This window comes from Microcebus murinus, chromosome X (genome assembly GCF_040939455.1).
Source record: "Microcebus murinus isolate Inina chromosome X, M.murinus_Inina_mat1.0, whole genome shotgun sequence".
NCBI lineage: Eukaryota > Metazoa > Chordata > Mammalia > Primates > Cheirogaleidae > Microcebus > Microcebus murinus.
The window spans coordinates 45835517-45907605 of NC_134136.1; the positions used below are offsets into that span (position 1 = coordinate 45835517).

The 72089-nt window shown below is 42.9% G+C and overlaps 1 protein-coding gene across 3 annotated transcripts; it reads left to right on the plus strand.

Moving 5' to 3' along the window:
• The first annotated feature begins 9409 nt into the window (after positions 1–9409).
• LONRF3 (LON peptidase N-terminal domain and ring finger 3) lies at positions 9410–51354 on the plus strand. 3 transcript variants are annotated; one of them, XM_012739428.3, is made up of 12 exons: positions 9410–10420; positions 13146–13264; positions 16547–16669; positions 20726–20881; positions 23174–23438; positions 24222–24312; positions 32308–32422; positions 34620–34741; positions 36651–36809; positions 37853–38015; positions 38965–39114; positions 42052–51354. In XM_012739428.3, the coding sequence occupies exons 1-12, from the start codon at positions 9595–9597 to the stop codon at positions 42205–42207; spliced, it is 2445 nt and encodes an 814-aa protein (XP_012594882.1). In that variant the 5' UTR covers positions 9410–9594; the 3' UTR covers positions 42208–51354. The 3 variants fall into 3 exon arrangements, with proteins under 3 accessions (XP_012594882.1, XP_012594885.1, XP_012594891.1); XM_012739431.3 differs by lacking the exon at positions 20726–20881; XM_012739437.3 differs by lacking the exons at positions 16547–16669; positions 20726–20881.
• The last annotated feature ends 20735 nt before the right edge of the window (positions 51355–72089 follow it).

Consider the following 72089-nt stretch of genomic DNA (forward strand, 5'->3'; position numbering starts at 1 on the left):
CCATTTTTCCTAAACTGTAATTTTACCGCCTTCCTCTGTTATTTTTCCTCTTCCGGCTGGTTTAGTGACTCAGTGAGTTCTCCTCCCCTTTCAAAAAATCTTAGTAGTATAAGTGTCTCAGATAAAAAACAAACATACCCATGCATCATGGTTGATACCAGAGTCTGATAACACCCTGCTCGGCAATTACAGGGCAGGGTGATGCTCCTTGGTGAACAAACAGTAGAGTTTCAGGGAAAAGCCTTATCAACTATGAATGTCTTATGAGGTCAGAAGCCCAATTTACCAAACAGATTGATAAAAGAGTGGTTATCACAGTTTGAAGGTGCACTTATTTTAAAAGACATTTATGAAGTTATTGAACTTAAGTATGTAATTGTTTGTTCTATTCTCCTGTGTTTTCTTTCTTTCTTTTTTTTTTCTTTTTTTTTGAGACAGCGTCTCAGTCTGTTGCCTGTGCTAGAGTGCCATGGCGTCAGCCTAGCTCACAGCAACCTCAAACTCCTAGGCTAAAGCAATCCTACTGCCTCAGCCCCCCGAGTAGCTGGGACTACAGGCATGTGCCACCATGCCCAGCTCATTTTTTCTATTTTACTTGCCTGGCTAATTTCTTTCTATTTTTTAGTAGAGACAGGGTCTTGCTCTTGCTGAGGCTGGTCTTGAACTCCTGACCTCAAGCAATCCTCCCACCTCGGCCTCCCTGAGAGCTAGGATTACAGGTGTGAGACTCTCCTGTGTTTTCTGACAGAAGTTTATAAAAAGAAAGTGACTAGTTGTATTCCACAGCTAATTAGTGGCCAAGGCTAGGACTTGGGCCCAGTTTTTCTGAGCCTCGGCCTCTTTTTCTGAGTCTCCCTGAAATAAAAGGGTTTGCTACTCATTAACACTAAATAGAATGGAAAGTAAAAAGAATGACTTGCAGCTCAAACCATACTACATTGATGAGCAATTAAAACTCAGATGAAGGCCGGGCGCGGTGGCTCACGCCTGTAATCCTAGCACTCTGGGAGGCCGAGGCGGGCGGATTGCTTAAGGTCAGGAGTTCGAAACCAGCCTGAGCAAGAGCAAGACCCCGTCTCTACCATAAATAGAAAGAAATTAATTGGCCAACTAATATATATATAGAGAAAATTAGCTGGGCATGGTGGTGCATGCCTGTAGTCCCAGCTACCCGGGAGGCTGAGGCAGAAGGATCACTCGAGCCCAGGAGTTTGAGGTTGCTGTGAGCTAGGTTAATGCCACGGCACTCACTCTAGCCTGGGCAACAAAGCGAGACTCTGTCTCAAAAAAAAAAAAAAAAAAAAAAAAAAAAAACAACTCAGATGAAGTACTATACCTATGAAATGATTGATTATATAGTGTATAGCAGTCAATGGGGGAAATAGGACTTAAATTCCTTAAAGGAGATTTACTCAAAGAGATCTAGAAACTCATCTAACAGTGTCTTCTGACGAAGTGAACAAAAGATGTCAAGGTGGAAAGCCAGGGTCCTGATCGGACTCTTTCTGGCTACGAGACCTTGTACAAATCATTCAGTCTTCCTCAACCTCCACTGATGCTGATACCTAAGTTACTCCCAAAGAGAGTCAACTGAGGTCATCCAGTCAGTCCTTACATCTGTCTTATCCTAAATCCTCTGTCTTATCCTAAATGCCTGTTAAACCCTCAGCTTCTCTCTGTTCTCACTGTTCTGAGTCCTCTTCATTCCCCTCTCCACATTGCAGCCAAAGAGATCTTTCTAATAGGCAAACCTGGCTATACCGGTCATCTGCTCAGAACACTTCAATAGCTCTCTACTATTTTCAGAATAAAAATCTCAATTCCTTATCCTGGTCTATAAGACCCTTCGTGGTGTGGTACCTGCTGGTCTCTCCAGGCTTATCCCACACTACCCCTCCCTCTTAAATCCTAGGCTTCAGCCATAATAACTAATAGCTGTTCTCCAGCGAGCCAGCCTCTCTCATGTCCAGCCTTCGCACTAGCTTCTTGCCCTACCCAGGATGCTCAGCGCCTTCCATCTCCCCGTTTCTTTCCCCTGACCCAGTAACATTGCAGAATAATGTGTCCATTCTACCCATCCGGAAAGCCCTCCCCAGTGTGAACTGCTCTTCCTCTGCATGTCTCCCCCGCCACAGCACCCTGTTTCTGTCTTCTTAGCACTCACCAGCCTGATCAAAACAGCCTTTTTCCTTGTTCATTTCTCCCACTCACTTCTGCCGGACTGTGTCTTACTCATCATTATGTCCCCAGTGGATCTTGTTGAATGAATGATAAATGTTTAAATGCTTTGTAAACTGCAACTTGCTATACAAGTCTTAAGTATTATATAATATTGTGTCTTAAGGATTATATAATATTATATAATATTGTGATGAGTGATGTAGCCGGGTTTTCTGGGGTTACTTAGTATTGTTGGCCTACTCACTCATTTGATAATAACTAATACCACACTTCAAGTACATCATTGTAGTTCCTTCTTAGGCCCAATACTAATAAAGGCTATCACTTAGTGAGCACTTAACCTGGGCTAGGCTCTGTGGTAAGATTTTTACATGTTTGATCTCATTTGCTCAGCATCATAGCAATCTTATAAGCTATTAAAAGCATCGTTCCTATTTTTCAGATGGAAAAACAGCTTGCCCAATGTCACATAGCCAGATTTTGAATCCAGATTTTTCAAGTTCAAAACTATTCCCTGCCAAAGTCTTCAGATAAGGAAACTATCAACAGAGTGAAAAGGCAACCCACAGAATGGGAAGAAATATTTGCAAATCATTTATCTGATATGGGCTTGATATCTAGACTATATAGAGGACTCCTAAAACTCAGCAGCAATGTAAAAAAAAAAACCAAATTGATTAAAAAGTGAGTGAAGGCTTGAATAGACATGTCTTGAATGAATATATAAAAATGGCCAAAAAGCACATGAAAAGATGGTCAACATCATTAATCATTAGGGAAATGAATATCAAAACCACAATGAGACACTACTCACAAACATTAGGATGGTTACTGCTAAAAGAGAAAACATAAAATAACAAGTGTTGGCCAGGATATGGAGAAATTGGAACCCTTGTGCATTGCTGATGGGAATGTAAAATGGTGCAGTTGATGTGGAAAACAGTACAGAGCTTCCTTGAAAAAAAATTTTTTTAAAAAGGAAGTACCATATGATCCAGCAATTCCATTTTTGGATATATACCCAAAAGAATTAAAAGGCAGGGGTTTAAAGAGATATTTGTAAACCCATGTTTACAGCAGCACTATTCTCAATAGCCAAAAGGTGAAAGCAACCCAAGTGTCCATCAACGGATGAATGGATAAACAAAATGTGATATATACATATAATGGAATATTATTCAGCCTAAAAAGGAAGGAAATTGGCCAGGCACAGTGGCTTACACCTATAATCCCAGCACTCTGGAAGGCTGAGGTGGAGGATCACTTGAGGCCAAGACTTCAAGATCAGCCTGAGCAACATAGCGAGACCCCAGTCTCTACAAAAAATTAGCCGGGTGTGTTGGCATGTAACTGTAATCCCAACTACTCAGGAGGCTGAAGTGGGAGGATTACTTGAGCCCAGGAGTTTGAGGTTGCAGTGATCTGTGATTGCACCACTGCACTACAGCCTGGGTGAGAAAGTGAGACCCCGTCTCAAGGGAAATTATTCTTACACATGCTACAACAACATGGACAACATGGATGAACCTTGAGGTCACTATGCTAAGAGAAATAAGCCAGTCATTAAAAGACAAATATTGTATGAATCTAATTATTTGAGCTACATAGACTAGTCCAGTTGATAGAGACAGAAAGTAGAATGGTGGTTGTCAGGGGCTTGGGGGAAGAAGGAATGGGAAGTTAGTGCTGAATGGGTGTAAAGTTTTGGTTTTGCAAGCTGAAAAAAGTTCTGGAGATGGATGGTGATGAAGATTGCACAACAATGTGAAGGCACTTAATCCCACTAAACCATGCACTTAAAAAGTAGTTAAAATGATAAATTTTATATTCCATATATTTTACTGCAATTAAAAAGAAAAGATCCAGGCCCTGATTCTAATCATTTCTTCATCCTGCCAGAGTCTTCAGATGATTTTGTCTTGATGAATGTTTGCTGCTTTCCCTTCAGATAACCTACCTTTTCTTTATTTTTCTTCCCAAGACCAGACTGTTCTCGGCTAGAGTCTCTAGAGCCTCCACATTGGTCAGCGTCCCTGACAAGGGCCGGGCCCAGCCTTAGACCTCCAGCCCACTCAACTCCTGGGAGAAGCTTACTTACTCCCAGGGCAGCCAGCACATATTTTACCCATAACAATTTGCAGATGGCTGTGGATCCCTTCTGTTCCCAGAAATCACATCAGGACTAACTGCACTGTGCATTTTCCATCACTGGTAGCTAATCCCAACAATGACGTTGGGCATTGTTATTAATAGGTGAAGAACAGACCTAAAGTGAGAGGGGAAGTGGCTTGGGCTGAGTCACACAGCAAAGTTAGAACTCCAAACTCCCAGCGATTAACCTCGCCCTGGGCTCTGTCCCACACACCTGGCAGCTTGAGACTTGCTCCTTTTTGTACTCTGGGCAACAGACTCCCTGGCTAACCAAGCGGGTCTGACTTGTCTTACAGAGAAATGAAGCAAAATCTTCCTTGGGATGGTATCTTGTGATCTTTCTGTTTGTAAGCGGTTGGCAGGAGGCCAGGGTCCCCACTATTTACTGAGTGACCTTGAACACATCATTGAAAGTCTCTGGACTCTCAGTTTTCCCTTCAGTAAAATACAGAGAATTATTGATGTCCCCACCCCAGGGAAACTGAAGATGAGGTAGGGAGAGAAGGATTGGGGTGCATTCCTCCAATCTATTCTACATCACCAAACCTAACCAAGCATTACAATCACATGGGTAGCCTTTAAAAATACAATCTCTGGGCATTGACCAGCCCAATTGACTTGGAATGAATGCTCCTTTTCCCATGCCACCTGGCCCCAAGTGTGAAAGGAGTCCCCTTGTGTTCAGCAGTGGGGTGATATTTCACTTCTCTCCAACCTAGCTTAGAGCACCTTCTCTATGGGACTGCACTGCAGTCTGTTCCCTGTCAGCACTCCCTTGTACATACTGTTCCCCCAATTTTGGCACTTTTTACATACTGCCTGTTGTTTTTCAAAGCTTTGCCTCTTGTTTCCTCAGTTAGCTACTGGAGGATAAGGAATCTGTCATATCCTTCTATATTTTTGCCCCACAAATGCCAGCTCCAGCGCACAGTGTATGTTCAATAAATATTTGTTGAACTGATGGAAATATTGTAGGTGGGAAATATGAAATAATTTCTTACTTATTGGGGGAGATGTTCTGTGTCCTTTGGAAGCTTTCTGGTCACATGGAAAAAACTCTATAAACAAAGAGACATGAGCCCTAGCTTCTAATTTTGGCTGTGTTACAAACTCCCATTGTGACCTGTGGCAAGTCATTTGCCTTTTCTTGTGTTCAAGTGCCTCATATGCAAAATCAGGGCTGATATGCAAACTTTCTTCTAGCGCTGGGGTTTTGGCTACTCTGTATAGCAATCGGCAGTCTTTTTTTCCCATATCAATGCCATTAATGCCCATGGTGCCTTGTTTTTTCCCTGTAAGGACTGCAGGTTGATGGGTCACCCCAATTTATAACATGAGAAACTCAAGTAGAGAGCAAGTAAGTGCTTTTAGGCCAAGCTTCCATGCATAGAGTGTGCGTGTGTGTGCACGCGCGTGTGTGGTTGGTCACTCCTTACCCAAGTCTCTGGCTTTGACTGGACTCTTCTCTCCCAGAGCTGTTTATCCATCCTTTCAAAGTACAGGACTATTGACCCTTGATTAGCTGCATGCCCACTCTCCCCTCTATGAATAACCCAAGGCAAAGGTATGACATACCAGCTGAGTTTCCTTTGTCCCTCTGCACATTCCCAGCCAGGGCCAGAATGTCCACTGCTATGTTCAGTAAGATCTATTCAAGCACTGTCCTCTGAGGAGGAGATGAAGAACACAAGACACCAGTCCTTGCCCTCATGGAGCTTCTAGTCTACATGAAAAGCCAGTATAAGAATGTGGGGGGAAAGATGTGCTACTATACGTGAGGAAGGGCTTGGGAGCTAAGTGCTGCTTTGATATATCTGTAGCACCTATAAGTTTCAGGTACATAGAAGATACTCAACAAATATATAAAAGTGGGTAAAAATTGCGGTGTTTTTCAGACTTCTTATTTTAAAGAAGGGAAAGCTTTTCTTCAGTAAAATCATACCTGGAAGCTCACTATGTGAAACAGATCAATGCAATGCTGTTCTGGTTGAGGGGAGTTAGGTAGGGTTGGGACCTGCCTGCCATCTCCTCTGGGCCCCAGAGAGATTCCTCAGAGCCTCATTGGAAAACTACTGCTGTAGTTAGTTGGAAATGAGAAGCAGCTCAACTCTTGCTCTCTCTTCCCAGTTAACCTTAGGCAAAAGGTGATCCTAGCAAAATAAAGGAAGGTTTGAAGAACCAGGCACACCAAAGGGAATATTTGCACCTGAAAAGAAGATATTGTCAATCTTCCCCCACCCCTCCTTCCAGGGACCTCCAAGTAGTAAGAGCAAAAGGGAGGAAGTTTTGAACAGAAGACTTCTGAGTTGGTTCACAAAGGTATATCCACGTAATGTTTGTTTAACTTAAATAGAGAAGGAAACAAAACCTGTAGAATGTTTTCCAGCATTCTGTAGAAACCCATTTGGGTGTTATCCAACAGACAGTCCTGATTAGGATGTAAAACTCCAGTGGAGTCTGGCCAGTGAATAGGTGGTACTGCCTTTTATACTGTAGGTCCTGCACCATCCTGACAGCTATTAACTTTCCTGACCAAGTTCATGGTCAACCTTATGCACATACAGCTGCCAAAAGGGGCTGCCTAGAGAAAGCACCTCTTCTTTATGCCTACAGGACTTTGACCCTCCACCAGACCTGGCTTTCTCCTTGCCTCCCCACTGCCAATAGAGCAAGGGAGGGAAATCAACCCAGGAGACATTCACTTGTCAAGGTGGTCCAGGGAGCAAGGCACATCCAAGATCTGCATCTGGAAAACAACTTTGGGAAACAGACATCTATATTTTTAGATATGGCAAAGGGATATAGCTCTTGAACTAAGAGGTTTTCATCATTATCCATCTCGTGGCCCTTTCATATAAATCTCTACCTGCCCCACAGACTCTCCCTCCTCACAGGTGCCAGAAGAGGAAGGCAGATGATTAGCGCTGGGGACCCCCATTTGATAGCAAGGGAAATTAAAGGGTGAAAGGAGCTTTCCTCAGTCTGTCAACAAGTCAGCAAGAGCCCCAGCTTCTCCCCAGCAAGGCATGGCCACCTCCTCTGCTTCTTGGCCAGTCCCCAACTTCTGTATTTTCAAAACCTAACTCAGATCTGACCCCTACTAAGAGGACAGCCTTCTAGCCACACCTGCCCCTCCATTACTGCTGCCTATTTCACCCCTCTCCCCCCAAGCCACCACCCACTGCATCTGGACTAGTCATTTGTACTTAATTAATTGAGTTGGTGTCATGAAATCTGGTCTTAGGATCAAAGCCACTCAAGGTTAGGGCTGGAGAGGAATCTTGGAGATGAGAGGGGAGACTAAGTCCTGGAGGACTTGCGTGAGGTCTCATAACAAATCATGACAAAGTCAGGGCTTCAAGCCAATTTTTCCTGTGTGTTCCTCATGCCTTCCTGGCTACATTCTGAATTTCTCTGTTTCTTTCCTTTGTCTGTTTTTCCCCCTATGTGATGCTTTCCTTCTCCCCTCTGACTGTCTCCCCATGTCCTGTCTTACTTGAGAGAGGCTCTAGGGCTGGCTGCACAGTACCTACTCTCTGGGACTTTGGTGTTGACTCAAGGTGGGTTTAATGACCGAAAGAGACTCAGAGCCCGGAGGAGCCTGCCATCCGCAGTTCTGAAACATGACTTCTTACCAACTGAGATCAGCTCTGACATTTGTTCAGAAGCGGAGACTACGGCTTCTAGAGTTTAAGTGACTTCCCAAGGTAACCCAGTTAAGAAGTGACCACAGCTGAGCCAACTGTAGGTCTTTCAGGTCCCTGGGGTGGCACTCTGTTTAAGACAGTGCCCACCTGCTCTGGAGGCCAACTGAGCTAGGGGCAAGCCCAGACTCGGCTTCCCTGCTTGGAGCAGCTGCGACCCTAGGGAAGTGTGGTATTCCTTCAGGTCTCTAAGTCTGAAGACTAAGTCTGTCCCTCATTTGTGCTCTGGTCCTAAATGTGGGGGTGGGAGGGAGACAAAACAGCACATGTGGTTGGCCACCACTCTGGCTTTCTGGATGTGTGCAGGCCACCGTCAAAGCCCCCTAGCCATTGTGAGTAAGGTACCTAGGTTCCTGCGGTCATACTCCGGCTCCCCCACTGTGACGCGCCAATGTCAGAACTCAGCGCTCAGGAGCCGCAAACCTCCACACAGCTCAGCCGGCGGCTAGGATCCGTGGACTTTCTCCGGAGTAGCGCTCTTGGCTCGCGCCTTCCGCCCGACATTCTCCCACGCCCCCAAAGTACCCACCGACCCTAGCAGGCCGAGTTCTGGCGGCCGCGCCCATCCGGCCAGTGGCCGCCCGGCCGGGTGCGTCTCCAGCTGGGCGCACGCCGGCCGCCCCAGCGCTACTTCTGGCGTTGGGAAGAGAGAGGTAAAGAACGGGGCAGGCGGGGCGCCTTCCCTCAGGGGCCAGCCGGCAAGGGCATCCTCTTCTCTAGTCCTTCGTTGTCCCCCCCCCCCCCCCCCGGCCCGAGCGCTGCCCAACTCCTGCGCCCACCGGACCCAATGTTCTGAGTCGCTCCTGGCACAGAAGATCAAGCGCCCTCAGAAAACCCGCGCTCACCACTTTTGGGGGGCTCCCGAGGCAAGGCAAGGAGCCCGGGCGGGGCTCCCTGGGCTCTTGGCCCGGGGCGGGGGGTGGCACTCACGAGTACCCCGCTCAAACCTCCTCTTGCCTTCGCAGACAGCAGCGTGCCCTCAGGAGGGAGCGCCTTCGTTGTCCCAGAAGAGCCCTGGGACCACATGCCTAGAGGTACCGGCCTCTCCTGGGAGGGCTGGGGGGCGCTAGCGAGCGGCTGGCAGAGGAAACCTGTTTGCTGGCCCGTTTGGAGGTGGGATGGGGTGGGGTTTGGAGACGGAGAAGCCTGAACGAAGACGTTGGTTTCCAAGCTTCTTGTGGAAAGGAACTAGGTTGTGAGGGGGAAATAAGGCGGAGTGTAAACATAAACAACCTCAAAAAGAAGCCAAGAAAAGCGAAGCCAAAAGAAGCAAGCGCAACACTGTTACAAAACTGTCTGGTTTTGTAACAATTTCCCCGCCGCCGGCCAATGAGCAGCGTGGCGGCGCGTCACGTGGTGCCGTTTTATATAACACTTTGCTGAGACAAGACAGTTATTAGGCGGCGCGGGGCGGCCGGCATGGAGCTCTCAGAGGCGCGGCAGGGCCCGGCGCTCGGCCGCACGGCAGCCGTGGCAGCCCCGATTTCCTCCAGCCACTGCTCCTTGCTTCTTGTCCCCGGTCCCTAGACGCCTCTTCCCCTCGCGTGTCCCTGTCCCTATGGATTCAGTTCAGACCGAACAGATGCTGAGCTTGCCCGCCGAGCTCAGCAGCAACTTAGAGCTGGCCGAGCCGGCGGAGCGGGCAGCATCAGCGGCCCGTGTAGACACGGGCCCCCACCCGGAGACAGCTACAGAGGGCCCCGCACCTCTACCGACGCGGGAGCCGGAGCAGGATCAGTCTCCGAGGACCTCAACGCCGGAGTGCAAAGTCCTGCTCACGCAAGCCGACGCCTTGGCGTCTGGGGGGCGCCTCCGGGAAGCCCTCGAGGTGTACAGACAGCTCTCAGAGCGGCAGCAGTTGGTGGCCGAGCAGCTGGAGCAGCTGGTGCGCTGCCTGGCGGAGAACGTCCCGAAAGACGAGGCGTCGGCGCCAGCGCCCCCGGACGGGGGCAGCGGTGCAAGCTGCGTGGTGGCAGTGGAGGAGACAGGAGCGGCAGCGGTCGAGGCCACCGAAGTGTGGGACGGCTTTAAGTGCCGGAAGTGTCATGGATTTCTTTCAGACCCCGTGTCCTTGTCGTGCGGCCACACCTTTTGTAAACTGTGCCTAGAACGTGGGCGGGCAGCCGACCGGCGCTGTGCGCTGTGCGGAGTCAAGCTTTCCGCGTTGATGGTGGCCACTGGGCGGGCGCGCGGGGCCCGGCGCGCTGGGCAGCAGGCGCCGCCGCCGCCGCCGCTGCGGGTCAACGTGGTGCTCAGCGGCCTCCTCGGCAAGTTGTTCCCCGGCCCGGCGCGAGCGTCCCAACTCCGGCACGAGGGCAACCGGCTGTACCGCGAGCGCCAGGTGGAGGCGGCACTGCTCAAGTACAACGAGGCAGTCAGGCTGGGTGAGCCCACCGCGCCACCTGGGCTGGGGTTGGGGCTCGGGGCGACGCGAGGGGGCGGGAGAATGAACCTGGCAGGAGATGGGGCTTGGACCAGGGCAGAGGAGGGGCGGATGGACAGTGGCCCGGTGAGGGAGAGAGATCTATGTGGCTCCCTGTCTGACTTTGCCTTCCCCTCTTTAGCTATCTTTGGTTATGTGTGTCTATTTCTGTTGCTTTTTGTCTTTTCCCGCGACTTCTGTTAGCTTTTGTGTTTCTGTGCCTCTCAGCCTCTGTTTCTGTGTCACCTTGTTTCTGTCTCTTTTTCTCCGTCTCTTCGCATCTTTGTCACTGTTTCTATCTTGCTCAGTGTCACCGTCGCTATTTCTCTGTCTCTCCCTCTCCCTCTGTATGCCCGGCCCCTTCTTACACCTGCCCGCACCTTCCTTGCCAGGAGAGGAACTTTGCACCCTTCTCACACTCGCGCGGGGTCCTCCCGGCTCTTGCCAGCAGGAGATGTCCGGTCGGCGCCTGCGTCTGCCGCTCCCGCCGCCGGGAGTTGTCCCTTCCGGGGCCGCGGCTCCCTGTGGGGTGGGTCCGGCATGGAATTAGGTCAGGAGAGCACTGGTTGCATAAGGGCCGCGAGCGGCCCGGGCCGGGCGGCCCCTCCTCCGCGCGGGCGGGCGGGATTGTGTAACGGCTGAGGTAACCGAAGTGGGCCACGCTCGCCTCGGAAACCATCCCGCGAGCGTGTGCGGGGGGAGGGGGAGCGCTCGCGCCCCGCTGCCCTGTGACTCATTGTCACCGCTTCCTATCACACGATCCTCGGCTGAAATAGATGCTCCCCCCGCCGCCAGCCCGCAGCCTGTGCCCTCGCCTGGAACCCCTGAGCTCCGCCAGCCAGGCGAGAGACTGAGCCGGGCAACTGCTTGGGGATCCCCGGGGACTGTGCACTGGCTACGAATGGGGCGCGCCTCTGTCCCGCTTTCCGGTGCTGCCTGGGAGGGCTGGGTGGGCTTTGCAGTGTCAAGGACAATGTGGGCGGCCCCCCACTTCCAGCAGGACTAGGGCACCCTAGTTCCCTCAGGGAGCCACTCTCCCCGACGCCCCACGCCTGGACCCAGGAAGTGGCCGCCGAGCCGCCAGCCGGTATCGCCCAGCCCCGGCAGACTGCCAGGAGCTCGGCCGGCGGGCGCGGTGTCTGGCGAAGCATGCCAGGGAGGAAGCGGCAGGGCCGGGCTGACAGGGCCCTGGGATCCAAGGGTACCATGGGCCCGACTCTGATGGGTGGAGGAGGGGGTGGGCTGGAGTCTCCACGTGTTGAATCTCCACCCAAACTTGCAACAAGTAATGGGGGAGGGGGAAGAACGAGGGCTGACTGGGCAAGGCTGGCAGCAGAGGGATAGGGGGGCTCCCCCACCCACTCCCTGTCTGTGCCCAGGCAAAGCAGACTGTGCGCTTCCACCCGGCTGGAGTGTGCTACAGAAGAGAAAAGACTAAACTCTTTGCTAATGTCTTAAGAGTAAGTAATGGGCACCCAAGCAAGCCCTCAGCACACCCTTAAGTAAAAAACCACCAAATCCTGTTGCCAGCAAAATCTGGAGCCCAGACCTTGGTGAAGAGCAGGACAATATGAATGAGACAGCTGGAGGCCACTTATGCCCACATCTCCAAGGGAGGTTCCCTTCCGTTCAGCCATCCCCCAAGGGCCAGGAAAGCCCTATTCCCTCCTCTATTACTGCCACCTCATTTCCAAGAAGGTTCTTCCTTGCACCTTTGTCAATCCCCTCAGAGTAGTCAGGGTGAAAATGTCAAGACCAGCTTCACCCTTCTAAGGGGAAAGGAGCCTCCCCAACAAAGACTACCTTTGTTCTGGAAGATGGCCAGTGTCTCCGTATTATTCCAAGCACTGTACCTCCCATGAGAAAAAGGAACCTGCCCCCATTCCAGCTTCAAAGCTTCAAAGTCTGACTAGTTATTAGTGACTCTGACCAGCTAGTTATGTGACCTTGAGCAGACGCCTTGCCCTCTCTGGGCTTGATTTTCCCCATCTGAAGAACAAGTTGGTTGAGTTAGATGATCTCTAAAACGCCTGTACAGCTCTGGCATCTAGTGATTCAGAGTAGTGGTGAGAGCCAGCTTCACCTTATTCCCAGAAACCTTGTCCAGACTCATTCACATTTGGACATGTGTAATAAGAGGATGGGACCTTGTGAATGTATTTCTGTTTTTTTCAGGGATGCTCCATATGTGCTGGGCTCTGTAGACAGAGATGTTGCTAATGTCACCAGTCATTCCCTTCTAGACTTGGATTTGTCTTCCTGGTGGTCTAGATAGTGGTCACATCTGGTCATATTCTTCTCCTTCCTCCCTGGCCTATTTCCTTGTTGGTGATACCTCACTCTAAAACCAGTCTGCCGGGCACGAGCCACATGTAGCCATGTAGCAGGGTGCTGGGGATTCCTCTATGTCAAAGTCCCAAATTCGCCGCTGATACCACAGGGCCTTTAATGAACTGCTTGTGAGAGTCATATTACTTCTTTGTTGGAGAAGCTCAGACTCAGAGTGGCTGGAGGTATGGAAGGCAGGGCAGCACGAGGACTGGAAATGGAACCTAACCCTTTAGATCCCCAGTAGAAAAGTCCTGTATAACTTGTCATTTGCTCAAGATCCATCCTCATACAGGACTTGTCATGTGCTTGTACCAGGGGCCATTAATAAGGTTTTTTTCCCCCTCTCATTTTGGCAGCTCCGAATGACCACTTACTTTATAGTAACCGGTCTCAAATTTATTTCACCTTGGAATCTCATGAGGACGCACTACATGATGCAGAAATAGCATGTAAGCTCCGCCCAATGGGTTTTAAGGTGAGTGTGGGATGGGAGAGATGGGAAGGGGTTGGACTGTAGACAGGAATTGGCAGGAAGGGCTGCCTCCCTGGGAGTAGGGGCTCTAGAGCTCAAGCAGAGCAGGAAGAAGGCTTTGCAAAGGAGCTGGGGAGCCCTTGGGAAGGGGTGACTCAGGTCTGCAAGGGAACTGGATTGTTCCCCAATTCAATCTTCAACTGACAACCTGCAGAGTAGCCTGGGCTTTGTGACTCTAGAATATGGACTTGGGAGCTAGACTGCCTGAGTTTATTTCTCAGCTCTGCTACTTTTACTAGCTGTGTGGCCTTGGGCAAATCACTTAACCACACACACAGAGCCTCACCTCCTCATCTGTAAAATGGGGATATTCAAAGCACCCACTAAAATAGAGTTGTTGTCAGGATTACATGACCTAATATGTGTAAGGTGCTTACAGCAGTGCCTGGTACATAGCATTATATATGTTTTCTATCATAATCATCATCATCGACATTTTCCAGGAACATTGGAAAGAGGAGGGTGGGAGAAGTATTGCTGGCCTGACCTTCCTGAACTTCTACTGACAGCCATGCTCCTTGGGTGCTTAGCCAGCTTTCTTTGAAGAGATCCTCGCACTTGCACAATGGTTGTGCAATTTCAAGTTCTTAATATAGTCAGTTGCCCAGCCGGTATCCCCAAGCATTGAGGTTACATGGGGTGGAGGGTGGAAAGAAAGACAGCCTAGGCATCTCTCGGGATGCCAGGATGCAAAGTAGCACTTTCTGCATCACTGCCTGGCCTCAGGACTGGCCCTTAGCCACATGCCAATATTTTGTTTAGAAGACTAAATTGAAGCCTGTGCTCTAATACTTGAAACCTAAGTGATCATGGGGAAGTGTCTTCACTCTCTGAAGCCCAAGTATCCTTGTTTGCAAAATGAAGCTATTGCTAACGGCCCTGATTGCCTCACAGGGATGCAGTGAGGATCAAAGGTGAACATGGCCAAGAGGACATTCTGCAAGTTATAAAGTTTGTGGGTCTTGGTGTAGCCCTCTCTCTATACAACCCAAGGATGCCTTCTCGGAAAATCAATTTATCCAAGTTCAGGTCCATGATCCCTTATTTGAATCTCATGGGACTTGATGTGTTCAGAATCCATAATTTTTTAGATTTTGGAAAGACCATATATTAAATAATATCCCCAAGTGAGCTCTGGACAGTCCCCCATAATCAAACACACTGTTTCAGCAGCAAATGACATGAAAATTCACACTGAGTGGGACAAATATTTTAAAACACTTTACATCATTAGGTCAGATTTTGTCACCTAATGACTTTTTATGTCAAGCTTATAAAAATATTGGATTATAAGAATTTTTTAGGAACTGGGAACTTCAGGTAAAGCACAATATACTCTGCCATTGATGTCAGGTGAACTCATAAATATTCTTTCATGAGGTTTTCAAGATTGATGATGGATTAGTATGTTCACTTTCCCAAGGAACAGATTTAGAATTTAATGCTTATGTCTTAACCCAAGGGACCTTCAGTGGGTGCCTTTTAGGTCTCATGGCAGTATGAGTCAGAGAGCTGCCTGGGGGTAAGAGGACTTCTCTTGCAACTCTTTTCCACTGCCACCCTAAGCCTAGGGCCTACGGCCATGACAGCATTGTAGGAAGCAGGGCTGAGAAGCAATTGAGCATTTTAGATGAAATGGGAAAAGTCACTTCTCCGTGAAAGAAGAGTTGGTGGAATTATTAAACAGGAGTGTCGCTTCCCCACAGTGGTGGGGGCAGTGATAAGAGAATTTGTCTTGGAGGTGGAGAGAAGACTTGAACTGATGCATATAATTCAAAACCGCCTCATATTCTGATTTGATTATTTCCCACCATTTCTATGTGAAATGCCCCAAAGGAGGGAGTTCACCTGGCAGCCCTATTCCAGCCATGCAGCCAGGGCTCAGTGGTACTCAGCATACCCTATTGGTGGCACAGCTCTCAGTGGGGTGAGCTGGCTGCCCTGAGCAGGGGGAACAGATGGGCTGCTGCTGCTTGGAATGATTAGTGGGATCCCAGAGGTCTCTCCAGTCTCCCTACACTTACCCCTGTGGCTGCCCCGCAGTGTTATGCAAGCCTTTCTCCAGGAGCCCCCTGGTAAACGCTGCTGGGAGGAGCAATAAGGGAGGACATCAGCATCCATATCAGCAAAGATTAGGCTCCAGAAGGAGGTGGGGGCATAGGGAGAGGTCCCCAAGAGGTTTGGAGCAGGGGCACTGCCCAAGAAGGCAGCTCTGCCAGCCCCTATAGCCAGGCCACAGCCTGAGGGCTTCAGGGCCTGCAGAGGCCTGTAAGCAGGGGGGGCAGGGGAGTGCCTGGCAGCTGTGACCTGGATCATTTCATTCACTAAGTTAGACTTAGGGTCAGCCATGGAGGCAAGGGAGTGAGGAGCAGGCTACTAAGGGATGGCCTGGGTGACTCAAGTGAAATGCCCTTCAAGCCAAGTTGCAAATGGCCACCTATCCCAAGGCCCACAAAAGGCAGCCCTCTCCCTTTTTCTTTTTATCTTCTTTCCTCTTCCCCTACTGTGTCTCTCCCAAGGCAGTTAGCCTTGGAGCCTGAGGAACCATGAACTTCTTTATACTTTTTAAAGACATGGTGAGGGAGCCGAAGTGAGCTGAGCCCCTAGGAGTGAAAATATTTGCTCAGTCCCTGCTTAGCCCTAGGAAGGGCAGCCCACTTTGTGGGGAAAAGCATTTTGGGAGTCCTAGGACCACAGTTCTAATTCTAGCTTTGTCACTAGCTACCTTTGAGGTCTTGGAGAGATCATTTCCCTTCTCTTGGCTCCTTCTGAAAAATGATTAGTAAGTTTAGGTGTTCACTCAAGCCACACTAGGTCTCCGTTTGACACACTAATTCAAAGGAAGGCATATCTGGGCAGGCCCTGAAAGCTAGTTAGTTAGTATGTGGTCAAATTGGAGCTTTTGCTAAATTTGGTGGTACCTCTATACAACAGTGGGGCAGAGACAAGGTAGCATGGCACAGTGGTTAAGAATATGGGCTTTGGTATCAGTCAGTCCCAGGTTCACACCCTGATTCCACAATTTACCAGCTGTGTTACTTTGGGCACGTTACTTTTTTTGGGGATTCAGAACAGCTGCCCACATTTTCCGGCTGTAGATAAGAGAGTCCTTTTAAAACATTTCACACAATAGTGAGTGCTCAGTCAGTATTTAATGATTGTTATTAATAGTAGCAGTGTTAATAAGGTGAATCAAATGGTGCTGAATGTACTGTTTTCTTCCAGGCACACTTTAGAAAAGCCCAAGCGTTAGCCACCCTAGGCAAGGTGGAGGAAGCCCTAAGAGAGTTTCTCTATTGTGTGTCCCTCGATGGAAAGAACAAGAGAGCAAGATCTGAAGCCCAGAGGGTGAGTTGAAATGACATCAGGTCCATCTGCTTAATGGACCCTCACCCCTCTGTCTTCTCTAGGGAGGGGAGTGAGGGTGCTGCCCCTCCCTGGCATTTGGGGTCCTGAGTGGGTGCTTCCCTGGGTTAAGGGGATGACAGGTAGACACAAGTGCTAAGTGATTGCTCACCAACACCATCCTCCTGGTGTGTACCATCAGATTGGGCAGTTCCCACATTTTTGTAGGAGCCTATGAGGAATGTTCTTGCTTCCTTGATTCAGGGTCTGAATTGTCGGTGGGATAAAAACCAAGCAAATTAACATGGGGATTGAGGCCCCTGGATCAGATTCTAGCTGTTGATCTGGGGTGTGGGGCTGCCTGCAGCTGTATAACTTTTCTTTGGCTGAATCACAGTTTCTCTAGCCGCACAGGGCAGCCAGCTCCTGGGAAAGGATTTTGGTGGTCCCAACTCCCCTGCCATGCACAGAACTCCTTTGCTAAAAATAAAACACACTCTCTCACAGATGCAAGTCAGAGACCATTATAATATAATCCAAACAGTCATTCCAACTTTTGGGTCCCAGGAGTATGTGATTGTTACCAAAAAATGTGCATGAAATACTGAGAACGTGAGTGAAGGCTCATGCATCCTCAATTCGTGGGCTTTGTTGTTTATTGTTTTGCAATTTACTCTCCTGGTGTCTGGCTCATTGGCCTGGAAGTTGGATGCTCACAGTCGGTGGTCATCTCTGCTCTTTTTGTGCCCCAGTCTCTATTTACCATCAGGCCCCAAGGCTTTTGTCCCAGTGTGGTTTGCCAAAGCAGTGGATGCTAGAGCAAGAGACAGGATTGGTTTCTGAAGGCTCTAGAAAGGAAGCTTTAGCAAAATCAATGAACTAGGGGAAACTGGGCTCTGGATTTTCTGTCTTTCACGTAGGATTTCCTTTCTGAGAAGTTGCTTTGAACTGGTTTGGGTATGTGGACAAGGTGTGTTTAAGAGGAACATGGGTCAGGGAGAATTGCTCCAAGCTGCAGATCCTTTCTCAAATCTTCAGTGTAGTCCGTGGTGTGAGTAATAGTAATAATAAGAGGAAGAATACCTAACATTTGTTGAGTATTTCCTCTGCGCCAGGCACTGTGCTAGGCACTTTGTCTGGAAGATATAATTTAAACCCTCCAACATCCCTAAGAGGGTAGGTAGGCTTATCTATCCCCATGTACAGATGAGATAGATGACTTTCCTGAGGTCACACAGCTAGCGATTCGTGGGAAAGTACTGAAACTCAATTCTATCTTCTTCTGAAGTCTGGTCTTAGCTGCTCCACCATCCTGTTGTCCCACAAGGCCATCTCCAGAGTCTCAGCACTCACTGGTGGGGCTGGGTCAAAAGTAGCAATGGAATTATCTAGTTCTGGGATGGACTAAGGCAGTTAGAAAAACTTTGACTTCAAGGAAAGAGCCTGCAAAGGCTGGCTGGCCAACAGAGGCAGGTCTCTGGCCCAAGGATGAATGCTTTCTTTACTCCTGTTTGTCCATTTCCCAGTTGGCATCAGAAGTTCTGGTATCATTAGTTGGGTTGACCTCTCTTTCCAGGCTGTTTTTATAGATCAGCTATTGTCATTTCCACAACTGCCTAACGGGATGAAGCAAGACATTTTGCGAAGCTCGGGAGACCCAAAGAGGCATAAGCCACAGTCTCAGTCTTCAAGGAGGTTACAATCTTGAATTTGTTAATATGAATGCCGGGCAATACAAGTGAGCATATGCTCATGATGAGCGCCATGGAGTTCTGAAGCTAGCACGAAAATTTAGAGGCTAATTTCCATTGAGTGTGATGAGGTCTTGGCAGCCATTTAAGAACACTGAGAAACCTTAGTTGTGCTTATTTACTGATCATTCCAGTTTCAGGGCTAAAGATTTGACAGAGATGGTCCAAGTTCACTTGGCATTAATAAGCTGCCTTAGAACTCACAGGCCAACAGTTTTGAAAAAATGTTAGTTTTTACCTCAGATTCTTTTTTTTTTTTTCCCTCTTGACCTATTTGGGCCTTTCTGAGGCTGACACTGAAGTGAAATTGACTTTCAATCATGTGTAATGATTATTCTCACTGAGAGTTGACCCCAACTTTTGTTTTCCAAAGCCATTGAGAAGGCCTAGAGAGAGATCTTAGGTAGCACAGCGAAGAAGGGAAGTGCTGCTGTTATTTCTGCTTTATTTCCTTTGATTTCTCCCCTAAGCCTCCTTCTCCCTCCTATCGCCCTCTGCCCTTTCATCCTTGTACCTTGGGGTGCTGTATGGCTGTATGGCCACTGAAGAGCATCATGCTTTTTGGGGGGGAAAATTCCAGAAGGCTGCCTCAGAAGTAGGTTGTCCTGTTGAGCCACTCAGCAGGGCTTCTGAGGGCCAGCTGTGGCTCCTATGGAGGAGGGACCTCTGATAGCTGGCAATGATGGCCTGGGGCACTGTGAGCACCTCCCCATCTCACTCCTTTCTTTGCCAACTCGTACATAGGAAGTGGATTTCCTAGAGCTGGAAGGATCTGTATGAGGACTTTGGGCCTGAATGCTGGGCCTGTTCCTGGGTCCTGGAATGGATAAATGTCTTAATTGAATTCCATCCAGTGCGATGAGTGTTTACTGGGCATCTGTTATGTGCCCTCCAGAAGCCAGCCTTCTGGCTGGAGAGAAAGACTTACACCTGTGGTGCAATTCCAGGATAGCATAAGATGGTATCATTTAAGATGCTATATTGTGGTGCAGTAGAGAACATGAAAGGGCAGGAGAGAGCAGGGAGACTGGAGTAGTAAGGGAAGGCAGCCCTGAGCGGGTCTTTGAAGGCTGAACAGGATTTGGCTACATGGCGAGTGCTGGCATCTGAAGGAACATCATGAAAGAAACTTCTGGGGACCAGCCAGAGGATAAATCAAACTAGAGTTTGGTGTTCTGTCAAATTCCACTGATCACTGAATACCCTGACTATGTACCCTGAACCAGGGGGTAGAGCATCCTGTAGTGGGTCTTCAGACACTGCAGGCACTGCTAGGTGGTAAACACTTGAGCATGTTTTAGAAGCCAAGTGACCTGCCCTCCTTGTATTACATGTTACACTCTCTCTCTCTCTCTCTCTCTCTCTCTATATATATATATATATATATATATATATACACACACACATACACACATATATATATACACACATACATATATATATATTTTCATAATCCCTGCTTTCACAGGGGGAAATTGAAGCAAGAATGTGGACACCTAATGGTGAAGCCTGAACTAGAACACACATCTTTGACCCCGGTCCTTTCTGGTTCTTCTCACTCTACCCTCCCAGCTTATCCAATGGCAAGGGAAACCAGCAATAGATTGGAACCTGCCTGCCCCCAGAACTTGAACTTAACCTAACATTCTCTGGAAAGTGAAAGCCAGAATGGGGGAGATGAGACTGGGAGAAGAGGGAAGAAATTTGGGTTCTGCTGTTCCTAACACTTTAGTGCTCAGGTTCCCAGCTCTGAAGGGATTAAAGATCCAGGGGTGATGGTGGTGGGGGGAGGAAGCAAAATGGGTAGGCAGAGAAAAGAAACAGTGAGGAATCTAGGAGACATTTGTAGACTTCTATCCACTGGGGTGTTATGGACACTCCAGGCTCCCCAACTGAGGTCTCTCTCCTGACTTCACCTCCCTGTCTCTTTCCTCATAGATGAGTTTTAAAATCCCACTGCAGATATTTCTGTGGAATGGTAGCACCAGAGTGGTGGCTCTTAACCTTGGCTAGGTAACAAAGGCATCTTTAGTGCCTTCTCAAAATCCTGATTCCTGGGCCACACTTCAGACCTCGGGGAGATGGAAGTGGGAGTTAGGAACCTGGATTTTCTGTAAGCTCTCCAGGTGATTCTGATGCACACTGAAATGAGGACCCTTGCCCTGGTGTGTCGGGGGCCACTGGTCCCAGGTATCCTCCCTGGAGTTTTGCCCTGCAAACTGTGCCCCCTGCCCCCTCCTGTCCCTGCCCCCTTCACCTGAGCACCTGTAGAAACTTAAGTAGTGAAGTCTTCTGTTTTATGTCACAGCTTCTCCTTAGTTTCTTTTCACCATCATTCCCGGGGGATTCTCAGGAACATTCTCCCGATATCCTGAAGCTGTTGGCACCTCACCCTAGATTAAAGGAACACGTAGAGTCAATGGCTACTGAAGGCACCAGCCATAATCTACCAAAGTTGTCACAGGTAAAACTCAACTCACCCAGCTCGCTCGTGACGCTTCATTTGGCTGTTTTGTGGGCAAACATGGGGAGTGAGCCCTACCTTTCCTACTTTGGTTCCTGAGAAAGAACCTTACTTCTTAAAGATACAATTGCAAATTTCAGGCGTGGTCCCAGAGTTTATTTATTTATTTATTACATTTATTTTTTTAGTTCTTGGTCAGATCTAGTTGAGAGAGAGATTTGATAGAACTAGAAAGGAATTGGCCCACTGCCCCTAGACCATACAATTGGGGTGGGTTTCTAGGCTTTCGGGTGGAGCCTGGGAAGAGGGCCTGACAACCCTTCCTTTCCGGCTTTTTGTTTGTTCAAGCTTCTGGCCTTTGAGCACCAAAACAGATCCTTATGCAAAGACAACTCCATTTGATCCCCAAGTGGACCTAATTTCATATTCCTGCACTATGTCTTACGCATAAGTAGGCTTCCACTGCGTATTTGTTGCAGCTAAGAGAAAAGAGATGGTGGGAAGAATGTTGAGTTGAAATTCTTGGGAGAAAGGGAGGTATTTGTGCCTTTCTTTGGACACAAGAGAACAGTACACAGAGATATGGGCTCTGGGCCCTGGCTTTTCTGGCACAGGTTAAGTGAGCAAAAGCTGGGGCTCAGAGGTTCAGACTCGAGTGCACAGTTTAGCACTGAATGCCCGGGCACCTTTGGGGAGCAATTTCCCCTCCATTTGTGCCAAATGTTCTTACCCTGTATGTAATCCCTGGGTTCTCACATTTTCCCAGCTTCTCTGCCTACTCTGGAGAAAGAATAAAGTGCATGTGTGCCTGAATTTTTTTAAAAAGTTGGAACTTAGAGCAGCAGTCCCCAACATTTTTGGCACCAGGGACCAGTTTCATGCAAAACAATTTTCCACAGACTGTGAGGGGTGGGGGGTTCGAGGGGGGAGGTGGAGCTCAGGCAGTGATGTGAGCCATGGGGTGTGGCTCACCTCCTGCTGTGCTAACAAGCCACTGACCGGTACTGTCTCTGTCTGGTCCTGGGGGTTGGGGACAGCAGTCTTAGAGTATCTCCTGAAATCAGAGAACTCCTAGTGATTTCAATAATTGTTTGAGATCACCATTACATGATTGAGAATGCTAATACTGAACCAAAGTGCCTGGAGTGACTTCTAATGACAGCTCAATCCAAAATGAAGAAAAATAGCAGCTCTGGCTTTCCAATGTGAGCCAGCTGGGGAAGAGGGATTGGATTTCCACTCAAACTTTGCTTTGCAAAGCCGTGTCCTCCTGTGTGGACAATGCCTTGGGCTCATGAACAGTCAAGGTTGTAGTATTGCCATGGTGCTGGAGAAAACCTGAACTCCCCAGGTTAGAGACAGAAAACTCACATCCTTTTTCTCCTTACCTCATTGTTTTCTCCCAATTGTGTTCTCCTCTTTTTCATCCAGCTACCAAATTGTTTCGGTAGGCGTAGGGGGAAAATGACAAGATGAACATTTTGACCTATAGAGTATGGGTGTAGATTATAGAGGGGTTCTCCAGGTAAATTTGCATAAATTTGCATGTCATTGGATTTATTTGTAGATCCATTTACAAATATCCCTCTCCTGGGCAAAAATTCTTGAAAAGCTAGAGACATTATTGATTTTTTTTTTTTTTTGCCAAATGATTTTGTCTCTTTTTCAGACTTTTCACCCAAATTCTCATAAAAGGAATGTTCATTGTTCCAAATGTTCCAATGTTCAATGTTCCAAATGAACACTTGTTCATTTGACAAGTGTAACATATAGCTCTGGAGGATGAAGTGACTTGGCAGGCCTGTGAACAGACCTGTGCCAAAGCCCTACCAAAAGTCCTTGTGGAGTTGGGGTTTCGGGATTGTAGGTGGCTGTGAATGGCAGTGAGGGTAAGAAGATGCATTGGGTGGCAGGATCTACCCTCATTACATGCCTTGGTTTCCCTAAAGTGGTTACTGGGAAATGATCTGGATAGGACGGGACTGGTGCTATCCCTTACAATTCTTTCAACCACTGCCCAAGGAGCCTCTGCCCTTACACACCTTTCTGTCCTTGCCTAGGGAAGTTCCCTAACTTCACCCAAGCTTGGCATGCCTTTGTTGCAGATGCTGTGTGGACAGGAAGTGGGAAATTTGCCTTATGTCTGCCCCTCATTTGAGCTGTGTGTCCACTAAGTGATCAAGGGTGGGGATCAGGGCTATATAGTTTTCTCTTTGTCCCCTCTGGGTAGGACTATCAGAGGACAATATTGGTCCTAAGTAGATTCTGATATTTGGCCTTTTCGTCATCCAGGAAAATCAAGAGCTCCCACATTGTTCTAGTCAGGAGGAAGCAACAGCCAGGGGAGATGGTGGCAGCCTCCTGGACCCAGCTAAAGAAAAGGAGGATGGGCCACAAGACAACATGAAAGCCCAGGAAGGAGAGGAGGAGAAGCAGGATGCTACCTCTCCAGAAGCTTCTTCCATCAAGACTGGCAAATGCCAGGAAAAGAAAAGGAAACATTGCCAAACTGAACCGCAAGAAGACACGGAGGTGCCTAATAAATCCTCCAAGCAAGGTACCACCTCTACCCAGGGAGAAAGTAGCTTGGACAAGATACCTGGGCTCACTAATATATGCAAGTTACTTATCTTCCATCTGGGGGTTCGTCAGGCTCTGGGTATGTGCCAGCTCTGGCACTTACCCACTGTGTGACCTCAGGGGTTGCTATGAGGTTTCTGTGTGATCATGCATAGGCCTAGCACACTATAAGCACTCAATAATAATTACAATGGAAAGCCAAGGCATCAGGTGAAGCATAGTATCAAGTAATGACATCTCAGGCTTATGACAATGCCATTTCCTTCCAGAGCAACCTGTCACTACCCTCAGCCCCATTCCAGGAATGTAGGATGAGGGAAATGAGGTCAGGCCTCGCCCTGCTCATTCCCAGTTGTGTTCCCATAGGTAGGCATCTGAGAAGCAGTAGCTGCAGCTTAGTTTCTTTCCAAGACAGGTTAGCAGTGCCAGGATTCAGTTTCAGCTTTCAAGGCCTGGCTCAGTCCATGGAGATGCTGCTGCTTCTGCTGTTGAGTGAGATGCCTGTTGCATTTGAATGAAGTCCACAGGTTTCCTGGACATTCCCTGACTTGCACTTCTCTTTCTCTGGGAGCTGCTAGAAACCTCTGAGAGCCTGCTTCAAGGCATCTCATTCTTAATGGCTCAGGTGGCCACTAAATCAACTCTCTGGGAGGTGGTGAGAGTGGCAAATTAAAAAATAAATTGGGTTCTTTTGCCTCAGAAGTACTGTCTATGAAACCAAGGTTGGTCCAACTCTGACTTATTGCTTTCTAAATCACAGATCCTCCTGCTGATCCGGGGGCCAAACCTGTTCTTAGTATTCCACTTGCATCTTTTGACGCATCTGACCTTGAATGCTCCCTGTGTATGAGGTATGTGATATATACTCTCACTTAACTGCCTAATGTTTTCTCCTCTCTGGTGTCTGGACCTTTCTGCTTGGTTTTGTGCTTGGTTGGTTAGCACATGAAAGAATGGCTCTAACAAAATGGAAATCACTACATTGGTTGTCACATGGGCCAGTTTGTGTCCAATGTAGCTCACAGACTACATTCCCTGCATTCCTGACTCATGACTTGGAAATACCTGGAGAGTGGGAAGGGAACAGTCTACTCAGAGGTCACAAACTGATGGCCCATGGGCTGACTGTGGGCCCACCTTTGTTTGGCACCTCATGAGGTTTGTTTTTGTTAAATGTGAATGTCTGGAGATAGGACATGCTCTCTCTGGTTGGCCATGTCCCCGCCCCCACTGCCTTATACCAGCCTGTGTCTCATATTTACTTTACTTTCTTGGCCCTTATTTAAGTATTTAAGTGTGTGACCTTGGAACTAATCTCAATTACTGGATCAAGAACTCAAAGCTTAAGGGCTAATGTCAATATCACAGGCCTATTCTTTGAAAGCCAAGTAGAGGGCCTGACTAATTTTTGTTTTGTGTTGTGCTATTAATACAAGTTAGCAGTGGGCATGAGCTAGTTGACCAAGCATCTCCCCTCCAACTAAAAGTGCCACATCATCTCTACTTTCTCACATCTCTGGAGAGGCAAATTATTCACATCCCCCTACCAACTCACGCCCCCCCCCCAGAAAAAGAAAGATGCTATTATCATACTGTGTGTGACCATATAAAAAATTTTAAATTACTTTCAGTTGTTTCATTTCACAGCTGTGACTTAGTGGCTAAGAGGAGAGGCTCCAAAGCCAGAGTTTGAACTTTGGCTTTGTCATTTACTGGCTGTTTGACCTGGAACAAGGAACAGTGAAATAGAGAACAGTAATACTTCCCCCAAGGGGTTGTTATGATAAATTGGGAAAATCTATTTAACACTTAGAATAGTGCCTGGCATGTAGTGGCTACTCAATAAATGTTAACTATTTTTTTCATTCTAGACCAGAGGTTTTGAGTCCATGGACCCCTGAGGAGGTTCTATGTATGGGTTCTAATAGATCTATGAATGTCCTGAAGTGTGTGTGTGTTTGTGTGTGTGTGTGTGTGTGTGTGTGTGTTTCCAGGACAAGGTCTACAGCTTTCAGCAGATTTTCAAACAAGTCTGTTTTCCAAAAGAGCATTAAGAGGAGGCTGAGGTATTTGTATAAAATTGAGATGGTTGACCCAAGAGACAAGATGTCAAGAAAAGTCTTTTGGTACAGCACACAGTGGGACCCTTATGAGCACATGTTTCTCATGTCAATCGCATGCATTTATATTCTGAATGACTTTTCTTGTCGTATGAATCAAAATGAGTAAGGCAGCTGTTATCTGACATGTAGACTTTTAATTTCTCTTAAAAAAAATTGTAGTTATGAGATTTGCTCATAAGCTTGGGCAGACCTGATAATGGTTCAGGAGATGGAACGTAGAAGTGCCATTCTACATGTACCATTAGGGCTTTGTTTGGGTGGTGTGGGCTAGGATAGGAGAGGCTATGTAACCAATTCCCCTTCACTGTTTCCCTCACTCCCTCACAACAGAGTGACGGGTGCATCATGTCAAAGATCTGAGATAGAGAAGCCCTGCTGCCAGACAGAGAAATGGGCCTCCACAGGGCCTCCATTGTGGCTCTAAGCCCATGATGTGAGCTGCAGAGTAGACTTCATTTTGCTTGCTCAGAGCGACCAGGTCTCTGTTGTACTTATCCTCCTTAACGCTACCCCCAACATCCAGTGGCAGGAAGTCAAACATACAGACTCATCCTGTTTGTGTTTTCTCTGAGGGCTAAGAATCCTGAGGTTTAAGTTCTTTTGTTCCTCTTCCTCTGCTTTCTCCCTTTCATCTTGTTTGTCCCTGATCTCAACAGGGGGCTTTGAAGAAAGGTTCAAGATTTGGTCCAAGAAATAAACACCAAGAGGATAAGACCCCCTTCCAGTTGGCTCGCTCTGACTTTAAAAGCCATTATTTCCCTTATCCTGTCCCCCCTGTTTTAAGTAAGACTTCAAAACAAAAATTCGTCTTTGCCTGGAGTAGCTGTTGTATAGGCTGCTAAGTTATGGCTGGACTCTCACTTGTTTATGGTGATAAGACCCTGCCAAATCTAGAAAGCATTTTTGATCTTGAGACTCTTAAAACTGAAGCCTTTGGTGAAAAACATGTAGTTTCCCTTCCAACAGGGTTTGTCTATCAGATATTGACGGTAGCTATTTCATACGTGTGCTTTAGCTTGAATTATTACAGTCTTGAAAAGTTCCTGTTTCCACCTCCCTTTAGTGTTTTTCTCCTTTTTATTGTTGTTAGCATTACTATGAGGTTCTCTAGCTTCATGTGTCTTTGGGGGAGAGGATCTCAGAGTAAAGATAGTCTCGAACAATCTGCTGGGTCATGAAACTAGACATATGTAACAAGACAAGTTTCTAGAATGAAATCCAGTCCTTGTGGTGCTGCACTGGTAGAAAGACAAGTTAGAGTGTGAATTTATATCAGGGGTCCTCAAACTTTTTAAACAGGGGGCCAGTTCACTGTCCCTCAGACCGTTGGAGGGCCGTTGGAGAGTGCAGCGCACATTCCACACATGTGCACTGTGGGCCAGGGATGTGTCGGCTGCTAAGCGGGACAGGCATCAGCAGCAAAAACACCCGGCTGGCAGGAAAAATTTCCTCGGCGGGCTGCATGTGGCCTTTGGGCCATAATTTGAGGACCCCTAAATTATATATTCTTATTCTAGGGAGAAAATTAGGAGCAGATTATAAATCCCACAGGGAAAAGGGTAGAAAGAACAAATGGAATAATCAGAGGGTGCGTTAATGAGGATCATTCCAATCTCCAAGTCTCCCTTGCTAGATTGGGAGAGCTCTGCTGAGGGAAGTTACCCCCTAACTCTAACACCTCAGACCTCTGCCCCTCAATCTTTAGTAGCTGAAAATTCTCCCTTGATATTTACCTGGTGTGAATACCTTAGCCATTGAGGGCCACCTCTGAGACTGCTGTAGAGCAGCACCTTGGGGGTGACAAGGATATTTTAGATGCGAAGCGAGAATATTTGATATTTGAACCAGTTACCTAATGGCCCAGTGACCTCTTTGTCAATTGAAACAAGAAGCTTTATATTTAACCTAGTTTTAGCTACTCAAGTAGCTGGGTGTTAAGGAGTCGGTTCATTCTCATTCTCCCTCCCTCCTTCCCTGCTTTTCTCTCCCTCCCTCCCCCTCTTTATTCCCCCTCCTATTCTTCCCTCTTTGCTCTCATTTGATAGCAATAGAACACAATACAAGGATGTAACTGGTGGGAAAAGATAGCTATTTCCAGACAAGCCAAACATTTTATCCGAGTTGACATCTAACTGAAAGCATTTATTATTACTATTGTTTACTCTATCACTGTAACAATGTAAAATGCTTTCTTGTAAGAAAATCTGGCCCTGCTCTGATTTATAAATGCTTTCCTGAAGCATTTTCTCAAGTTGTTACCTACAGTGGCAAATAAAAAGGGGGAGGAATTCTAGTCTCCTTCCCTCCAAGGAAAGAGAAAGAGAGGAAGCGAGAAAAGTAGTGTATGAGTGTGTGCATCTACATGTCAATGCATGATGTCTATTTGAGATATAGAAACACATATAGTCATTGTTCTGTCATAGAATAGAGAAGGAAGGTGGGCTTGGGAGTCAGATCTGACTTCATGTCCCAAAGTCCTTCTACTTACCAGCGAGCTGTGTGACCTTGTGCAAGTTATTTAACCTGTCTGGGTTTTAATTTCCTCAACAGTACAATGGAGTGAATCCTAATTACCACCTTTTAATCTATAACATTAATTATTGCACACACTGGAAGTATAGCAAGAGAAATACAGTCCGTCTCTTCCCAGTCACTTTACTCAGTCAGCCTGTGTGGAGTAGCAGAGTAGCCCTAAATATAGAAGTGAATTGAGTATTGAAAAGTGATATATTCTGAGCATCTGAACCTTGAACTATTTCAAAGCGATAATTATGCAGCATCTGTGGCTGCTTTTTTGTTTGTTACCACTCAGTCAGGGGCATTTTAATCATAGCTCTCGCTAAGAGATAGCTATGTCCTTTTGTGTGTGTTTCATTCATCTGCTCACTAAATGTCAGTATTTATGGCAATTAATTAGCCAGTTATATCTTTGTTATTTTAGATGGGTTACATTCTTAAATGAACAATAGGCCCAATTGTGAAATTCTCAGGAAAAATGGTTTTGCAAATTAGTTGCAGATACAGATTCATCTATCATCTTCATCATTAGCACCATCAAATAATGTATAAAAAGCATTCATAGGACTCAAGTTACTCAGGAAATGAGATATTCTGGTTTGGCTGCTCTGATAATTAGATCACAGCAGTGGTTCCCAAATCACACTTTTGAAAAACATTTGAAATTGTGAAATATACACAGTGGAAAAGTGCATAAAATATAAATGTGTTCTCTTAACAAAATATTGTAAAGCGGATACCTATGTAACCTTTCTCAGTTCAGGAAATAAAACATTGCCTGGGCCTCAGAAGCTGCCCATATGCCACTTCTCAATCAGGACTGCCCCTCGCACCCCGGAAATCACTATCTTGACTTCTTGTATTTTGTTCCTCTTTATAGTTTTACCACCCATGTATGCATCTCTAAGCAGTATAATCTAGTTTTGCCTAGTGTTTAAGACTTTGTATAGATTGAATTACCCAGAATTTATTCTTTCAGTCTGGTTTCTTTTACTCAGTATTAAGATTTATCCATGTTATTCATGTATGAAGTTTGTTCATTTTCATTATTGTATAGTATCACATTGTATGAATCCACCAAAATTTATCAATTTTATTATAGATGGATGTTTGGATTGTTTCTACAGGGGATATTATGGACAATAGGGCTATGAACATTGTCTACATGTGCTGGTGCATATAAGTGTTTGCCCATTTTCTAGTAGGTTCTTCTTTCTGTCTTTCTGACTTGTAGGAGCTCTATGGATGTTCTAGATACAAGTTATTTGTTAGTCACATATCTTACAAATACTTTCTCCTACTCTGTGGCTTGCCTTTTTGCTCTTTTAATGACATCTTCTGACAAACTTAAAAGTTCTTCATTTTAATATAGTCAAAATTATCAGTCTTTCCAATTATAGTTAGTGTTTCTTTGTGTCTTGTTTAAGAATTTTTTTTTTTTTACTTTGAGGTCATAGTCCCCTATTTTATCTTCTGAAAGCTTTATTGTTTTGCTTTTCACATTTTTATAGCCCACATGGAATTGATTTATGTGTATGGGGTAAGAGATGGTCCAATTTGATTACCCCTTATAGATAGCCAACTGTCCTAACAGCATTTATGTATTGAATGCTATTTATGTATTGAAAAATCTTTCCCCCCTCTGCTTTGAAGTGCCACATTTGTCATAAGTCAAGAATCCACGTCTGGGTCTATTTCTGGGCTTTCTATTCTATTCCATGGGTCTATTTGTCCTTGTGCTAGTCATAAACTATTTAATCACCACAGCTTTATAATAAATTCTGATGTCTGGTAGGGTAAGTCAGTCCTTCCACATCGTTGCTCTTCAAATGTGTCTTGGCTCTTGGCCTTTTGCCTTTCCTTATAAAGTTTAGAAATCAATTTGTCAAGTTCCACAAAAATAAACAAATGAAATAATCTATTGGAACTTATTTAAATCTTCTTTAATTTCTCTCAGTGAGGTGTTTATAGTTTATTCCAATAAAGGTTTCTCACCACTTTTGTTAAATTTATTCCTGGGTACTTGATTTTTAAAAGCAGTTATAAATGTCATCTTTTTAAAAATGTATTTTCTGACATTTATTGCTGGCATATATAACTGTTTGTGTATATATATTTATCTATCAACCTTGCTAATTCTATGAATTCTTATTCTAATAATCACTCTGTAGATTATTTTCAGTTTTCTAACTTTATGGTCATACCATTTGTGAATAATGACAGATTTGGTTTTGTCCTCTCCAATCCTCATTTTTTTTTCTTGCCTTAGTGCACTGCTTAGGACCTCCATCATAAAGAGTAGTTTATTTTAAATGTATGTTTTTTTCAATTTGATAACTAAAATTTATTAATTCTGTTAAATAAATTAACTACTTTTTAAACTGAATCATAAAATTCAGAAAGTACAAAAAAGTGAATATATGAAAAATCTCTCTTCTACTGCAGACCATCATTGGCTTATTAAAAATATCAGATCTCTGTCCTTCCCCTTGCTTGACCTGTTGTATCGTGAACTTTAGCCAGTGGAGCTTCTCCATTTGTATGTTTTTAAAGTTCTGAGATGACTCTGGTAGTTATGTTCGAAGACCACTACAGAAGGTTCGCTGATGTAGAGATTAGTAGGATTGTATAATACAGTGATTCTCAACTTGGCTGCCCATTAAAACCACCCAGGGGGTGGGGCTTTAAAAAATCCTGATGCCTGACCTGGTACCCTGGGCTTACAGACCTAATTCTCTGTAGGTGCCATGCTGCATTTCTGAAGTTTTTTTAAAAGCTCCCCAAGTGATGGGGAAGGACAGGAGGGAGGGTTTACAAAGGGGCATGAGGAAACATTTGGGAGTGATGGGGATGTGGTGATGGTTCCATAGGTGTGTACATATGTCAAAGCTTATCACGTTGTTCACTTTAAGTCTGTTCAGTTTATTGCACGTCAATTATACATCAAGAGAGCTGTTTAAAGATAAAGCTCCCCAGGTGATTCTCATGCACAGCAATGGCCCGGAATCCTTGTCGTAACGGAAAAGGCACAGGACTGTAAGCGGAAATTGGCTAGACTTTCATTTGTCAACAGTTGGCTGTGTACACTTAGACAAATGACTTCACCCTCCTCTGGACCTCAGTTTAATTCTAGTTAGCGTGTTCAATTTCCTCACCAGTACTTTTCAGCTCTGACGTTTTGATTGTTCTGCTCAGCCGGGCAGTGCCGGCCGTGCTGTGGGTGTACCTCCAGGCCACACGAGGGAGCTGTGCAGCTGGCAGCCTCTTCCTGTCAACTGAACACTCTTGTGAAGTCAAAATAGGCTGGTCAGGCATCTTTCCCTTCTTTCTATGCTCCACCCATGGTGAATGCAAGCCCCACTTCTCAACCATCATCTTCAGCTGCCACTACCCACTGACTCTGCTGCAGGTGAGCCCTTCCTTAAGCCAAATAAATCCATGAGTCTCTGAAGGAACAGAACAGCTTTATAAAATGATCCCCAGATTGCTTTGGCAATATCTCGCTCTCCCACAGCAATTAAAATAGGATATAATTGAAGTATATGTATGTATACGTATGTATGTACACATATCCATATATATCCATATCTATCTCATCTATATCAGTAAACACATTAATGATATTACTCTACTACCCCTAGGAAAATTATCCATCTATATATTAACAAAATAGTGTCTGTTAGAGGTGCAATTTCAAGATCCTTCACACAGTAAATGTTGCTTAGATAAGAAGAGGAATCAATATTAGCAAACAAACCAAGTTATTTCCATGGAAATATGATGTACAGTGCTTACATAGGTAAATGTCTAAGTGTGTTTGTGTGTATCTGTCTTTGTGTTCACATATACTCAGGTGAACAGGTTGGCTAAATATTTTTAGAATGGAATTTATTCAGACACTGTGGACATTAATCTCTACTTCTCTTGGACCAGACAAGGAAAAAAATCTGGATGCCCAGAAGAGATTAAACTAGAACTAATGTTGCAAAATGATCTAGCTATGTCCTAAACTTTGATAAATGCATTATTTTAAATCCAGCTCAGATATTAAAAGAAAATGCTTTTCTGAAGTACAAGAACAGTGATTAAAATAACTCTCCTCCCTACTAGAATTTTTCAAATATTGCTGTAAAACCTTAACCTTGAGTAGCTCTTTTATCTTTGGTCTTATTGTAGCTTTCTCCCATTTTAATTCTTAAATTTCAGATTATTCTATGAGCCAGTTACAACACCTTGTGGACACACCTTTTGCTTAAAATGCCTTGAAAGATGCCTAGATCACAACGCAAAGTGTCCACTGTGCAAAGATGGTCTTTCACAGGTAAACCAATATTTCTTTCTCGGTTGGGGTAACTTATTTATTTGAAATTAGGTACTAAGACAATTGTATCCCAAGAGACTGCTAGGAAAAATTAGCCCCTGGGACCATCTATTTCTCCTGTCTTATAGCCACACTTTCCCTCTCCACAAAGTCCGTCAGGAAAACAAGGCAACATCTAGCTTGAACTGTCAGTAATGAGATTAATTTGTGCTGGAAAAAAAGTATTAAATAGGTGATAAACCTGAGTCCTGGTTCTAATCCCACCTGATACACTTTAATTTTGGGTGACTTCTTGTACTCTCTGGGCTTGGACTAGATGAGCTCTGATGTCCCCTTCCCCTTATCATCAGTGTTTGTTCCGTGGTTTGAACAGATCAGCTCACAGACCTAGAAGAACCTCACAAACCTACAATGTGGTTCTCGTCCAACCCCTCAAGAGCCACTGTACTTACTAGCAGATGCTTGGCTACTGGAAAAGCTCTGGGGCTTCCAGGTTCTCTAAAATTAATCATACAAACTCCCACCTTCGTTTTTCAAGTGGACCTGATGGAATTTCCTGTGGCAAAAGAAAACCCAGGACTCTGTCTTGTTTTTCCTCCCTCAGTGATTTGTGTGCCACATTTTACAATCAATATTAATGTTCCTAACCCCTGTCATTCCTGAGGAGAGGTTGGAAACGCAAGACTATCTCTACGTGAATGTAGTCCAGAGAAGTCACCTGTGGAGCTTTCCCATGACCCCAAAATCTAAATTAAGGGAGTGGAGTGAAATATCATCAAGGGTAGCCCTGAGGGTGTGTATCAGGATTGGGGCGAGAGTCAATGTCATACCTTTCCCTAGATGAAGGGGTGGGATTTGCTAGCCTGATTGTAGGTGAGAAGCTCATGGTCCTTATACTCAAACATCTGTGTTGTGACAACACTACCAAACTCAAGCAGAAAGAAGAAAAATCTACCCATATGCTCAGCACCTAGAGAAAACCACTGTTAACATTTTAGTGTGTGCCCTTCCTGGGTTTTTGTATTAGCGTCAGCAGAAGGGTCACCTCCTTCTTGGATTGACTACCTCCTGAGTCACTGCTTGTCCCCAAAGACTGGGACTGGGGAACACAGTTGATTCTTCTGTAGCCAGGCAATGGCAGTGGCTGAAAGGAATCCTGGAGGCAGATGCTGTGGGGTCCTGGACTCAGGAACTAGAAGATATTCTTATCTGTCTCTGTGTATTCATACAGGGTCACACTTACACCATTTTAAAGAGAGATAAATATTCCAATCATGTTCACTACAGAGTAGAGACACAGCCCATACTGGAAAAGAACCAAAATTGCGTGAAGCCAGCAGTTTTATACTCAGGAGCTCCCCCTGCTGGCTCTGTAGGGGTAGTTTCCATAGCAAGCAATTCTCTGCAGAATTTCTAACATCCATTGTTTGGTTCACATCAATCCCCAGATTAAATACCAACTACTTACAGATTCCTGGATATGCATGGGGTAGGGGTGTTTGGGAGGAGAGTAATAGTGACAATTGAGCTTGAGTCTTATTCTGAAATCATGGTTTATAACAAAATCTCAGTGATATCTAGATGTTGTATTGAAAAGGCAAATAAACAAGCAAACAAAATCACCAGTATTTACCTGTTTGTGTTTTTTAAAAACTAAGGTTAGAAGAGAAAAAAAATTTGTAGACTTTGCAACATCCAGAAGCCAAGCACTAGGGTGGTGGAGGTGGGGAGGGGCAGGAAAGGATCAATGATTGAAAATTGCTTTTTAGTTCCCTGAACCTTTTGACCACTGACTTTCAGTATATCCCAGATGGAAACCATTTCTATGAGCTGATAAACAGAATAATCAGAAAATGGAAATAAAAGGATTTCCTCCCTTTTTTGACAAGAACATTAGCTCAATTTCAGTTTTTAGGAAAGCCATGAGATTTTAAAAACTCCAATGCAGATTTTCCCCCATTGTTAAAATATTGTTTTCCAATTATAAAGGTCATCAATTGCATATGTTTTTTTTTTAAAAAAAATACTAAACTCTAGCATTCAGAGAATATGTATATCATGATAGTATCAGCTGCTAATTTGTGGGTCCAAATTACTCCACTATGTGGGTCATTTGTCTATTCTGCTGATTATATCACAAGTATTTTGTGTTTTTCTGATGACTGCATATTCTGTAATTGCCGTGTTCCCCACATAGTGCTTGGCATCAAGAAAATACAGCAAAAATGTAATAATGGAAGAGCTAATAGCCAAGTTCCTTCCAGAAGAACTCAAGGAACGAAGGAGGCTTTATGAAGAGGAAATGGAAGAACTTTCTAAGTATGTACATGTATGCTTCTGTTTTCAGTTTCACTCATTCCAGCTCACGAAAGCTGAATGCACACATTTCTTCCTGGCTCCCCACTCAGTAATTTCATGCTGGTAGCTTGAAATTGGCCACAGTGAGAGATGAGAGTATTTATGCTATGGAAATTGGCAAATACTACAAACCAGGAATTCCTCCTCAACCCAGACAGCCAGTTGTTAAACATTTAACAGCACACACCACTGAAGAAGCATAAGCCAAACCACTGACCAGGACACGTCTTGGCTCTAGTAACAGGGTGTCATTGGCAGAATTAAATTAGAGTAGCTTAATCAGAGGAACTTACGAAGTGTCTGGAAGACTGTCTTCAAATACAGAAGGAGGTGCTATGAAGTTAAGAACTTTGGTGTCAGCCAGATCTGGGCTTAAGACCCAGTGCTGCCTCAGTGAGTATACTTTGTGACCTTAGGCAGGTCACTTAACCTTTCTGGGCCTCAGTTTCCTTATCTGTAGCTTGAGGATAATAATATTTCTTACCTCATACTTGTTATGAAGATCATATGAACTCATGCAAAAGCACTTTAGAAATGGTAATAGCACCAATACTGTTGTTAAATGCTTCTTCTGCCATGCACAGGTAGCATGAAAGGTGAAGGGAAGGGGTGGAAACATAAGTGAGGCTCCCAGCTCTCTGCCTGGCTGGGGGAACAGCTCACTGAGCAGAAAAAGCAACAGGCAATCACTAACTTCTTTCTGTCTTGCTGTTGCCCTCGCCTCTTCCCATCCCCAGTACAATCCTCACAGCATCCCAAAAGCAAGGTTCCTAAGAGCAAAAACTGTTATGGTTTTATGCCCACCCTATACAGAACATTTCTAAACTCTACCACCAGCTTGTTTGAATGTGCTTCTCACTTTAAATGATATGTTTTCCCCAGAAACTAGAAATCTTTTTTTTTTCTTATTGATTTCTATTGGAAATACTCAGGGCATCTTTATTTCTGATCTGTAAGTTAGCATGGAGCCTCTCCAAGCAGGCTTCTTAAATCTCATTTTAAGATTTTATTAACAAACACTGGAATATACTAAAGGGCTTTCTATTTAAAGGCATTCTAAACATAACTCTTTTTAGATTTGGGCAGATGGTCTTATATCTCTTGGTAGGTTTAGGCTCAGATGTTCCTGCATTGGATTTACTGGACAAATAAGAGGATTGGCCTCCAGAAGGAGCTGGCCTAGCTGGTAGTTCCCCAAGAGGCCATGTGTCTGAATCTTCAGGGTGCTTGTTGAAAGGCAGCCTCCTGGGTTCTGGGGGTATTGTGTCCCAGTTATCTAGATTTCAGAACACCCCACCCCACCCCCACCCCCGCCTCTGTGATTCTGATGCACAGGAGTGTTTGGACATCACTGGGCTAAGTTATTCTTGTCTATCTCTTGCTCCCCGCTCTTCCCAGCTGGGCCTGCTATGCAGATTCCCTGGGGCGGAGCTTTGTAAATTTGAGATGCCCATGGGGACCTTGCAGATAATTTTCTACCACCTCTCTGGAGAGCTGAGTCCATTTATACCATCAGTACCCTTCCCCACACCGCCAGCAAAACACTTGAAGAGATCATTTTGAGTGGAGAGCATGAAAGAATATGAGGTATAACTATCACCCACAATGTTAAGGCACTGGAGAACTTCTTCAGTTAAATTGGAATGTGCGGAATGCCAATTTTAATCTCTTAGACCTTAGGCCAAACTCTGCACCCAACAATGGGACTCAGCCCACAATTATCAGTTGGATTTTAGTATTTTTTTTATTAGCCATCAAAATTTGATGCCTGTTCGTCTTCCCTGGAGGGTAGCACATGGGGTTGTTTGACCAACTTTTCTGTGTTCTGCCCCATTGTTTTGAGATCCATGTCCTTTATTCTTCCTGACAGCTTAAATAAGAATGTGCCTATTTTCGTGTGTACTATGGCCTATCCCACTGTTCCTTGTCCCCTGCACATCTTTGAGCCTTGTTACCGCCTGATGATTCGTAGATGCATTGAGACAGGAACGAGACAGTTTGGCATGTGCCTTGGAGATCCTGTTAAAGGGTAAGTGAGGAGCCATGTAAATAAAGGGAGATTGGGTGGAGAGGGATTTTTGTTTAATTTTGGGGTGCTCCCAGGAGATAGGGAGGCCTACCTCATGATGTTTAGCCAGCTCAAGAACATGAGCATTTGTAAGGATCAGGGTCCTTCTGGTGCATAAGTAAACCCTGTGAGAGGTTGCCTATTTACAAGAACTCCAGAATTAATCTTTTGGTAGATAAGTAGTATATATTATAAAACTTGTTTTATATGAGTGTGGGTCCTGGAGTCCAACTACCTGAGTTCATATTCTAGCTCCAGCCTTGGAACAAGTTTGACTTTGAGCAAATTACTTAACTTTCTATATCCCAATTTCCTTATGTGTAAAGTGGGTACAATAATAGTACCTACCTCGTTGGGTTTGTTAGGAGGATTGGTAAGTTAATAAATGCACATAAAACACAGTTCCTGGTTGTCTTAGTCCATTTTGTACAGCTATAACAGAATACCACAGACTGTTTATAAACAATGGAAATTTATTTATCATGGTTCTAGAGGTTGGGAAGTCCAAGATCAAGGTGAGGGCTGTCTTGTGTCATAACATGGCAGAAGGCATCACATGGCCGAAGGGCAAAGAGAGAGCAAGAGGGAAAGAGAAAAATGGGCCAAACTGGCCCTTTTATAACAAATTTACTCTACTACCACAATAACAGCATTAATGCACTCATGAGGGTGGAGGCCAAATCACCTCTTAAAGGCCTCTCCTCTTACTACTGCTATAATGACAATTAAATTTCAACACAAGTTTTTGAGGGGACAAACATTCAAGGCATAGCACTGGCACATAGTATGTGATGAATAAATGGTAGCCGTTATAATAATACATCATATTTTTTTTCCCCACACTGGCACTGCCAGTTAACAGTTGTAGCTATAAACGTGGGGATAGGCAAATAGGCAGAAGTCCCTTGGGGCATATAATGGGGTTACAGAAATGACTGGGGGTCAGGCCAAGGAAACAGAAAAATTCAAGGATCTTCTTTCTTGATTCGATTCTCAAAAAACAGGTTTGCGGAATATGGATGCATCCTAGAGATCAGAAATGTTCAATTCTTTGCCGACGGCCGCTCAGTGGTTGACAGCATAGGCAAGAGGCGTTTCAAGGTGCTCCATCAGGGCCAACGAGATGGCTACAATACAGCTGACATTGAATACATTGAAGACCAAAAGGTGAGGGTGGCTAGTGCCAAGAAGCCCAAAGCCAGCTATCCATGTAACTTGGAATACAAACATGGTTGTAAAATGATTTCTTAAAACTGTTGGATGCCTTGGGATTTCTCACCAAATCGCTGCAGCAGCAATGAATGCTGCTGATTGCTGTCCAGTTGCAGAATGGCAGTGAAAGCGCCCATTGTCCTGGCTCTGTTTAGCTGTTGAGTTGCATTCAGGCATAAGAAATGCTACCCCAGACCAACCCAGAGGCCCATTCAGTCTAGGTGTTAGGTCTGTGCCAGGGATACCAAGGAATAGATCCGGAGTGGGGCCTACACGTGTGTATTTTACCTATTGGTTTATTTATACATTTTAACTTTTGTCTTTTGAGATAATTATAGATTCACACATGTATTTGCATCTTTAAATGTACAAGCTAGCTCAGAGCTCTGCTCAATAATCCATCATCCCATAAGGCAGAAAGATGGCATGTCCAGTTAATCCTTGGTTTTCTAAGCTAATGGGTGAAAGCAGAGGTAAATAATTCCATGTTCATTTGTATTTACATTCACCACATAGTAGATTAATAAATATTTGATCAACAAATAAAATGTATTTGACCAAGTTATTTACACACTGAGACACAGACACATTCCTGTCTCCCTTCCCAGTGAGCAACAGGAAAATAGACGTAGAAATGAGAAGGGCAGAGGCATAGACCGGGATGACCTAGTTTAACCACATGCCTCCACTCAGGCCAGTTCAAATCTCTGGTTTTCTATGTGTCTTGCTGTTTCAGCTAATCTACCAAACTGAGCATTTCTCCTTCCCCCATGCTCAGCAGTATGTACACACTGGCCAGCACTGTGAAGCCCAGCAGTGCTTCGCATCTCACACAGGAGAGAAAGCGACTCTGGGAGTGATGCGGAGGGTACAGAATGTCTCACTTTCACTTTGATACTTTCAGGTTCAGGGAGAGGATTGTGCTGAGCTCATGGGATTACATAACTGTGTCTATGAGCAAGCGTCATCATGGTTTCATTCGCTGAAATCATCCCTGAAGAATCGGATACTCAATCACTTTGGTCCAATGCCAGAGAAAGATGCTGATCCCCAGGTATATAAAAATATCTGTTTATAATGGGTTGCTTCACCAGATGAGAGTGCCTAGGGTTTGTGACTAGATGGATGTGTAGTTGCCATCCAGCAAATCAAGCACAGAGAGGAAGATGGATCCAATTTGGTATTGTTTGGGTGGGCAGCGAGCATCATGGATAAGACCAAAAGGATCCCAAGTCAGAAGTGGGGTAACTAAAGCAGTAGGAACTTGGGTGTAAGACAGGTTTTGAGAGAGATGAGAGAATGGGAATGTAGATACTACCAACAGAAGAATGTTCCATGGGAGTCCAAATTCACACCATGGGAATCTTAGGGTGACACGATAAATGCAAAGGCCAGGACTTAAGAGAAGGGTATACTGGGACCTAAAACCAAAGGCTGCTACTTCCAGGGAACTTCATAATCCTCTTCCCCATTGCTTTAGGAGCTAGGAGATGGGGCCAGCTGCCCTACAAGATTCTAACTGCAAGACCCCAGAAAATTTTCACACCCTGGTCCATCCTTGCTTAGCTCTACAAGTCTACACCTTTGCTACTGTCCTCATCAGGGGTGAACAGATCCTGAGTAAACTGACCCCATTTTTAAATTTATCCTTGGCTGAGTTATACTAGAAATCAGTTCAGTAGGCTCTACTGGATCAGTCTTCTTTCTGGGGGGAAAGGCCCATTTGTGAGACCAAGCTGTAGATCAGAAGCTCTCTGGGAAAATGGAGATGGTTAAGTTTCAGAAAGCTTTGCTTACCTGGTGTAAATCACTGAATCCTTTCAGGGGATTGCATTTCTGGGAATGCTTTCTTTCTAGGGAGGCTGAAGATATCCTAACCACAGATTTCCTCACCACCATCTTTTCCCACACTCTGAGCTGGCAATCCTATATCATCTCTCCCTTGATTCTTGTGTTCATACCTTAACTCTGTCACAAAAGAAAAGTCTGTATATATATATATATATATATTCTAACTTCTTTGCCAAAAGACTAGTCCTGCTTACCTCTCTGGCAATATGACCTTGGGTAAATCCCTTCATCTTTCTCAACTTGTCCCCCATCTCTGACATGAGAGGTGGATGAGGAAGTCTCTAAAGCCCCCTCTTCCTCTTTCATTCTGAGGCTCTAAAACATCAGTCTGTTCCTTAATGGGCTGAAATGTCTTGCTTTCTCCAGACCACAAAGGTGGCTCCTTTTCCCCCATGCAAAAGCATCATGAATTTTGAAGAGAGAAAGGCCAGTTAGTACATCGCAGTGACCCAGCTTCTGGCTCTGGGCCACTGTGATTCAGGACTACAGCATAGCTCCGAGCAAGCTCATAATCAGGTTTAATGACCCCCTTCACCTTCAGGGCATTATTCTCCCCCAGTCAGGCAAAAGACAGAGATCAGCAGTGGTAACAGCTTCTTCCACAGGAGAAAACACACATGCCACAGTGTGATTCATAAGAGCTTAATGACATAGAAAGTTGAAGTCTTGGGCTTCATTTCCTATTAGTTCTGTTATCATGTTGCTTTAGCAGTAACAGCACCAGCAAAAAAACCAAGCAAAAACCTAAATCCATGCAGTTGACTCCAGTCAATTCTGCAGCCCCAGTGGTGCCATGAAGCAGAATGTTCTAAGCCTCACAAGGAAGTTTCTTAGAAACTGCCACAAGTATTAACATTGGCTTAAATATGTTTGTTGATGATCCTGGAAAAAAGTTTCAGAATATCAATTCTAATATTGAGAACCGATCATAGGAGGGAGAACATGTTGCCAACTGCAGAGAGGGACAAAAAAGAATCCAAACAAAGCTAGAGGCTCAGAGAGGCAAAGACAACAGTGAGATTTGGGGAGAATCAGATGAACCGGTTTGGAGCCAAATAATGTCAGGTGTAGGTGGTTTGGCCAGAATGTGGTTTTCTCCATTCCTACAACCAACTTTCTGAAAGTTGTGGGCAGAAAACTCATTTCAGGCTTAGTAGGAAATAAGTCACAAATGTCTAGAATGTGTGCTGGGGAAGCTGCTTACAAACAGAATTTGAGGGAGGGATTTATGTGGGATGGTGCAGGTACCTTTCTAACGTGAATGTGTTTTCTACTTGGAATTTTTGCAAAGTGGGGTTGCTGTTCTTTGGGACTATAAATCACAGCCTTTGGTTTGGGGGAAGACGATAGCTGTGGCCCTGTATAGTGATGTGGTATATCTGGACTATTGTCTTCAGCCATGGCAAGGAAATTGAAGGGAGTTAAGTGGCGTGCAAAGCCTAAAACATCATGGGAGTTGAAGGCCTGCATGTTAACGGTATCAGTCCAAGGGACCTCAACAGAATCTTCAAAGTAGAAGGGACTGGGTGATGGATAGTCCAGCTTGTAAAATCACACTGGCTAGGAGTCATGGTGTCTCTATTAAAATATCGGTTTGTTAGCTTTACCAAGTACCAAAAAATGCCTGCAGCTTAAACAAAATAGAAGGCCTAAATCCTGAGAGCTAGGGCATTTAGATTCCATGGGAACATTCAGGGACTCGGGCTCCTTCATCACAAAGTTCTACTGTCCTTAGAATGTCCCCCTCATGTTCTTGATTGAAGAAGGCTGATCCTCACCTAGCCCACATTCTAGCTAGTAGAAAGGAAGAGAAAGAGGAAGGTGGAGGGCATATGCCACTTTCCCAGAGCATGACCTGTAAGTTATACATATCACTTCCCTTTAGTATCATTAGCCAAAACTTTGTCTCATGGCCTTACCTAGCTGCAAGGGAGGCTGAGAAATGTTGTCTTTTTTTTTTTTTTTCTGGGTGACTATATGCCTAGTTAAAATTAGGAGGAAATAGATATAGGGGCAATTAGCAGTCTACCACACACAGAAGCAGTTCTAACTGGGATATTTACCTTGTATATTTGGAAGTCTGCAGAATGCTATTGCTTGCATGGGAATAGGATGACCCCACTGTGTTTCTCTGTTGCAGATTAATCCGAATGGCCCAGCCTGGTGCTGGTGGACATTAGCAGTTCTTCCCTTGGAAAGCCGAGCTCAGCTCCCGTTCCTAGCAATGAGGTCCTTAAAGGATAGACTGAATGGTATTCGGCGAGTTCTGGCCTTTATATCCCGAAACCAAAACTAGTGAGAGTGGATTGGTGAAAGGAGCTCCCACCCTCCCCACTGCCCTGTGGGGGAGTCTTCTTGTAAATACATCTAATTGCAATAACATCTTAACAGAAGAGGGTATCAAACAGAGGTGTTAGCCTGCTGTTGATCACAGAGAGAAATCGAGTAGAAAGACCAAAAGAATGTGACCTGTTTGAAACTTTTTGTCTTAAGATGCTTCTTGACATGCTGCACAACTACATAAACAGCAGAGGTGTTTAAGAGCCCAGAAAAAAAATTTTGATTTTATCATAAAATGTTCTGAAGGTTTGGTTTTGCTTTAATTTTCTTTCATACATCAATGACCATGTGGTTCAAATGTGAAGCAAAGATACTAATCATGTTGCTGCATTATTTCACTGACTTGAGGTCTCATTCCAAATGGTTCAGGTTTTATGGAGCATTGTGTAAAATAATGTTCATACTCCTTTCTGTTTTAATAATTTATTTTTTGCACTACTGTATCCTTTTTTTCTACATGTATGTTTGTAACTATTTAAGTGCACATTGCTGAAAATTCCGTTGCTTTATTTATTGATGTGGTTTACCGTGTACCTAGGGGGAAATAATAATACTAGAAACGTGCAACTTTTGCTTTAATAATTTTTAACTACATTGATCCCAGTTCTTGGACCATTTCTGTACCTATTCAAGTAGATATTTGAAAGAAGTTCAGTATGATGCTAAGGTCAGCTGTCTTCACAGATTCCACTTTTTTCAGTTTGAATTAAACTGTAAAATATTTAAGGAATTTGGCATAGAATATGGTATGTGCCAGGGTAAAGTAAAATAATCCATTTTCTGTGTGTAATACAGAACTAGGCTGAAAGAATTACTTTTCTGGAATGAAGAGATGAATCAGAGGAGTATCTCTTACTACAATCTACTATAAGCATTTATTTCAGCCATCTAATTATAAGTGTATCTAATTTCTACTATAGGCATTTATTTCAGCCATCTAATTATAAGTGTGTCTAATTTCTCCTGAGTGCAGTTGGGAATGGAATTTTAGTGAGAATCATAATTAACCCCTTCAGAGGGAATGGCTTTCCTTTGGGAACATCCCAGCCATACCCAGCTAGCCTCTGTACTGCACCTCTTCTCAGGCTTCTGAGGATCAAGACCTGGGCTAGCCTGTGAGCAAACACTTAATGAGGGACTGTTTGTTATTAAAAGTATAAAGAAGCCAGATAGGGTAGAACTCTTTACAAATCTTTTTATAAGGAACCAGACAGTTAATCCATCATTTAATCAAAGCACTGCCTTTCCTCCTAGTTGCAATGGGCCAAGATTTCAATGTAGCGGGGAGGTGAGAGGGTGAGGATGTAAGAGTAAGCCCTTTTGGGACTTGTTTAGTGCTGGTTTGATTCCTTCAGTGGCAGGAGAACCTAAAAAGTGCCATGAGTATGGGAGTGTTACAATGGCAGAGCGAAAAGATTAGAGCAGGGAATAAGTGAATTGTGCCATTCATATCTTTACGCAAATTAATCCCCATGTGATTTTTGGATAGCTCCGTTGCATTATCCACTCATAGCCCATCCACTCTGATAAGGTAATAGGATAATGCTTCAAGTAATCAGTTTTACTTCCACCACCACCTGTGGCCAGAAATAGAAAAGGGAGAATGAGATGATCCAGATAATGAAAAAGAGATTCATGTAAGCAGAAACCAAATGGTCTTTTCTGCACTTGTCTAATGAACGCTGTGTTGTCAGAGCATTGTGTTACCAAGTTTGATGTTTGGAGCCAGACTGGAGAGGTGAAGAATGGAAGTAGATGGAAGGACGGGCATAGTTTCTGCCCAAACAAACTCTAAAAGGCTCAGGGATCAGGAAATTAAAGGCTCCTGCCTCCCACCTAGTGCCCAACCATGTGGTCATAGCCCAGTCTTAGTAGAATAGTTTCCTATTATCTAGTGAAAGTCCAGCAAAGGGTCATATGCTTCTCTGCTTACTAGATCTGTTACTTTCGGCAAGTGATTTAACTTTTGCTGAGCCCCAGTTTCTTCTTCTATTAAATGGGTAACGATAATTCTGCATGTAGGGTTGTTGTGAACATTAAATGAGGTAACATGTGTAAATCACTTAGCACAATGTCTTGCACCTAGGAGACAGTCAACAAATAATAGCTATTATTAGATTAGTCATAGTTACAGAATATCATCACGGACCTACATTTGCATAAAATACTGCCTTTACACACAATACTCACTTGAAACCCCTTTAAATTTAGTTGGGGGAATCCATATATCACTGAATTTTGGACCATAATTTGATGATTCCTTTTGGGATTAAATCTGGGAAAGTGAAAAAACTGCAGAACAAATGAAGGTCAGATGTAGGGACCAATCCTATGCCAGAAAAAATTTTCCCATTTCAATTAGGGGCAAAAAGTATTGTTGCTCAAGGGTCTAGAATTTCTGATAGAATGGAAGCCTTAAGTTCTAGCTCTATTAGAATAACCAGTTCACTCCCTGTTCTCCAAAATGTATTGAGAATCTTTCCCATGCCAGGATGATTAGATTTTACAATCTGTGACATTTGTGCTTGGTTTGTGGTATTTCTTTTCTTTCTTTTTTTTTTTTTTTTCTTTTTTTGAGACAGAGGCTCGCTTTGATTCCCAGGCTAGAGTGAGTGCTGTGGCGTCAGCCTAGCTCACAGCAACCTCAAACTCCTGGGCTCAGCGATCCTACTGCCTCAGCCTCCCGAGTAGCTGGGACTACAGGCATGTGCCACCATGCCCGGCTAATTTTTTCTATATATGTTAGTTGGCCAATTAATTTATTTCCATTTATAATAGAGACAGGGTCTCCCTCTTGCTCATGCTGGTTTCGAACTCCTGACCTTGAGTGATCAGCGCTCCTCAGCCTCCCAGAGTGCTAGGATTACAGGCGTGAGCCACCGTGCCCGGCCTGTGGTATTTCTTCATGCTGCCCAAAGTAACAGATTCAACAAAAATGTATTGAGAGCCTACCATGTAGCAGGTAATTGAGCCAGGTGATCTCATATACCTGAGCTCACTAAATCATTTATCTTTCACATATCAACCATATTATAGTTGAGAAAACTGAGGCTTCACAATGTTAAATACTTTACCTATATAACATAGTTAGCCAGTAAGTGGCTAAACTTGATTTTGAACCCAACACTTTGCAGATTTATAGCATTTGAAATAGTTTGTATTACACATAATTTTGTTAAACAAGCGTGGCAACCAGATCACTAAATCTCCTTAGAAGCTTACAATGTGAAGTCACAGATTAAGTTGCCTAACACATCTTTACTTAATCTAAGTAGAAAAGGAAGTTTGATTTCTTTTTTTAAAGTATTGGGTTTTTTTAACCTCAATCCTGTTCCTTCTATAAGAAGTTTGATTTTTTAATAAAATTCCATATTATACAGTGCTTCACTTTGATAAATGAGTACCTAACTCCAGCAAATGTAGATCTTAACTAGGCAGAATTGCACTTTAGTAGCCTAGATACACATGCGGGTCATTTTATGATAAGCTTTTGTTTTAGTAGTGGTAGGATGCAAGGCTAACTCAGCTTTCCTTGGGACATACTTAGACTTGACCGTTTCTATCACTTGGAAATTGGCTTTGCTGTAGCTTGGGAATGAGGAGTTTACAGAGGAAAGACATAATGTTAAATCTAGCCCAGAAGGACAAGACTTCCCCCTTGGTAGATGGTGCCACTTATTTGGTCAGTTTTCCTGTCTTTCGTGACAACCCAGTCTTTTCCTAGTAGGTTATTTTTTTGTCTGTTCATGTGCGTATGTGTGTGCATATATATATACACACATATGTACATATACTAGGTAGCAAGCAGACATCATGCCTTTCTGCTTTGTACTGTACTACTGCTGCTAGCAAATAACCAGCAAAATGTAGAAATGAAAAACAAACTAATTTTCTGTAGACAACTTGGAGAAAAGAATGCTTGCCCCTGACTTAGGGGGGCAGAGAATTGACTATTTCAACAGTTTGCCTTTTCTTAAGGCTGACTGCTTCTAGCCTAGTGCTGCCTCGGCAGCAATGGGCAAGCCGAGTCATTGCGCATGTGGCGCTTCCAGCTCCGCCTATGGAGCTGGCCTGGGCTCAGATAATCCCCTGTGACTGGCCCTTGGAGCAGTAGAGCTCCTAAGGCTGGTTCACAGCACCCAGAGGTCTCTTCCTGTCAACAGATTGCACGCTGTTGATGGACTGCAATCCATCAGGGATTGTGTTCCCCATGCCAACTCCATTTCCAAGATGGGAGTTTTATTCAGGGACTCATTCCTTGAGTTCCCAACATGTTGACTTTGCATCCATTTCCACTCACCGAGGCCGAATCATAGCAGAGGTGTGTGACAAAGATGCAAATGGAAGGCAGCCCAACTAACAGAAAAGTGTGGGTCTTTAGCCCAGTCTTGGGCCTAAGGAATGAGATTTTGATTTATGATTGAAGACAGTTCTGAAAAGCAGCCAGCTTCATGGGCTGCAATCTGTGCCCCTTCCCGAGTACAGAGAGAAGGAAGGGAAAGAAGCCATGTAAAATGTATGCATTCAATTCCTCTTAGAATGATAGCTCCCGCTTATTACACTGTTCAACTATCTAATAATCTGGATTACGCACATCCAGAGGTGAAATGAAGAAATTTTCACTTACAAATGGGTATTTACAAACATGCTAAGTTAACCTCCAGAGAGAAGTGCCTGTAATCTCTGTTCCTGGTATCACTTTATAGCTTTTGCTTCATGACTCTGTAGCAGTTTAAAATGTTTTCGCAGCAAACGTGATTAACAGAAGTTTACAAAGCAACACTGTAGCTTATATATAATTTTAAAAGTTGATTAACATTTATCTATTGTTAAAGCAACAACAATAAGCAACAACGAAATAAAAGGAGAACAAATAGGTCAGTGTGACACCATAGGCTTACCTTAGATAAACTAGTTCCATCATTTTCTGCAGTTCTCAACAATGCCAGGATTAAAATATCAAGCAAGCCACTCAACAGTGGCAAACGTGTATGTGTGTCTGTTTTTCATTCGTTTGTTAAGCGGCCATTTTACTCTTGCACTGTAATGATCTGAAGGGAAATTAAGATAATGCTCCCCGCCCCATACTGCTGTTCAACTACCTCTATATGCTTGATTTCTTTTTAGGGTTGCCCTTCCTCCAAATCTGTACAAAAAAGTTTCAGCTCATCTATGTTGTAATAACAATGTGATATAGACAGTCTCTGTGAAAGTTGTTTGTTCATTAAAAAAAAAAAAAATGTTTCCTATTGTCTCATTTTGTATCTGACAGAACCATACTCCTACCTTAGGAAAAGGATTATCTAACTAGCTCCAGTATCATTTTGGTAGAAACTGAATAGAGAGGAAAGCTACTGGAACATCCATTTTGTTCTTATTCCTGTTGGTTGTAATACAAATAAATGTGACCAGAAGAATGTTTAAGGAAGTATACGTGCACTGAGGCAGCAAACCCCTCTATATGTGACAGTGAGACAGGTGTGAACTGATTCTTGGGACTAATGTGTCCTGAAAAACTGGCCATAAATTAAGTGTTTAAGAAATGCACCAGAAAAGCTTGTTAAAGAATTATGTTGAAGGATTTTGTCAGTCATCTGCCCCTAGTTTACTTGTAAATCCAAATATTTACATATTGGGTTTGCTTAAGGCTGAACACCCTACCTACTGTTTTCTTTGGCATTATAAAATGTTCATGAAAGCAAATTACATGTTTTTATTTTAATCGAACGGTTTATCAACAATAGGCCAAAGTTAAGGCCAATTCTACCAATTTTCCTGTTAATTGAGACAATGAGCAATGTCGACCAAGCTGACCCCAGCAAGAAAGCTTCAGCAACATCCCATCATCTTTACTAATTTTAGTCTCGTACCATGGGGTACTGAGGAAAAAAGGACCTAGGAATGGGACAAAAATGAAATGATAGAAAAATCCATTTGGGCCTGTCCTTGTTCTGTGTGATAGGATCTTTGGGATAATTGAAAAAGAACCGGAACTGCTGCCCAGCTAGGCCCCAGCAGGAATGCTTGACTGACTCTGTTAGGCTTTGGCCTTCCGTGCCTAGTCTGCCACTCTCTGGTTCTCATGAGATGGAGTATACTTAAGCCAGAGGCCCAAGCTGGTCTTTCCAAGATAGTCCTTCTGCCCAGAATGCCTGCACAACTTTCTGGAGAACTGGATTGGACCATCTATAAAAAGAAGGTCCTGTTTGCAGTTCCCCAGGCCTTGAACAGAACTAATGCCAAGAATTTCTGCTGCTTCTCCTCTGGGCTCCATTCTGGCTCCTTTGAGTTCTCCAGGGCCAACGATGCCTCCCTAGAAGGTACTCCCAGTCACAAAATGAGATATGAGCAAGAGAAGGGAAGGACAAATGCCCTAAAAGTCTAAATGTTCCCTTCTTCCCTTATGTTTTATGATTTCTTCACTCCCAGGAGGGCCTGGTGTCAATATTCCCATATTGATTTCTTCTGGGTAATGCAGAAACTTCCTAAGCAGACTTGTCTGTAGTGGAGCAGGCCTGCCTCTATGTCTCTGAGTCCCCTTCTCTCACTCTCTTATTCTGGTTTGTGTCGCTATAAAGGAATACCCAAGGCTGGGTAGTTTATGAAGAAAAGAGATTTATTTGGCTCATGGTTCTGCAGGCTGTACAAAAAGCATGGCGCCAGCATCTGCTTCTGGTGAGGGCTTCAGGGAGCTTCTAGTCAAGGCAGAAGGGGAAGGGGAAGCAGGCGTGTTAACATGGTGAGAGAAGGAGCAAGAGAGAGAGAGGCAAGGGTACCCATGCCCTTTTAAACAACCAGCTCTCTTGTGAACTAATGAATCGAGAACTCTCCCATTATTGTGGGGAGGGATGAAGCCATTCATGAGACATCCACACCCCCATGACCCAAACACCTCCCACCAGGCCCCCATTCAACTCCACATTTTAACATGAGATTTGGAGGGGCCAAGTATCTAAACCATATCACCCACCCTTTCCAGTTTTTAGTTATTGATTTTTCCATTTCAACCTATACTCACACTGACTGGCCATCAATATTTCCCATCTACTTACATAAATATATTAGCAAATGACATTGTTACATTACAAAGCTCTGAAAAAACCCTCTTCTCCATTTATTGCAGTGCAGTCCCCAAATTTCACCCCCTTGAAGAATACTGCATACCTTCCAGTAAGTCAATATCAACCACTTCTGGATAATACAAGTGCAGGAAAATTGTCCTGAAATGGCCTACTTGCCCTAAATCCAGTTTTGCTACAAAAATCTTGCTTCTCTTAGATTTGATATGTAGGTGCATTGTGGGAATATTCAACATAATCATACGGTGAGGGAAGATCAGTGTCCCTTTAGCTCGCCAGGATGTCTGTTGCTACTCCTAGAAAAGAACTCTACACTCTCAGGACCATGGGTTCCTTTTACAAGCCCAAATGAGCACTTTCATAAGAGGACCAGTGGTTAGGGTTGGGGAAGTTTTACGTCCACAAATGGCATTAAGCCCTTCTGCATAGGCAGTCTACAATGATGAGTTCTCATTGGAGGAATAGGAGAATGGGAGGAGAGAGGAAAGAAGTTAGGAAAAAAGGGAAGAATGGAGGGAGAAAAGGGTTATTGAAATGGCTAATCGTGAAAGCTACCTTTACATCTCCTGGGCGGAACTTCATGCATCCTCTTCCCATATAGACTATGGGCTTGATCTTCCATCCCAGTGAGGATTGGGGATGCCACTTACACCCAAACTAAGATTGCAGGCACAGCTTCAAGAAACATGAGTCAAAAAAAAAAAAAAAGAAAGAAACATGAGTCATGTTCTTGCACCCTTAGGCTGATCCCAGAAAGGACAGAGCATGTACCAGGAGCCCCTTATTGAGTTAGTCACTGATCCAAAGGCCAAGGCAGTGTCCACTGAGTGTTCACTATATGCCTGTTTTTTTCCTATGATTTTTAACATTGTTTCTCATCAGAACTTCACTATAATCTGTGAAGTAGATCAATAGTCCCATGTAATAGGTGAGTCAACTGTGCTACAGGGTGGTTACGTTACTTGCCTATGGCCATACTGATTAAAACCTGGGCCAGAGCCCATGCTGATTCCAGAGCCCACATCCTTAACTACTATTATGGGCTGTCCACCATGCAGCGCCACAGACACAGGAGAACAACTTAGCTCACAGATGCCTGGTGGAGAACTTCCAGTAATGATGACAGCAAAACAACAGCAACCATTTATGGAGTGTTAACTATGTGCTAGGCACTGTGCTAAGCATTATCTTATTTAGTTAGTTCTGAGGTAGGTGTTATTATTACTCAGCTTTTACTAAAAAGGACATCGCAGCTCAGAAAAATAAAGTGACGTAATCAAGGTCACGAAGGTAGGAAGTAGAGAGGCTGGGCTTGAGATCAAGGCTGTGCGCTCCGCAGCTGTTGTCCTTACTCTGTGAACTAGACTGCCTTTCATGAAGCCCAGCACTCTCCTTACTTCTTGGGCCTTGATTCCTGTGTCCTAGCATATTCTTTCAAATTCTAGTCCCCCAAAGAACTGCCCCCTTTCCTGTCTTTGGGGCCCTCCTTGGTGACGGCCTCTTTCCCTAGTGACTGCAAGCTCAGGGGCCCCATGATTGTCAACACAGCTTGCCCCGCTCGCTCTTCTCCCTACCCACCTCTCTGGCTGCTTTGAATATTCTTGCACCAAAAAAAAAAAAAGTATAGGTTCAGAGATTCATAAGGCAAAATAAAGGAGAAATGTTAAAAGCTGCAACTCCATAGTTCTAGAGTCATGTATCCCAGAGGTGGAAAAGGCCTTAAGAAATCATTTGGCCCAGCTAAATTTCCTGCTTTCAGCCAGTATTTTGCAGATAAGAGAATTATGGTGGTGTGACAGTGTTCAAGGTCATCCTATGAGTTAGTGGCCAAAATGAGACAAAAGCCTAAAATTTGGTACACACTCAACACACTACGGAAGCTCACAGCTACCCCTCCTCTCCTTATGAGTGTTCTGATGTGGCTTCTTGAAGATGGAGCTTTTATTGGAAAGAACAACGAATTTTTTAAAACATCTACAGCCTATTTGGAAAGGCCCCTTTGGGGATTGTTCTCTCTTTGACCACCCCTCTCCACCTTCTCTTTAGATTGCTTTTCTGTTCTAGGAGTTTTTCTCTCACAGAACCTGCTGCTTGGGAGCAACCTCCACCCCAACTCACAGAAGTTTGGGCTCCATGGGTCTGTGGCAGGCTGCTTTAGGCTGATCAAGAGGAGTCCTTGAGTGTCACGCCTGCCAGCTCAGGCACCCCCATCACTGGTCATTCAGGTGATCATGGAAGGAGTTGGAATTGCTATCCCAGCTAAAAATAAAATCACATTTTGGGATCATGGTCCAGTGCAGATGGTCTTTCAATTCACAGTGCTTTCCACTTCATTCATTCATTCATCCATTAAATATTAGTCAGCAAAGTAAAGTGGCTGAGAACACAGACTCTAGAGTTTAGGTTAGAATCTTGCTCCCACCACTTACTACCTATGTGATCTTAAAGAAATCACTTACTGTCTCTGTTGCCAGATCTGTAAAACGATGATAAGAATAGTATCTACCTCACAGGGTTGTTGCAAGGATTAAACGAGATGATGCTTATCAAGCTCTGACTCAGAGAGAGCGTTCAACGAGTGCTAGCCTAGCTACAATCATTAATCACCCTGTAAATCCCAGGCTTTCTCTCACAATTTCGATTTGACTGAATATGGCCCTCTGTGGCAAACCATCAAAACATATTCAGCCTTGCTTTTCAAAGAACAGATCATCAAAATATTTCCTATAATTTTTCCACCTGAAATAGACACATATTATCTTGTTTAATGGGAAGACAAGAAATATTAATAAGAGATTTGGGGGCTGGTTGATAGGCGAAATGATCTCATCAAGAACATGGTGTGTTTCTATGTTTCTTCAACATTTCTAAAGTCCCATAATGAAGCAGCTTCACAAAGAAAAGAAGGCAATCAATCTGGTCCTTCCCACTGGAGGCCAGATGCCTGAAAGAGAGGGTTTTTTGGTTGACCACCAGCTCTACAGAGCTATAAATGCATGAAGGAATTTTTAAAGTGGTAAAGGGAATTCTAGTGCTCATGCCTACCTCAAGGTTCAAATATGAGGATGGTCACCTATAGGAACTGCTAGGAAAACAGAGTCTCAGCTGTAGTGATAGTTCTTAGTCCAGGCCCTACAAGGGCATTAACACCTCCAGGTCATTCATTTATTAATGGAACAAACATTTGCAGGACACATATCAGATGCTAGGCATTGGGCTACAGAGAGGAATACAACACTGTCCTGGCTCTTGAGAGGCTCACAGCCTAGGGAAGAAAACACAGATCCATCCATTTGCACAGAGCATGGTGGTAGCTCAAAGGAAAGGCAACTAATCTTGCTTGGGGAGGCGTTCAGGAAAGGTTTTGGGGAGGAGTCATTCAGGAGCTGAATCCGGAATGAGATGTTTTCTAGATGAGAGAATAGAGAGGGGCTAAAGAACATTCCAGGCAGAAGGAACAACTCATGAAAAAAATATGTCGGTCCATAGTGAGAATTGACCAGTCATGTGGAACACTGTGAACAGTTCAACCTGGTAGAGCACAGGGCTTAAGGCATGGCAGTTCCTGATAGGGAAGCAGGGGCCAGTTTCTCATAGTTTTGTTTATTCTGATTAAAACCACACCAGCTGGCCTTCAAGGAGATCTGTGCAGCAGGCTTTTGGGTGTGGGGGAGAGGGTTGGCCTACAAAAGCCCAGATTGCTGGTGAAGTCAGGGGTCACTGGGTAACCACCATGGGAGTCCTCTTGGCACAGCCTAATGCCTGGTCCTGAGCTTAGGAGGCCCTCAGGGTTTGGAGCAGAGGAAGAAAAGTGGCAATATGCACATTTTTTGAGGAGTGATTAGAGTGTTCAGAAATGGAGAGACTGGACTTGGAGAGAGGAAAGCAGAGAGTTGACAAGACTGGAGTAGAGGGGTGTGATTTATACAACCTGGAGGCAGTGGGCCTAGATGAATCTCCTCACCTTCAGCAACGAAACACCAACCAGGACTCTGGCTGTGGTAAGTTGGAGCTGGCCCATACTAGCTCACGAGAACAATAGCTAAGATTTCAAAAATTTTGCAAGCTGGTTGTTAAACACAGTCATAATTTAAAAGTAAGTTATATATATTCTGGTTTCTTTTCAGATCGTATAAATCGTTCGCCTTTTAAAAATAAATTATATAAACTTACAATTAAATAAATTACATTAAAACCAAAATAAATACTCAAAACTTATCACTCTTAATTATTGTGCCACTTTTAATGTTATCTATGCCCTTGAAGTTTTAGGTCTACTGCATCTATGTGGTGGGAATACTACAGAATGGTGTGTTACTGAGCATCTCTTCCCAAGTCCATGTTCAAGGGTGTCAGGTTGGTAAGCTGAAATCAGACATGATGGGAGTATTTCCACCACACTAGAAATGCAGGCACCCTTCACAGAGAACTGGTTATTACATTTTTACCAGCACATCTCTGGCTTTGGGTCTGTTTCCTTTCTCTGTTTTTAAGCTTACCTCCAATGCCAATAGCTGTTTTCAAGAAAAAAAAAATCTTGGCAACTAATTTACATGGACACGTAAAGTGCTAGGAGTCCAGATTTCTGGTTTTGGATTTTTAGATAATTGTGCTTTAACGGAGAACTTCTGGAGACACCATCCATGATGGTATGATTGAGAGAGATGCTATTGAAATGCAAATAAAAGACAACAATCCCCTATGCTTTTGTTTAAGGTCATCCCTCCAACTCATCCCCTTCAAACCACAAGACTGAAACTATTACCCTGCCTAGGATTTCGGTGGAATTAAACAGTTGAGTCCCTTATCATTCATCCCACTAAGGTCATGACAAAATGGAGTTACAGGCCCTCTGCCCAAGAACTCCCAGCTAGAGAGATTTCCTTTCACTACCACTGCATAGGGGTAAATAATGACGATAATAATAGCAGCAGCGGCTAATATTAAAATATATTGAGAGCTTACTATATACCAGGCAAAGCGCTCTTTAACACAACAGTCCTATAAGGCAAGTACTACTATTATTCCCATTTTATAGAAGCAAAAGCCAAGGCTCAGAGAGGTTAAAGGAACTTGCTCAAAGGCATAGAGCAATCAAGCAGTGAAGAGGGATCTGAACACAGGCAATCTGCTTCCAGAATGCTCATTCCTCGCCATGTTAGGGAGCTTTCTCCCATCAAAGTCATCCTCGTGGCTCTTCCCATAGTTGGGCCCAGGTTCATAGCTGTTCTCTCTGACAAGCCTGTTCCCTCTCACTGTCTACTGTGGACCAGCACACCTGGGGGCTTCCTTAGATCACTAAACTTGACTGTTAAGTGAGAAAATTGCAGAAGATGAGAAAGTCCCAGACCATTTTCATTTTATGATTTTCCAATGTATTACTAATAAACAAACTAGCAAATAACAAATGAGGAAATGTCAAAGATAAGGTTAGAAAGTTTGTGGAAACACATTCACAAAACACAGAGTGGTTTAATGCTATATAAATTTGCTATTTTCAAGATAAATGAGGAGTTGTTCGATGAGGATAATTTCAGTTTTGCAAGATGAAAAAATTCTAGAGATCTGTTGCACAACAATGTGAATATATTTATAGTTAATGCTACTGAACTGTACACTTAAAGATGGCTAAGATGGCAAATTTTATATGTGGTTTTTACCACAATTTTTACAAAAATCTTTTTATGAGTGTATGGAAAAAAACCGAGGAAATGTCAAAGATAAGGTTGCAAAATTTGTGGTAACACATTTGTACATTTAATTACAAAGCAGTTTAATATAGTATGATTTTGCCATTTGCAAGATAAATCCAGGATTTATAGACAAATTAATTTGTACTGCATTATATGCATTGTGGTCTGGAAGTGAAATGCAAGTTTAAAGTTGTATGACAAATGTTGTCTTTGTCCAGTCCTGTGCATGAATCTCTGTGAATGTATGAAGAGTGACCTTTTTGTGAGATGACCTCAAACATGGAGGCCCTTCATGAATGTAAAGCCTTGATCGAATGGCTTTCCCAGCTGTCCCTGCCACAGGCCTTCTTGCAGCAGAGGGCCTCTCATGAGTACTGTCTGCTCCACCTGGCTTCACAGCTCTGACTCTCACTGTAGCCTGTAGAGGGGCACTACAAGCATGGAAGTCCTTCCAGGCAAAGACAACCATTATCGTTTTAGTCGCCTTCTACGTCTTGACTTTTTGGTCACCTGAGCAGATAGTTTAACCTTTTTTCATCATCTTTCTATTGCTGTATCTCAGTGGTTATCACCACACATGTGGAACACTATATCTGCTCTTCAGAAAAAGACACCACATGCACATGAGCACACGCACGCGTGTGCGTGCACACACACACACACACACACACACACACACACACAATTTTCCATGCACTTTACGTAGAGTTCACAGAACTCCACTGAATCAATGAGCCCACTTCTGTACTTTCTGTATAAGACTTTTTACACACTAAAGTCCATAATCCTTAATAGGAGGTTCTAAGCCATAATTATTTGACACTGCCAAGGTTGCATTAACATGCAAATCCATAATATTTCAGTGGTTTGCTGGTGGTTCCACCTATCAGGCCAACATGCTAAATCTGGACTTGTCCCAAACTCCCAACTTTCCCAGTCTGATAAGTTTGGGGACTGCCCCACACTCCCCTTCTGACTTGGTCTCCCAGGCATGCTGGCTGTTTGACCCAGCTACCAAGCAAATATAAATACTCATTTAATCTTTCTCGGGCCAGTGACAATCTATGTAAAATCTCTCTCTCTCTCTCTCCCTCTGTCCATATACATGTGTATGTGTGTGTATATCATTCTGCCTTTAAGAAACTACTAAAGGCCATGTATATAGGCAGCTGTATGGGGGGGCGCTTTTAGACCAGGTAACATACATTCATAGATCATCCTACCCATTTGATCTCTGGCTTCTGATCTGGGCCCTTCTTGGGAATAGTCTTTCTCTAACTCTAGAGTCTAGACTGAAACCAATTGGACATTCACTTTCTGTCTTTTCTTCCCCTTGTTTTATTCATCTGGTAGTTTCTGTCCTGGCCTCCTCACACTTGAGCTTCCTCATAGTGGATCCATAATCATATTTCTATCATGCAACAATGGTTGCATCAAAATGGAGTTCTTGGTTCAGTGCTCACAGTGCTAACGGGGCCTTTAAATAAATTCATTTTCTCCTTTGCTCCTTCTGCTTTTATTTTCTTGAGCCTTGTGTTACACTATTGTGTTCTTTTCGTCTCAGTTCCCTCTCCCACGCTCCGCTGCTGCAATAAGCTTTGAACATTATGTGTCTGGTCATTCTCTGCCTGGCCCAGCTGATGGATCCCAGAATCTCCCATCAATGGGCTTTGTCTTAGTCTGCTAATGAGTTTCTTATGGCTTCCCAAGATACAGTGCATTTTGATTACAATTCTTATAGGTTTCTGCTTTGCAAATAACAAAAACAAACAAAACCCCCACAACTCAGGAAGCCACATTGATATATTTTTTAAAAGTCCTGGTTATCCTTCTATCCTCCACTGGCTTTTATCATTCAAAAGCCCTCCCTTGCCAGGAGTAGCATTATACGTCTCCCCACCTCTCCCATCCCTTAGCTGTGCGGCTAAAGGTTAGTTCATTCTATCTGGCTAAAGAAAAGAGGTGATCAAATTGAGCCTGGAGATATATATGTAGGGGCTCATAAACAAAGCAACCTCATATCACTCTTTTCAAGCTGAATTTTACCCAGGACACTTCTACTAACAGCAATCTATTGGTGGAAAAATTGATGGCTATCAATTTACAAAACAGGATTATGGAAATTTGCAAAATGAGAGCTAGATAGAGAAAGTCTTGGATTTACACTCCTCAGTGACCTAGAAGTACATTGGAAAAACAAAATAGTGTATTTCTGGTAATGAAAACATGACATTTGTACCCAGCATTTTTAAAATTAACAGTGGCACATAGACACTGTGATCTTTTTAAGGACAGTGGGACAAAATTCTGAATTATTTTCCCCTGAGCTTATCATGAGGAACATGATAGTCAAATGTTCCTAGGTATCTCCACCTATCTGGTTCTCAGGTCATGAATTGATACTTATGTAGGAACTAGCTGCCATTGATGGACCGATTTGAGGTCCAGTGGGTCTTCTAGAAGAATATCAGATCAGGAGGTTTAAGAACTCCAGATGTTTTAATTTAGGTAAGTGCAGCCACAAGGCATGCTAAAACAGTAATAGAGAACTGGTAGGGAAGAAAACTAGCTGGTGTTAGATAAGATTGTGGGAGGGAAGATAGCCTGGTTTGCCCTTCGAAGGGTGGAGGCATTGGAGTAGTGAGCCATCTGAGACCAGCAGTGCCCAAGGCAGGGTGGCAAGCTCAGGGAAATAAACATTAGTCATTGTTATAGACTGAATTGTGTTCCCCCCAAATCCATATGTTAAATCCCTAACCCTCGGTACCTTAGAATAAATGAGACTATATCTGGATATAGATCCATTAAAGAGGTTAAGTTGAAATGAGGCCATTAGGTTGGGCCATAATCCAATTTGAATAGTGTCCTTATAAGAAGAGCAAGGGCCAAGTGAGGACATGGCAAGAAGGTGGTCATCCTCAAGTCAAGAAGAGAAGCCTTGGCCGGGCGTGGTGGCTCACGCCTGTAATCCTAGCACTTTGGGAGGCCGAGGAGGGTGGATTGCTCAAGGTCAGGAGTTTGAAACCAGCCTGAGCGAGACCCTGTCTCTACCAAAAATAGAAATAAATTAATTGACCAACTAAAAATATATATACAAAAAAAAAAAAATTAGCCGGGCATGGTGGCGCATGCCTGTAGTCCCAGCTACTCGGGAGGCTGAGGCAGTAGGATCGCTGAGCCCAGGAGTTTGAGGTTGCTGTGAGCCAGGCTGACGCCACGGCACTCACTCTAGCCTGGGCAACAAAGTGAGACTCTGTCTCAAAAAAAAAAAAAAAATACAAAAAAAAAAAAAAAAAAAAGAAGAGAAGCCTCAGGAGAAACCAGGCCTCCTGATACCTTGGACACCTTTGACATCTTGGATTTCTAGATTCCAGAACTGTGAGAAAATAAATTTCTGTTGTTTAAGCCATCTAATCTTTGGTATTTTGTTATGGCAGCCCCAGCAAATGAATACATTTCCTCTTTTTGGCCTCCCAGACTCTAAGCCCCCTTCCTATATTTGGGGAAGTCTCCATGGATGGGTGTTGGTGGGAGGCAAAGCCTCTGTAGCAGCACCAATGATTACCTCAAGGTGGAGTTCCTGAATCAGTGCTCACAGTGCTAATAGGACCTTTAAATAAATTCATTTTCTCCCTAAATCCATTAGAGATGGCTTCTGTGGCTTATAATTAAGAATCCTGACTGCTCTTACTACTATGGTGCAGGTCTATGTCTGTATCTTGGGAGTAACTCAACTGCAAACATTATTGGGTGTCAGGGGCATTCGGAGTTGGATGGATGATGGCTTTGGGGTTCTCCAGTAGTCAGCCCATTTTTTTTTTCTTTTAAGACAGGTCTTGCTCTATTGCCCATACTAGAGCGCAGTGGCATGATCACAGCTTACTGTAGCCTCAAATTCCTGGGCTCAAGAGATCCTCCTGCCTCAGCCTCCTGAGTAGCAGGGACTACAGGAGCACACTGCCATGCCTGCCTAATTTTTCTTTTTAGAGATGGGGTCTTGCCATGGTTGCCTAGGCTAGTCTGGAACTCCTGGGTTCCAGCAATCCTCCACCTTCAGCCTCCGCAGTAGCTGGGATTACAGGCATGAGCCACCATGGCTGGCCTTAGCTGATCTTTTTAAAATGTGACTTGAGACTTGCCCGACTTCTGATACCTCCACCTTTCTTCTGCCATAGCTTGTCAGTTCTCCAGCATTCCCCACTCCATTCCAGCCTGTAGAGTCCAGGCATGACAATGAAGTTAGCTCTTTAGCACCAGCATATACAACTAAGGGATGATTCCCAGGTTATCTTTTCTCATTTTTAAGACCTCAATAGGATTATTTGATTGGAAATGTAAAAGTACAAAACAAAACAAAAAACTCAGGACACATTGAATTTGTCTGAGCTAGAAGGATTTCAAGCATTCCCCAGTGTGAAAGAGCACATTATACTTAAAATACATCCCCAAGTCCTCATTGAATAGTTGATTCAACTTTTTCTTTATTTAACTTTTTATTAGGGGGGAAAACGGTCAGTAGAGCAAAGGTTTCTATAGCAACCTGGCAGCCGCACCTCTTGTAACCTATGAAATCATTAAATTGAGAGGTGCAACTAGGTCAGAGAAGAGCTTTGTGGGAATTGGCTGACCAATGATTATATAATCGGGATAAGTGAAGGTCACAGCCCACTCATCCAGGAAGAGGCAAGAAAGTATTTGAAAAGGCCTGAGGCTGTGTCACACTGCCCTATTGTCAGGGAGGCCTCCCCCTGGAGAGGGGCAGGGAATGTTTATGTTGTGCCTATGTCTTCAGGATGGGGGGGAGGTGCAATAAAGAAAGAACAAACCCTGATAAAACAGAAAGCCTAAGGCTTGAGTTAGAAAAGTCTGGTACTATCCAGACTAGGTGATCCCTGCTGCCCTGCCACCCTGGTCTCTTTTTTGGGGGAGAGGCCCATTGTTATTCCCTTATAGCCAGCTGTACTTGGGATCAAAGCAAGCTGTGGACAAGAAAACATAGGAAGCCCAGGATGGGCATGCTGGCAGGTACAAAAAAATCCTTGGCTTGGGATTCTAAAGGTTTACCAAGGTTAAGAGGGCTAAGCTGCCCAGGAGACATAGTCCTTCCAGTCCTCATTCCCCATTACCCCACAACCTATGACAACCACTGTAAATCCCCATTATGCCTACAAGTGGCAGGTAGAAAATTGATGATGAATACAGTGACTGCTGGAAATGAATATCCACCATTATCTCAGCGACACCTCTGCAAACCAGATGTAAATAGATTAATCAACCCAGTTTCATTTAATGTGGGAATTGCAGAGCGTTATATAAAGAACTACTTTATTTTGCACCTGCTGATGAGAATGGGGTTAACTTAGAAAAAAATTGTTTCCAATGAAGGAGAGAGAGAGAGAGAGAGAGATGCATTCTATTTTCTCAGCATCCTGTGGGAGGAAAGCCTGTCGCCTGAGCAACATCAATGCCATCACAGGGGCCAGAGTCCCTATTCTCACCAATCATGCAAATGCCAAGAGACCAGTCTGGGATGCTACCCAATTCCTAGACCCTGGAAATTGCTTGTTTGTCAACCTCCCTGGTGTCTCAGAATCCCCCTCTGCCCTCCCCATTCCCCAAACAGTACACCCAGGCACCTTATTCGTCACCCTTGATCACATTTGTCTGCAAGTAGGAGCGGAGGACTGAAGAATGCATAACTCTGGGGGAGTGGTGGTGAGAGAGGTCAGTCGGGGATAATAACCAGAGCTACAGCACTCATGCGTTGGCTTGAATACTAAAGTCCAGGGTCATTTCCAGCTTGCTGAGTGACCTTCAATCCTCTATGAGTCACAGCTGCAGCTGAGTCATAGGCAGGAGGAGAGAAGCTATGTTTTCTGCTTATAGGCCTCCTTCCTCATCCCCTCCCTTTATTCTTCCAAGTTAATAGAGGAAGGAACTGTGTCTTCGATTATTATGCTTTGGAGTCATATAGATCTGTCACTTACCATCAGTAGATTACTTCCTCTGTCTGAGGCTTAATTTCCTCATCTATAATGGGGGAATAAAACAGTACTTCACAATGTATCACAGGATTATTATGAAGTTTAAATTAGATAAATCATGTAAAGAATGTCTCAAAGTCCCTGTCACATAGTAAGTGCTCAAAGAGTATGAATCATTATTAAACTATTCCCCCAAATGATCTTGGAAATGTAATTGGTTGATGAAATCCCAACATCTGGTAATCACTGCTGCATAGAGGTCAATAGAAGGTCATCTACCACTGTAAATTACTAAATTGGCCTTTTGGTTTTAAAATCCACTTATGAGTTTGATTAGTGAGAATCATTTCCCCAGAACCTCATCATCCTGGAAGAGGCAGTGATCCAATCTAATTTCTGCATCCTAAAAGCTAAGGACCAACCCTAAGCACACATTGACCCCATCAAAGGGCACATACCCCAAAAAGGTATACATGAAACAATACATGGGCTTCTCTCTGAGCTTCCTTAGTGCTTGGTAAGGAGTGAGTGAATGCATTAACTTCCTTCTGCTTGTTAGACTTCTGCTAGGGGGTAGCAGTATCCTACGGTTCTTGGTGTTTATGCTAACGGAGCGGTTTGTCCAACCCATATAGAAAGATGATGTTCCTCACTGTCAGTAGAACCTACCCTTAGGCCACCTGGGTGCCCCCTGGGTTTCCTGCACATTTGACTTTATAGGCATCCCTTGGATGCCCTGACATCATACTCAAGCTGTGGAACTGACCACTCCTCAAACTGAAGGCTCAAAACGTTTCCTACCAAATGTCTTAATTCTTTATGCTTACTTTATTTTTAAGTCATTTTTTTCCTCCAGAGAAAGGAGAGTCTGCAAATGAGCTTCTATGCAGTGTGACTAAGTCTTTTCCACAACAGATTCAGAAAGCCAATTTCAAGGCAAAGTGTGCTTTTAATATCCCCCCAAATCAATAAGGACCAATTTGCTACATAGCTTTTCAATCCCAGATTGTTATTATAGGAAATCAACAGGCTTCCAGGCTCCAGAGGCAGCTTTTCTTTTTTTCCAGGAACAAAGCTTTTTTTTTTTTTTTTTTCATATAAACAAAGCTAAGGCAAGATTGGTGCAGATGTTTTGTTCCAGACACAGTCATCAAATAACTATTATGTGGGCACCTTTGAAGAAACCCTGTATGTTCCAAATGCAAAGAGTAGAGGCACTTTGACGTCTACAGTAAGGCGTGGACTTGTCAGCCTCATTGGGCACACTAATGACTCACTGGCTATGCCAACCTCTTCCAATAGATTATTACAGGGCTCCTGCTCTACTCTACCCCTCACGACAGACTACAAGTATGGGGAGAAATGTGCTGCGGTACTGGTGAGGAGCCTGTGTTTTCTTTTGGTAACATCATGGCCATTTTCTTTTAATCCAATAACTTGTGAGAACACATTTCAGTTTCCTGCAGTTGGAGGCAAACAGGGTGGGCTTTTCTGTAATAAGGGAGTTACAAAATTGTTGTGAAATGATATTTAACATTGAAAGGGCCCTTAGAAACTATCTAGTCCAATGTCCTCATTTTTAACAAGTGAATAAACTAAGGTCTAGAGAGATTTTGTCACTTACCCAAGGCCATTATGTTTATTTAGTGGCATAATCAGAACTAGAATCCAGGACTCCTGACACCCATTTCAGGGCTCTTTCCAGGACAACACAGGCTACTTTCCACTGTAATGACATTTGTATTATCTTAAGTAATAACAGTTAATACTCATTGACCACTCCCTTTGTGCCAGGGATTGTGCTAAGCACTTAAGTTCATTGTTGTATTTAATCTACAAAACAATGCTAAGAGGTAGGAACTTTTATTTTCTTCACCTGATAGATGAAGAGATGGGGCTGTGGACAGGTCAAATGCCTGATCCAAGGTTACACATCACACCATCCATTTCTTTTAATGTTTAATTTACTAAGCTAACCAATCCAATCCAAGACTAGAGGAGATATTTACATTAGCTAGAATCTATAAAGGAGAATGTGAGAATTCTGTGTACATTTGTTCATTTTAATCTGGAGAAGAGAATTTCCTGCATTAACACTTACGAGTCTATATCTGGGAGATTTTTTCTCCCTTCTGAAGGCTCTCACTAACATTCGCCACTATGTTTAGGAATGATAACAGGAGGAGCCTTTACAAATGTGCACAGTTTGGAAGTAAAAGTGGTCAGGTAGATACTGAAAAATTAACACACTGATTGAATAAATAGGGTATACTGATTGAATATATAGATATGGGCTATTTGGAAAGGATGCATCTGTTTATTCCACTTGTCAATTCCAGCTATTCATAAATCTCCTCCCAGTAATTTTTGGTAGAATAAATCCTCTTGAATAAAAGCCACTTGAAGTAATGGATCTATCGTCTATTTTTTCCCTCTTCCCCTCCTAAGATTTCTTCATATGCATTTCCCACTCTCCTCCTCTGCAATTAAGAAGCCAAGTAACCATAAAGTAATGCTTTGAAGCAACTCATTTAATCCCACAAATGACAGAAAAACACAACAGAAAGCATGTACAGGTTATGAGGACCCATGTGGTTATTTAGCAAATACCTTCTTCAGTTTCCATTCAAATAACTTGGGTCTCTTGGACTCCCATGAGACTGTCTTAGCCTGTTTTCTCTTGCTATAGCAAAATACCACAGACTGGTTTATTTATAAGAAAAAGAAGTTTATTTGGCTCATAATTCTGGAGGCTGGGAAGTCCAAGAGCATGGCATTGGCATCTGGTGAGGGCCTTCTTGCTGCATCACCACATGACAGAAGAGCCAGAGAGATTGCTTTTATAACAGAGCCACTCCCTTGATAGTGACATTGATCAATTCATGAGAGTAGAACCCTCATTAACCCATTAATCCATTCATGAGGTCAGAGGAATTAATTTTCCGACACATGAACCACTGGGGGACACATTCAAACCATAGCGCTGCCTAACCATGCCATTATTCCTTGGAAGTAGAGTTTGAACTAAAGGACAGAGTTGGTAACCTGGAGAGTTGGATTTTAGCCTTAGTAATCTTCTCAGAAGTTCAGTTTCCTCAAATTTAGTACCTACTTTTCCAACATACACAGTGATAATTAGGCAGCATAGGAAAATATGTGAGTGTACTTTGAAAAGTTGCAAGTTACACAAATGCAAGTTATCATTTGTGATGGCTGATTTTATGTCACAAAATGCTCAGGCTAGAGTGCTGTGGCGTCACCTAGCTCACAGCAACCTCAAACTCTTGGGCTCAAATGATCCTCCTGCCTCAGCCTCCCAAGTAGCTGGGACTACAGCCACCATGCTGGGCTAATTTGTTCTATTTTTAGTTGTTTGGCTAATTTATTTTTATTTTTAGTAGAGATAAGGTTTCTCTCTTGCTGAGGCTGGTCTCGAACTCCTGACCTCAAGTGATCCTCCCACCTCAGCCTTCCAGAGTGCTAGGATTATAGGTGTGAGCCACTGTGCCTGGCCTAATTGTTCACTTTAAATTGGTGAACTTTATAATATGTGAATTATGTCAATAAATACATCAAAAAATTTAAAAAGCCTTCCATGCCTCCTGCTTGCCTTGTCTCTTACTGATATATATTCTAGGCTTCAGCCAAATCCCAGTAAACTCCATTCCCCAATTATCATCCATACTTTCCTCCCTTTGTATATTTGGTCAATCTCAACTAATTCCCTCCTATTTATTCCTATGGAAATCTCATCCATCCTCCAAGACTAATTCCCATTCATTTGTTAATGACCAGATATTCTAATTTGTATTGTAGTTATTGCTCCTTGTCTTGTGCCCATTATTAGGCTGGAAGCATCTGAGCTCACACAGTTCATATCTATTTTGCTACATTTCTGCAGCACCTAGTTGGTCAACAATTAGGAGCTGAAATGAATTCACATTGAACTAAGGGGCCCCACAACAGGATTTTCCTCTAGCCCTTTTAAACTTTGAAATGCTATGATTTTCAGTTATGGTAAACTTTCAAGCTTCAGTTCTTAATCTTAGTCAATCCTTCAGCCTCAATAGTTTTTATAGCCATTCATCTCTGAACTCCTGCTGAGTTTTTAGCTTTTTGTTAGTCATATGGTCACAGAACTCTGAGATTTCTGATCTTTCACTACTGTTTAATCAATATATGTATGAAATTAAATATGTGTATACATACATATATTATATGTACACATACATAAATATATAAAAATAAATATAAATAAATATATATTTAGAAAGAGAGATAATCTATTATGTGCCAGATACTGGAAGGATATCAAGACATAAAAAGCATAAAGATTTGAGAGTTCATGTCCTTTGCAGGTGGAGATGAAGGTGGTTGTATGCAGACACAATATTCATTTCACAATATTCCTCTATGCATAGAAGTGCATAGAGGAAGTAGCAGTACTCTGCAATGAGAGATTGAGAAGTGCCAGCCTTGCTCTCCTAAACCCACCTCCTTCCACCCCTACAGAGTTAGTCTTTTTAACTGGCACAGTGTGTTTTGAGGCCATGTCTAATTTACAGATTAGCTTGCTTAATTTTCAACCATATTGCTTTTCATGTGTCCTGTTCTCATCAAATATATGGTTCCAGTAATTTTTTTTATGTATTAACTTGCTCTTAAGCAAATTAATCTTGTTTATTTGACCTATTTTAGACTTTCTGTTGTCTCTTTTCTAAAATTTGAAAGCTAATATGTTGAAGCTTGTGATTTCTTAATTTAGAAGACATGATCTTTAGCCATTTAATCAAGTTACACCACATTTCATCAATAAGTTACAGAAATAGAAAATGCCCATTTTATTATCACTGGCTTCATCTGATCAGGCTTAAAAATGCTTTCACCAACCGAGAGTGAAGGTTATAATTGAATATAGGCCACAGATGTTCCTGGGAATAAAGGGGACAAAAACAGATTTTCTAACTCAAGAATTATCCAACACTTGTTTCTCATAGTCATATTTAATTACTTTCCTAAGGCTACCATAAATAACAATTAAGAAAATATTAAAATGATCTGAAGTAACTATAACTTTCCTACCTTCCTTATATATTCCTGCAATTCTTTCTTGCTTTACTTAGTGACAACATGTGTGTCTGGGAAAGGGACCCAAATGAGGAACCTCAGTCAAACAGCATATACCCCATCTTGTGCACTGTAAAAAACCAACCACTGAAATGCCTGAGGGATCAGCCTTCTGATTAATGGAAGGTTTGTTACAATGTATAGTTTATTATTTTTGACCCTTAAAAAATGTCTGAACCTGCTTTTCTGCCTGAGTCCTAACACTGATGCTTTGTGATGCTCTGAGAAGAGCAGGTCCTCAGAATCATCATTCTGAACTTCAGGCATTACCACCCAGAACTGAAAATGGCTCCTGAGATTGGACTTACTGACTCTTGAGTCCAAATAGCTCTAAAATAGCTTTCAAAACATCCCATTAACCTCTTGATATTCTCCCAGTCTGTGGTTTGTCTTTTCATTCCTTTAATAATGTATTTCACAAAGTGGTTCTCAATATTAATAAAGCCAAATATATCAATTTTTTTCTTTCACAGATTAGGCTTTTAATGTTATAGCTGAAAACACATTGCCAAATCCAAAGTCATAATGTTTTCTCCTATGTTTTCTTCTACACATTTTATATTTTTGCATTTTACATTTAGCTCTATGATTCATTTTCAGTTAATTTCTGTTAAGGTAGGAAGTATGTGTTGAGATTCCTTCTTCTTCTTCTTCTTCTTCTTCTTCTTCTTCTTCTTCTTCTTCTTCTTCTTCTTCTTCTTCTTCTTCTTCTTCTTCCTCCTCCTCCTCCTCCTCCTCCTCCTCCTCCTCCTCCTCCTTCTTCTTCTTCTTGCATATGGATACCCAATTGTTCCAGCACCATTTATTAAAATACCTGATTAATTTTTATAGAATGAGTGGGTTAATTTTGAAATTGCTGGTCTTGGTTATAAATTGTGTTCCCATTTCCTTCACATGGATTGGAAAAAATGTCAAAGTTCTTACTCATTGCAAGTTGGTCTCAGTGGGTATCTTGGATGACTAGCCATACATTATGATCCATAAAAACCTCTTGAAATATAAATATTTATATATTATATTTATTGAATGTTCACCTTGCTTCTGAATAAACAAGAGAAAATTAGGTGAAATTTTAAGAAGAATTTGAAACTTAATGATTGGAAGACTTTTGTAGCTTGTGTCAATCCAGGAAATATCATATACTTTAAGAAACCCAAGTGTCCCTGCCTCATACCTTATACCACAATGAATTCCAAATGGATCAAAGATTTTAAAACCAAAATCATAAACAAACAACTAGAAGAAGACATAGGAGAACATTTTATATGTTATTTTGCAATTGAGAAGACCTTTTAAGTATGATGAAAATCTAGATGTCATACAAGAAAATATTGATTACTTTGATCTCATATAAATAAAACAATTTCTGCATGTCAAAATATAATATAAACCAAGACAAGGTAGAACTAAAAATGACATGGGCACAAAGAGATATAAAAGACATTGGAAACCAAGAAGAGGGGAGGGTGGAGGGGAGTAATGGATAAAAACTTACCCATTGGGTACAATGAACATTATTTCCAGTGATGGGCACACCAAAAGCCCTGACTTAAGCATTATATGAGGTATCCATGTAACAAAAACATTTGAACTCCCTTAATATCTTGAAATAGAAAATAAAAAGGACAGACTGGGAACAATATTTGTTACTTGTATCCAGACAAAAGGCTACTTTTCTTATTAAACATAAAGAATTCCTACAAATTGATGCAACAACAACAAAAAGCCATCAATTTGACAGAAGAGTTTGCAAATGAATAAATCAAAAGTTCACAGGAAATATTAAATAGAAGAGACACTTCAGGTCATGAGAAACTACTCATCAATAGTAGTAACAAAAGAAATGAAATGCAAAATAAAACAACATTCAGAATTTTTACCCTTTATGTTGGCAAAGACAAAAAGCTTATTACACATTGCGTGATCCAGGGTGTGAGAAAATAAATATTCTCATGCATTGCTGGAGAGAGTGTAAATTAACAATACTATCAAACTGGAGAGTGATTTGGCAGTATCTATTAAAACTAAAACTGAATTTATTCCTTCTTACACCCACACATCCCTCAATATTCACTGTATCATTGTTTGTAATAGCAAAAAATTAGAAATGATGTCCATTAATGAGTGGTTATATAAAATATGATATATATGCAAAATACAATACTGTGGAGCCTTTAAAAATGAGGCAGCTCTCTGTGGTCTGACAGGGAAGGATCTCCCAGATGTAGCATTAAGGGAAAAGCAAAGTGCAGAACAGAGTGTCTAGTATGCAACATTTCTAATAAAAATGTTATGGCCTGTGTAAGTATAGAACATCTCTTGGCATAGACATAAGAAACCTCCTGTTTGTCTCAGGAGGATGGTTTAAAGGAGAGGCAGGAGGAAGTCTTACTTCTCAGTGATTGCCTTTTTGTGCATGTGTTAATATTTTAAAAATAAGATAATTTTAAAAACTTAAAAGACAGTTTTCAATGTGATGCTTTAAAAGCTCTTTAGGCTCTTACCCTTAGGATGCCGAGGCCAAAAGTCCAGCTCCTCAAACAGTGCTCCTCAGGCCAGTTAATAGCTCCATAGAGGGAGATTTTAGAACTTGGTGCTCTTTTCTATATAAACATCCAGCCTACGATGGACACTCAAATGATAAGAAAGGCCTAACAGCACTCGTTGTTTCTGTGGTTAGCTCATATTTAGCATGCCATAATATGACACAACCATGGGAAAGGGAATGGAGACTTCAGATGCACTTTTCAGATCTATGTGAGAAATCTCTAAGTATGAATACCTTTTAAAAATAAATAGATGTGTTTTGTGTGTTTATGTTTATATACATCTAAAAATAAACCTGAAAGAAAACACACAAAAGTGTTAACAATGACAATCTCTGGATGATGGGACTATGAGCTATTTTTCTTTGTATTATTTAAATATGTACATTTTTCAATTTTCTACCTTGAAATGGATTAATTAAATAATTAAAGAAAATCCCCCTTCCTTTGAGCATTCATGTCCAAGAAATACTACCTTGCCTAATTTACTCTGTCATAAAAAATGAATAACTAAGAAATCATCATTTTGTTAACATACTGAGAAAAAGAGGTGTGTAACAGGAGAAAAGTTCAGGCCCCTCTGTTCAGGCATAGCTCTTATTCTAAGATAATCTACTTTCTGTTCATGGAGGAAGGAGCATGGCCTGCTCACTGGTTACAGGTGACTCTGGAATATTTAGACTAAGCAAAGCTGGTGAACAAGCCAGGAAAAGCAACTGTCAAATCCTAGAAAAGTCAGAGGGCTTCAGCTCTGTTTGGTTCCAATTTGCCTTTCCATAGGATCCCCATCTCTAATCCCCTTCAGGGATGGAAGTCAGAGAAAGTCGTGGAAAAAGCGAAGGGACTTTTGGAAGGTTAGGAAATGAGGCAAAGTTATGGAGAAGACTCTCTCTCTTGCCTGGCTTGAATCAGGGGTTTGCCACAGCTTTTTCTCTCACATGTAGAAGTTGCTTCTAAGGGTAAGCCCCAGACACAGTGGTCAAATAGGGAGGGCAATGGAGAAAAAGATTCCAAATCCATTTGCTCAAATAAGCTTTGTTAGAGGCAGGCAAATGGAAACGTTGCAGCTATATATTCCATGGCATGAATAAGGTTCTCATAAAATTAAAATATTCTATTCACTGAGGCAAAATGCCAGTTGGATTTGTTAAGTTGTGTAACTAACTAGCTTGTTTCTGTAACGGAAAAAAAAAAGATATAAAAGCTCACCCAGAAATACCACTCACTGTGCTATGGACACAAAGAGATAAAGTGTAATAATTTACCCCATAGCCCTTCTTTTTTAAAAACTTTCTTGGTGAGAAAAATTCATTTTGTCCACTATGAAGAAGAGAACATCCCTGGAGGGCTTTTATTTTTCAAAAGGCTTGAGTTTTCTTCAAGTGGAACTGCAGCATCTATACAGTAATGAACTTTAAGTAGCTTAAATGTATCACTGTCTTTGTTACCATCTCAAATTTAGCCAGCCAAAATGCAGGAACACCTGCTGGGTAACCTTTCAGTGTTAGTAATGCTAACAGGTTTTCAGTACTGTTACAGCTATTAGTTCTCTACTGCTTGGCACTTTAGTTGGAATGAAAAATTGGTTTTGATGGAGTAGGAATAGATGCAAATTGCCAAGCAACACTTTTCCCACCTAGATTGTGTCACCCAGAGAGACTCATCAAAGGACAAGTCTATGGGAGAAAAAAACATGGGAAACAATCTTAAGCAACTGAAAAAGATGCATAGTGAGAGACTGGGGTCCTTCAGAACTGGTTTCCATTAATAACTCATTCAATGAGACAAAGATAATGGGACTGAACGCTTTACTACCAACACCTCACATATTTCAAACGTTTTAAAAATCATGGCACATACACAATCTCTAAGTAGTTATTCTGTATGTTAGAGAGTGGGTTGCTCCTGTGCAAGTAGAAATTTAAATTTAAAGTATCTGAGATTCTTGGTACAGGAGTGTGACTCTGAGTTTGTTATTGTGGGTCTGTGATGTATTAATAACTAAGGAAATTTGATACTCAATTTTTTATAAAGGATGCTGGCATGTTTTTAATTGAAAAGATGATGCATCAAAAAGTGAAAGAACATTTTCAAAAAAGCTATGTTTAATAGCTGTATACAGAGTCAACTTGCTTCAAAATTTTTAAATGTATCACAACTCAAATGGAGCATTTTTAATTATAAAAGACAGAAATGCCAATTCATATTAAGAAATGTTCTTTCAGTTTCATAATTTAATTAGTACTGAAATTATAGTTGAAATTGTTACTTTGTATAGATTGAGTAAAAGTTTTAGCTATACTTTCTACAAGGGATATTTTAACAATTAGATTTAAGAAAAAGACTTAAAGATTTAGTATGAAAGCATTCTCCTTCAATGTAGAGTAGGCACATAAAATGAAACTAAAATGTTTCTATGTAGGAACACCTTATCAACAAACAATCATTTCATACCCACTTTAGATTTTCTGCTGCATGTATTATTTTGATGCTAGTGACAATGATGAGACGTGACTGTGACACACATGAAGAAAAACCAAAGAGGGCAATATTAAAAACTGAAAACCAAACTAAAACACTACTAAGATTATATTGGAAATGAATCAATGACATACAAGAAAATAAAATGAAATAGCCAAACTTAGGATTTACAAGCATAAAAAGAGAAATTAATTAATGCTATTTTTACAACAAAAGAAAAGATAATCTATAAAATATGCAAATGGTTTTATCTTTTAGATTAAAGAAACATTTATTTATACTTGCTATATGGTATGCCTTTCCACATACATTATATTGGGTTTTCTTTGATAATGCTTTTATTGATTTTAAAAAGTAATATATGTGCATGTGGGGGGGGCAAGGTATACATGGGAACTCTCTGTACTTTCTGTTCAATTTTGCTGTGAATCTAAAACTTTTCTAAAAAAATAAAGTTTATTAAGAAAAGGTAATATATACTCATTGTAGAAAATTAAATTGCCAAAGTTATAAAGAAGAAACTTAAAGTTACCCACAATCCTTCCACGTAGAAACCACCATTGTCTTTTCTTTTTTAGCTTTTCTTCGATGCATCTATATTTATAACCATTTCAAAAATAAAGTGAGAATCACACTGTACATACAAAGTAATTTCAACATCCTATACTTACAGGAAAAGCAAAAAGTTAACAATAGAAATTAATGTGCCTTTCAGTAATAAATTTAAAAACTCAAGTCTTGTTAACTCTTTGGCCAAATAAGAATTTATTTTCACAACTGGTGGACATGTAAAGCAGCTGAAATATTCTGAAAAAAAATTAGGACATATATAATTAAGGTGACAAACACATAGCTCTCTTTCTCTCTCATCAAGATCATAAGCCAAGAAACTAAAAATAAAAACATAGATCAAGAATGATCCCACAAC

What these genes read in the sequence shown, in the direction of transcription:
- LONRF3 (XM_012739428.3), top strand. Translation starts at nt 9,595, where the DNA reads ATGGATTCAGTTCAGACCGAACAGATGCTGAGCTTGCCCGCCGAGCTC. An exon ending in GAATGCTCCCTGTGTATGAG is followed by an intron (nt 24,313 to 32,307) that starts GTATGTGATATA and finishes CTTAAATTTCAG; the next exon opens with ATTATTCTATGAGCCAGTTA. An exon ending in GCAAAGATGGTCTTTCACAG is followed by an intron (nt 32,423 to 34,619) that starts GTAAACCAATAT and finishes TTCCCCACATAG; the next exon opens with TGCTTGGCATCAAGAAAATA.